The sequence below is a fragment of the Xenia sp. Carnegie-2017 genome, unplaced genomic scaffold (genome assembly GCF_021976095.1).
Source record: "Xenia sp. Carnegie-2017 unplaced genomic scaffold, XeniaSp_v1 HiC_scaffold_6, whole genome shotgun sequence".
Lineage (NCBI taxonomy): Eukaryota > Metazoa > Cnidaria > Anthozoa > Malacalcyonacea > Xeniidae > Xenia > Xenia sp. Carnegie-2017.
The window spans coordinates 13,485,937-13,546,884 of record NW_025813526.1 but is presented as its reverse complement, the minus strand read 5'-3'; the positions used below and the strand labels follow the sequence as shown (position 1 = coordinate 13,546,884).

General features: G+C 34.6%; 3 protein-coding genes and 1 long non-coding RNA gene across 5 annotated transcripts; 1 reads left to right on the top strand and 3 right to left on the bottom strand.

Moving 5' to 3' along the window:
* The first annotated feature begins 5,914 nt into the window (after nt 1–5,914).
* On the top strand, nt 5,915–6,159 carry LOC124457850. The gene is made up of 2 exons (XR_006952834.1): nt 5,915–5,990; nt 6,056–6,159. It is a non-coding gene; the product is annotated as an uncharacterized LOC124457850 (long non-coding RNA).
* A 4,986-nt stretch (nt 6,160–11,145) lies between these two features.
* On the bottom strand, nt 11,146–22,861 carry LOC124457701 (transcription elongation factor SPT6-like). Its single transcript, XM_047007900.1, has 28 exons — nt 22,530–22,861; nt 22,244–22,314; nt 22,021–22,167; nt 21,768–21,840; nt 21,606–21,690; nt 21,041–21,221; nt 20,883–20,969; nt 20,672–20,773; nt 20,484–20,591; nt 20,007–20,096; nt 19,790–19,932; nt 19,345–19,550; nt 18,895–19,181; nt 18,465–18,613; nt 16,595–16,637; nt 16,381–16,524; nt 15,968–16,219; nt 15,664–15,876; nt 15,457–15,594; nt 15,216–15,383; nt 14,921–15,148; nt 14,242–14,646; nt 14,003–14,143; nt 13,825–13,931; nt 13,640–13,728; nt 13,237–13,352; nt 13,033–13,155; nt 11,146–12,964 (listed from the first exon to the last, which is right to left on the bottom strand). The coding sequence occupies exons 1-28, from the start codon at nt 22,735–22,737 to the stop codon at nt 12,557–12,559; spliced, it is 4,512 nt and encodes a 1,503-aa protein (XP_046863856.1). The 5' UTR covers nt 22,738–22,861; the 3' UTR covers nt 11,146–12,556.
* Nucleotides 22,862–25,492: 2,631 nt separating this feature from the next.
* LOC124457968 (CAP-Gly domain-containing linker protein 1-like) lies at nt 25,493–30,243 on the bottom strand. 2 transcript variants are annotated; one of them, XM_047008098.1, is made up of 14 exons: nt 29,985–30,243; nt 29,760–29,905; nt 29,478–29,639; nt 29,263–29,391; nt 29,030–29,118; nt 28,828–28,960; nt 28,483–28,556; nt 28,123–28,298; nt 27,826–27,914; nt 27,496–27,531; nt 27,240–27,325; nt 26,375–26,559; nt 26,058–26,095; nt 25,493–25,950 (listed from the first exon to the last, which is right to left on the bottom strand). In XM_047008098.1, the coding sequence occupies exons 5-14, from the start codon at nt 29,062–29,064 to the stop codon at nt 25,942–25,944; spliced, it is 861 nt and encodes a 286-aa protein (XP_046864054.1). In that variant the 5' UTR covers nt 29,065–29,118; nt 29,263–29,391; nt 29,478–29,639; nt 29,760–29,905; nt 29,985–30,243; the 3' UTR covers nt 25,493–25,941. The 2 variants fall into 2 exon arrangements, with proteins under 2 accessions (XP_046864054.1, XP_046864055.1); XM_047008099.1 differs by having other exon boundaries at nt 26,441–26,559.
* Nucleotides 29,308–34,034, bottom strand: LOC124457129 (CAP-Gly domain-containing linker protein 1-like). The gene is made up of 14 exons (XM_047007416.1): nt 34,020–34,034; nt 33,136–33,878; nt 32,625–32,850; nt 32,480–32,560; nt 32,284–32,373; nt 32,191–32,217; nt 31,695–31,798; nt 31,515–31,575; nt 31,057–31,270; nt 30,682–30,860; nt 30,332–30,544; nt 29,985–30,266; nt 29,478–29,639; nt 29,308–29,391 (listed from the first exon to the last, which is right to left on the bottom strand). Exons 1-14 carry the CDS (start codon nt 34,032–34,034, stop codon nt 29,308–29,310), a joined length of 2,481 nt encoding a protein of 826 aa, XP_046863372.1.
* Between the last annotated feature and the right edge of the window lie 26,914 nt (nt 34,035–60,948).

The following is a 60,948-nucleotide window of genomic DNA, read 5'->3' as shown; positions in this document are numbered from 1 at the left end:
ATTCCTCACGAGATTTTTTTCTCCCTCCAGCCATGGTCATACAAAGATAGACAATTCATATTCATGTATCCATGTTAGAATCATTTAAAAAAATGGATTTAAAAAGAATATAACGAATATATGAATATTAGCCCCCCCCCTCCCATTTTATAAATCTTCCCACGTCCATAACTCTATATGTATAAATACATACATTTTATTTTTGCACAACACAAGAAGTGAAAGTTGAACCTTTTCTTCTAGAGTAGAAAATTGTAAAAGCATCGCCATTTCCTGATTTATCTGAGGTAAACTTGACGAAAAAGTAGCGCCCAGAAGACGTGAAATCAATACTACCAGCATAATACTTTCCAAGACTTCTGGAAAACTCGGAATAGCCGTCAAATATTTCAATTGAATCACATGAGCAGAATGGACAACTTTCTAATTTTAGAGACGACGCCGTGAGGCGAATTACGTAATTTCATAACGAAGAATCTAGACGCCAACATCGTGAAGTACGATTTGGATATTTGAAAGGATAATTTGGACTGTTGAATCTCCCGTTGTAGCCAAGACTTTTTGTAAAAGAACAACTTTCTATAATCAATAGTCAAAACGTAAGAAATTCAAAATAGATATGCACAACGCTGTGGCCATTGTATTTATTCTATCGATTACTCATCAAAGTTGACTTTTGTTCACACAACGACATCTCTATGCACAAGAAGTTACTCAAAGGTAACAAACCAGCTTTATTCCCGTTTGCTCTGCAGCGAGAATTTAGTCTACAACCCTGATAAGATTTATAGTCTTGCTGGACTTTTTCCTGACAATAAAAGAATATTTTCTAAACAATTGTAATGATTCCCATACATTGGATGCATGTAATTATTGATTAAATTATCTGTGTTATGCTGATGTTTTTTTTTTGTATATCCATGCCAAAGCAGCAAACTTTGTGCAGACTATCAATAAAGATGCTAAGTGACATAGAATATAGGTCAATAAGCAGCAATGCTTCTATAAAAGTTATTAAACACCTAGTTAGATGCAACTGAAGTTAATACAAAGACCAGGCAAAATAGGGTATAAAATTACGTAATGTTTAAAAAAATCTCCTCGAGATAATTAGTGGAATGAATTTAATTCAAATCGACCTTTACTGCGCAAAGTTGCCTCGAAGCAGCAATAGCAAAAAAAACTGAATTTTGGCTATAGAAAAGAAAGAAACATTTTTGATTCATAACACATTAAGGTTAAACATTTAATGCACGAAAATCGCTATAAAATATAAAACGAGGAAAAAACAATTTCTCAATAACAATTGTTACACGACAGACAACTAACTTTAGGTTTAGGTGTGATGTTTTTAGTTGTAATGTGTGGGTGTCAATTATGTATTGTCAATGTGGATTAGTGTAAAGGGTAATGGTTTTTTTGTTGATCGTTTTTTTGTAAAAAACGTCAGGTTAGCCGTATTTGTTATCTGATTCTTACGTCATTGTAAGTACAGGAAATTTGTATTGTCATTGTGAATTAGTTTGAAGTGTAATGTTTTTAGTTGATCGTTTGTTTTATTGTGAATAAGTCTTTTGTAAGGTGCAGGTAATTGCTGTGATCTGTTCAGGGGGGTCTGTTCCAAGGTTGGTATACCAACTTTGTAATGTAAGCCGTTGCCTAGAGTCAGTACTGTAAGTAATGAATTTTGCCGAATCCCAGTCAATATTGTGCTTTGTGATTAAGTAATGTTCGGCTATGTGATTAGTTTTGTCTCGTTTCTTAGTAGCTCGTTGTTGTTCAGTAAGTTTTCTTTTTAAGTTCCTGCCAGTTTCTCTGATATAATAGGCGTGGCAGTCGATGCATTTTATTTTGTAAACTGCACCTTGTCGTTTGTTAGGTTCTTCTTAGTCCTTTTTGTTAGTTAGTACTCATCGTAACGTTGTAATTTGTTTATGTGCAACACGTATGTTGTATGGTCGTAAGATACACGAGATAGTGTCCGACGTACCTTTGATGTAAGGTATCGTTGCTGTTGTCGCTGTGTTGCTCGTTTTGTTGCGTTTGTTGTGTTTGTAAGTGTTGCGTTTGATAAATTCAGAGTTATAGTTGTTTTTATCAAAAACACGTTTCAGATAGTTGTTTACGTTGTGTAGACCGTCCGGTGAATCACATATGATTTGCGCACGTCTTGTTAATGTTCTGATTGTAATGGCTTTGTGTGATGTAGGGTTGTAAGATGACTAGTCTAGTAGTCGGTCAGTATGTGTTGGCTTGCAATAAACTGTTCTTCGTTGATTTTGATTGTCCTGTTTCACCAAACAATCGAGAAAAGGAAGAGATCGGCTTTCTTCAACATCTTTGGTAAATTATATGTGGCTGTTGTGTTTGCTGATATGATTGTGAAAGTTACTACACTCGTCTGCACGTAGGGCTGTGATTGTGTCATCTACTTTGCAGAACCAAAAACGAAGTACATGTTTGTAAGTCGTGAGCGCCAGTTCCTCTATTAATTGATTACAATTTCAGCAACTGCAACAGAAACGGAGCTCATTGCTGCTGCACGTAATTGTTTTAAGTGCGTACATTTCTACTGAATGTAAGTCGAGGTGAGGCAAATCACCAGCAGCTCCATATTGTCTTCTGTGATTAATGGCAGTACGTCCGTGGTGTTTATAATGAGGGTTTTTGTACAAGTAAGTTCTTGATTAAATGGAACACTGGTGAACAGTAATTTCACATCAAAAGGCAATAGTATATAGTTGTCCGGTATTTGTACAGTGCTTAGTATTTTAATGAAAATTTCAGTGGATTGTATCTTGTGTTTTGATTTGCTTGTAAATTGATGCAGTACGTCAGTCAAGTACTTTGTGAGCTCCTAAATAAGTGAACCGAAGAATGATACAACTCATCACATTGGTATTTGTGGCTTTTGAAGTTTTTGCAGTCAGGATATTCTATGTGGTCGTGGTAGTGAACATTAAAGTCGATAGTAAATATAATCAGATATAATATTAGATTTTCCCATAGAAGATCTTGCTGTTAAGTTTGCGTACTAGTGATGGTGCTGGGTCTCGTTTGAGTTTTTTGTACGTACAACTTATTCACAATACAAACAAATGATCAACAAAAATATTTACACTTTACACTAATCCACAATTACAATACACAGTTGACACCCACACTTTTCCTGAACACATAGTACATTGACATAAGAACCAGATAAAAAATGCGGCTAACGTGTCGTTTACTCCTCATTTCACTCTGAACATGACTACCGCTAAGTTTGTCGAAACGTCAGTCAACAACAACAAAACAGTCCTTCTCTGGACTATTACTAACCTGAACGATCTACATCTACAAACTTGTAACGATACTCCCGGGGTCAAACCATTTACTTTGTAACTATTATTGTGCTGTGTTTTCATTGTCTGTATCGGAACACTGTGTTTAGTCAGCTAAGTCAGCTTGCTTACTTGTTCCCATGACATTGTATGAAAGTAATATTGCACATCAAAGTGAAACTTTTCCTTTGTAACTGTTGTAATAACTGAAAATCTACACGTAATTGTGAAGTAGAAGTTTGAATTCAAGTAAACACCAAAGAACAACCTTTCGAAATAAGGCTTTAATCAACACTAAATTAAAATCTACAAAATGTCTCTTTATAAGTAATTATCTTAAACTAGGCGCGGTTACTAAGGTGGGTGTACTTCATGTAATAATCACTACAATCACCCTCTCCTATTTGAAATAACTATATAATCTAAATTAAATAATCTAAATAAGACTGGTCCTGCCCGATTGTCTTTTTTTCTTTTAGTTCAATGTCATGTATATGTCAGGCGGTCGGGTTGTTTCTTTTCTCTCTGCGAGCGGCGTAACGGTAGTGTCTGTTGTGAAGACGACTGATCAGGTAGAGCGGGATCCTCTAGTAGTGAGTTCCCTTCTCTTTCCTTCTTTGGCGAACTATTATTTAGTTTCCTAGCGTCTTTTGTGGCCAAAGGAGATTGACGTGGGTCGTCTACAGTATTATCTTTATAAGGCGATAGTGGTAGCGGTTTCTCGCATAACTTCTCTTTTTCCTCAGCTTGTGGAGCGAGGAACTTAGTGGCTACGGTATCTTCTCTTCCATCGGGAAATTTTACATGCGCATACTGAGGATTTGCTTCGATTAGCTCTACTTCATCGACAGATGGGTCATACTTAGATTGTTTTACTTGACGCTTCAACAGTACCAGTCCAGGTTTGGATAGCCACGTTGGTATGGAAGTTCCACTCGTCGATCTTCGTTGGTGGATAAAGAGGCGTTCATGCGGTGTTACATTAGTAGCGGTGCACAACAGAGATCTGATGGAATGAAGAGCATCATGCAAAACTTCTTGCCAGCAGCTGGTCGGTAGTCCTCGCGTCTTCATCGCGAGGGAAATAGTCTTCCATAGAGTGCCGTTCAAACGTTCTACTTGGCCGTTCCCTTCTGGGTTATATGGTGTGGTTCGGCTTGACGAGATTCCTTTCTGGAGGAGAAAGTCTTTAACTTTTGCACTCATAAAGCCAGAACCTCTATCCGAATGTATGTAAGCAGGCATACCGAAAATCGAAAACAATTCGCAGAGACAATTTATAATTGACTCCGCGCTAACGTCTTTACAAGCGAAAGCAAAAGGAAATCTTGAATATTCATCTATTATAGTAAGAAGAAACTTATTATGATTAGTCGTCGGCAATGGTCCTTTGAAGTCCAAACTAAGTCTCTCGAAGGGTTGAGTCGCTTTTACTAAATGGAAATTTTCTGTTTTGTAATATTGAGGCTTACTTTCCCTGCATATCTTGCAGGACTGTGTCATGAGCTTAATTTCATCCATAGAGAAAGGGAGATTACGGTTTTACAAAATGTGCCATCCGCGTTATTCCTGGGTGACACAAGGATTCATGAAGCTCTATCAGCTTATCGGAGGTCATGCTCATTGCTCTTATCCTAGAAAATGTATCCGCTGGTACATTCTCTTCTCCTGCTCTGTAGATTATATCAAAATCATAAGTGGATAGTTCCATCCTCCATCTCATTATCTTATCGTTCTTAATTTTGCTCTTTTGCTTGGTATCAAACATGTAAGCTACTGACTTCTGATCAGTAATTAACATAAAATGCTTACCCGTAAGGTAGTGTCTCCACTTCCTCACGGCTTCTACGATAGCCGCTGCTTCTTTCTCCACTGAAGCGTGCTTAAGTTCTGATCCGCTTAACGTCCTCGAAAAGAACGCAACTGGGCGACCGTTTTGGTTGAGAGTGGCTGAAAGAGCAAACTCGGAAGCGTCTGTTTCCACCTGAAAGGGCTGTGCTTCGTCAACAGCTTGGACCACAGATTTTTCGACATCGGACTTAAGTAGATTAAACGAAGTAAGAGCATCGCCTACCATTGGAAATACAGTATTCTGTGTCAGTGGTCTTACTTTTGCTGCAAAGTCTTTGATCCATTGAGAATAGTAGGAAAAGAGACCCACAATCCGTTTCTGTTCTTTTAAATCACGGGGGACAGGTAACTCTCGCAGAGGTCTCAATCGTGCCGGGTCCGGCTTTATTTCTCCATTAGCGATTATACTACCGAGGATGCAAATACTGGTTGTTGAGAAGGAGCATTTGTCTTGATTAAACGTCAAATTTCGCTTTCTAGCTGCTTGAAGGAACTTTTCGAGATTTATGTCATGCTGGGCTTGGTCCCGGCCACAAATCGTGATGTTGTCAAGATACACAAACGTGTCTTCTAGACATTCTTTAGCGATAAAGTTGTCCATCATTCTTTGAAAGCTGCTGCTCCATTCGTTACTCCAAATGGTACTCGACGGAATTGGTACAAACGCTGGTTAGCTTCGAAAGCAGTATATTTCTTTTCTTCTTTTTGAATTGGGACTTGATGATACGCACTTTTCAAATCAACGGTGCTGAAAACTTTGTACTGAGCGATTTTAGAGACGATATCATCTATTCTAGGCAAAGGATAAGCATTCAGGTGTGTGAATCTATTTATAGTTTGCGAGTAGTCAATCACTAATCTTTTTTGTCGATCGTTTCTAGTTACGACCACTTGTGCTCTCCACGGTGATTCACTCGGTTCAATTATACCTTCATCTAGAAGCCTTTGTACTTCAGTTGTAATAAATTCTTTGTCTTCTCGGCTATATTTCCTTGATTTAATAGCTATCGGTTTACAACCCTCTGTTAAATGTTGGAACAAAAGTGGGGGGTCTAGGTTCAAAGCTGTTAAACTGCAAAGTTTCAAAGGAGGGGCAGAACCACCGTACTGGATAGTGACACTTTCGTGCAGGGCTTGCCAAGTTTGCCCTAGAATAACATGAGTACACAGATTGGGCAGAATATATAGCTTAACCTGAGAATACAACCGGCCTTTTAACGTTATATCACTAAGACAATATCCTTGCATTTTTGTGGAATAATTACATGTAGCCATCGTAACTTTTTCTTTGGTCTGATGAACTGTCAATGAAAGTTGCTCAACCAAATCAGGATCTATGAAGCAATGAGTACTTCCTGAATCTACCAGAGCTGTAACAGTTCTTTCTTTTAAACGAATGTCAATACATGAACTTAGCAATGACTCCCCCATTGCAGCTAGAGTTATGTAAGCTGATTGCCTTAAATTAGAGACTACTGCTGAAGAACGGCAAACTCTTTGGTAGTGCCCTCCTTTTTTACATTTATTACAAATAGCTTCTTTCGCAGGGCATAATGACCGGGGGTGTTGCTTATTACCACAAAAGAAGCACTTAGCGGAACGTGAAGTGGAGGCTAAATACCTCTCGCTTAGTCCTTCTTCATTAAATTCGTCATGTCCGTTAGATGCCGTAACAGCAGCGCTTGTGAAGGGATTTGACTTGTATGTCTCCGATGATTTTTGTGCCGAATCTCAAGCTCGAGCTTTATCAAATGCCGTTTGTAAATCCAACTGTTTATTCTCCAGTAAACGTTGTCGAATGCTTCCCGACAATAGACCACTAATGAAAGCATCCCGAATTGCTTCATCCCGATATTGAGCAGCAGAGACTTGACAAAAATTGCAGTCTTTACTTAGGTGTTTCAGTTCTTGTGGGTATTCGTCAAGGGTTTCGCCTGCTTGTTGTTTCCGTGTTGCTAATTTATGCCGAGCAAAAATCTCGTTCGGAGGCTTGACATATAAGGTTTTCAGCGTGGTGATGGCTTCATCGTAGGTTTCAGTATCACAGAACAGTTGATAAACATCAGAGGTGACATAATTCACCAGAATGTGTAGTTTATTTATTCGTGTATCAGGAATGGACGGTATTGCATCGATGAAGTTCTCAAATGTCGCGAGCCAGTGCGTCCACCGTTTTGCAGCGCCTTGCGCGTTCGGAATAACATCAAACCGTTCAGGTCTCAAAACTTTATACATAGGTATAAGGTGAGTGTTGAGTAAATTGAAGTAGAAGTTTGAATTCAAGTAAACACCAAAGAACAACCTTTCGAAATAAGACTTTACTCAACACTAAATTAAAATCTACAAAATGTCCCTTTATAAGTAATTATCTTAAACTAGGCGCGGTTACTAAGGTGGCGTACTTCATGTAATAATCACTACAACCTGACATCACACCAAGGCCAAAATTGATCAAAAGGACGACAACTAAAAGGGATGCAAATATACTCTCTTAAAGGTACCTATTTTTGTATTATAGTATAAAATTTTTTAATATATACTGTTTTGGTTTTTATAGTTGACGTTGGCAATCAAACTTTTATTCAAAGTTTCATATTGGTTGCTACAAGTAAGGAATACGATGAACACTACATCATAATCACTTTGCCCATTTGAATATAGCTTCAAATTTACGTTCAAATACTAAGCTTTTCTGCAAATAAAAATTTCTCATGTAAATATGTCTATTTTCAAAAAATTCGTCGTTTGAATTTAATTTACATTAGCAATAATGCTTGCACAAATGTACTGAAATATTTGTACAAAGAAATCCTTTTATCATATCTCAAAGTGAGAACTATTGTACAAAATTCCTGGGATTGCAACTGACTGTAATTTTTTCGTAAAAGAGACATTGCTTGTATAGAAACAAATTCAAATAAAAAGAATTTGGTGTGGTCAAAAACAATAATACAACTTAGGTAATTCTAAAGTTGTTGAATTAAGTAAAAGACATTATGCATTTTAGCATGCAACTGACGTGTACTCCAATGACATTTATTACGTCACTTTATCAGCAAAATGAAACTGCTTGACGATATCTATGTCAATTAGTACAAAATGAGGTTTAGTAATTATGTTTGATACATTTCACTTCGTCCAATTATACGTAGTTGGACGCCATTGCTTTATCCGGTAGTAAGATTTTCGCTAATAATAAGCATTTTTCAAATGAGAATCGTGTTAAATAGATAAAGTTTTAAAATTGCTTGCGTAGAAAATAACGAAGCTAAAAAAAGGAATTAGATTACATAGGCACAGAATAGAAATATACAGAAGGGTCATTTGTGTTCGAAACGTTGATATTTTTGTCCTTGCGCATGTCGTGACGCTCATAGTGGCCGTCATTATTCGGACTAGGCTTTTGACTTTTCCTAAACCTTTAATATGATCAGAAGCTACTTCTTAAGTCAAAATATTCTCTAATTCATTAATGAGAATTGGGGACATGTAGTTATGATGTTTGGAATCAACTAGCTGAAATAATAACTGACGTGAACTCGCTTTGAACATCCGAGTAACCTTTCTGATCATTATTCTGTGATGTAGGGTTGAAATATGGCTCAAGTTGTTAAAGCATACAAAATTCTGGAAAATTTTGCCAGACAAGCCTGAACAATAGGCATCCAAAAATGCGTATTATTTTGCGTTCTATTATTTTTTCTCCCTTTTCTTCAGACCATTATCAATTATTCATAATTAAATGAATTTAAGTTCTAGTTTTAAGTATGATAGGGAAACTAAAACTAGTAGCAAGAAGCAAGGTCAGTACAAAGTCATTTCTAGTAATTCACGAAGCAAGGTCAGTACAAAGTCATTTCTAGTAATTCACGAAGCAAGGTCAGTACAAAGTCATTGCTAGTAATTCACGAAGCAGGGTCAGTGCGAAGTCATTTCTAGTAAAAGACGAAGCAAGGTCAGTACAAAGTCATTTCTAGTAATTCACGAAGCAAGGTCAGTACAAAGTCATTGCTAGTAATTCAAGAAGCAGGGTCAGTATGAAGTCATTTCTAGTATATCGCGAAGCAAGGTCAATATAAAGTCATTTCACTGGATAAGGGAGAATTTCGTTCCCTTTATTGGGGGAAAATAAAAAATTCGTCACGGAATGAATGGCAGAAATGAAAAATGTTATTGATATGTTGTAACTATCGGCACTAATTTATTCAAATGTCTCCAAGCATAAGCTAGGAGATTTCGAAAACAGAAGTTTTGTCTTCTGAAAAACATTCTTTTCTGCAGGTTTTATTAGAATCTTTTCACGAAACGATATTCAAGTCATTATGCATCTTTATTGCTTCAACGTTTGTGTGCACTGATTTAGGAGAGAGTTAGCGATGATTCACAAGAACCTTGTAGTTCAACATCATTGTCGGGTTCCGGGGACCTTGCCCGTGTCTGAAGAATTCTTGGCTCCACCCCTGTTTGAAAGACTTCGATTTACGTAAAACGTCTTTGACTATAGAAGTCCATAGTAACCAATGGTGTTATTATGAACAGTCTTTGTTCCTTACGTCGATAGGTTGAGTCTTTTGAAACTCAATTATTATACTTATGCTACGTATGTGTTGCAACATTTTACTAACTTAGTTTATACAGACTATTTCTTTGTGTGAATAACACTAATACCTGTCCCAAGTCTGGATATAGCATTAATAACTCATATCGTGTTGAGAGAAAACATTTATTATTAGTTTTATCACACAATACAATCGATGTCCTAGAATTGATGCAAGTTTAAAGGTGTAATACTTAAATCATCGCGATATTGACGTCTATTGAAATTAAAACGAAATCACATGTCAGTAAATTATTTTTTATGGTCTAAAATATACATTACCTTTGCAATTTACAATTTTAGTCTTTTATTAACAATAAAATCTTATGGTTGATGAATACCAGACACCCTTATAGACTCTCCAATATTTTAATTACAAAAAAGAAATTCGAGATAATTCGATTCATGTGAAGTTTAGAAAATGACACGTATTATATGAGGACAATAGTAACACAAACAAACGAACATCGCTCCTATATCATTCAAATATGAGATTCTGAAAAAAGAATTCTTATTTCAAGAATTTTTTTTATGCCAATTAGAATGTAAATATGATAATAGATTGTGTGATGAAGATAGTGCAACTCACGCAATCTCTGCACGTTTCCTTACGCACACGTTAAATAGGAAAAAAATCACATTAATCATGATGATATTTGCTGGAGAAAAGTGCCGAAATTATATGACGTTGAACTCTATGTTCCCTACGTACGTATTCGTTGATTATAACCACTTGTAGCTAAGTCCGACCGTCTCACGATTTCCCCTTCATATAGTTCTTGCTCTAGTTTTATCGTCTCATGAATAACTACAAGAATTTTCTATACTCATAGCAGTAGAACTGTTGGTGCGTGCTAATATTAGCTATATATATAACAACGACTTATTATTATATCACTTGGATTTTACCTCATATGACTGACTTCAGAATTCGCGATGAATTTTAATGTTCACAACGAGCAATCATCTCTTCGGGCCTGTTATTTAAGTCTTTTTCTTTCCTGTTTGGAGATTGCTCGAAAGACATTGTTTACTGATGAAAAACCATACATGCGTTGTTTAGAAAGATTGCAGCAGTATCCACAGAACTTCCGTCCCTCTTTGTGTAAGCAATATACTCAGTGTATGTCTTACCCGTGGCAACGTTGCCTGAAGATCGCCCTACGGCGTGAAACTCTGAGTAGCGACAGCAAACAATTGTCCATTTTATTTTATTTTAGTTCATTTTATCTTACGCTCTTCTAATATATAGAATATTGAGCGCTCTTTTATCCAGGAATATTATCCATAATAATATTATATATATATATACATACTTGTCTCAATAACATCACCAGAGGACGGCAAAATTTTCCTGTCTACTTTCTACAATAATTCCAAGTGATAAAAATTTTATTTATTATTTCAGTGTATCCTTCGTTGTCTGTTGAACATCAAGCAAGTTGGCAGGAAATAGAGAGAAGTCTTTATTATGAAGAGATTACTGAACAAGGATATTACAAACTTCGTCACAAGTTATTTGTTCGTGCTGGTTTGATGGTGAATGATGTAGAAAACAGCCATCGCGTGAATGTCAAAACAAAAATTTCTGTAAATGAATCTATTTTCATTTCATTACTGGAGTGCTCAAAGGTAAACTGAAAATTTATATTTTAAAGACTCGTATAGAATCATATTTGATAATCCCTAAGAATGCATTAAGTGGTCCTGATAATTTTCTATTTATTCTCTTCTATTTTCATATTTCTATCCTAATACATTCCTCACAATCCTCATGACAACCTTCATATTTCTATCCTAATACATTCCTCACAATCCCCATGACAACCTTCATATTTCTATCCTAATACATTCCTCACAATCCTCATGAAATCCTTCATATTTCTATCCTAATACATTCCTCACAATCCCCATGACAACCTTCATATTTCTATCCTAATACATTCCTCACAATCCTCATGACAATTTTCATATTTCTATCCTAATACATTCCTCACAATCCTCATGACAATTTTCATATTTCTATCCTAATACATTCCTCACAATCCCCATGACAATTTTCATATTTCTATCCTAATACATTCCTCACAATACCCATGACAATTTTCATATTTCTATCCTAACACATTCCTCACAATCCCCATGACAATTTTAATAGTTCTATCCTAATACATTCCTCACAATCCTCATGACAATTTTCATATTTCTATCCAAATACATTCCTAACAATCCTCATCTACTCTCACCATTTTCTTTTGTGGGGCCTTCAATGATCTCTATAAAAAATGCCAGCACAAAGACCAGCCGGTTGAAAGATCAGAAACAATGTCAATGGCTACATCCCCATATTTAGAGATCAGCACCAAGCCTTCTCATAATTCAAATAGTCCACGTAGTGATCATTCTACAATCACGTGATTGTATTTCCATGGTAACTTGCGGAAGATTACCGCTTCCCGGAGATCTCGAGAGCAATTCTGATGGCTGTAATTGGTGGTTGGAAAACCACGATAATAACTACCAAAAGATTGGGAACATTGGAAGTGAGGAAAAAACTGAGAACTAGTTTCCATGCTTTGCCATTGTCAGCGACGGCGATGGCCCTAACTAGGGACGGTTGGACGGTGCTTATCCAGTGCGCTTTAACTTTTTGTTTATTTTAGTTTGGCAAAAGGTACAAGTGGACTTTATGATTCTAATATCTTCAATTTTTGCCACGCTGAAAGTTTACAATGACATTAGTAAGTGTTCGTGTCACTTTTGATTCAAGATCAAACGTTTTTTGTCAAATAAAACATAAAGATTTTTTGTAAATCATCATTGCTTTCATTGTTCTGGGCTCAGGTACTGGATCCCTGAAATGTTCTTTGAACCATTTGAAAAGAGCATTAAGACTAGCATGTACTCTACCACGATATCTGTAACCGTCAGGAGTCACAGAGACATACTCTGTACGAGGTTTGTTTCGAGGCATATATCCGAGAAGAAACTTTCCTGGAAATTCCTTTGACGCAGAGAGAAAATATGGAATGCGTTTCGGATTTTTTGTTTTCTCTGCTTTCAGAACCTCCTGCATCGTGTTGATACTTCCTCCTTCAGTGTCCTTGTAGTATTTATGGGAAAGTATGTCACGTGCAAAGGATGCCATTGGCTGAATGTGTCGAGCAATTATCTCGTCCAAATCTTCAAACTCCTACAGATGTAAGAGATCATTACCAAACTCATCAATGTTTTTAACACGATTTTTAAACTCCAACTTACCTCATTTTCGATCCATAAAGATTTGCCCAAACTAAAAGCATTTTCCTTTCCTTGTTCTTTAATGTCGATATGCTGATAGATTCCTTCGTCTACCTTCCACGTGACGGTCAGATGATCAGATCCCTTCACACAAATTACAACCATAACAAGATGAGCATGATATGAATCACGTGCAATACTAGTCAACTACACGTGCAATTTTACCTTATTACTGGGTCTGACGATACACTCTCCTTGCTCACTTGTTGCCAGTTTCTTTTCTGCGTCTTTGAAAGCGATATTTTGAAACGCAGGATGAACAATCACTCTTTTTATGTAACCTATCAGAAAAATTTAAAATCTTTTTGAACATAATGTTGATATACGTATTTGGGGTACATTAAAAGAGTGACGAGAAGTATATATGGGGTACATTAGAGAAGTGATGACAAGTATATATGGGGTACATTAGAGGAGTGACAAGAAGTATATATGGGGTACATTAGGGGATTGATGACAAGTATATAAACAGAGTATTTTATGGATGATTATGTAAGGAAGAATAACGTACAGTAGGAGGAATATAGTTGCACAGTATAATGTTAAACTATGAAATAAATCAACTCACTAGGTCTGTTTGCTTTCTTTTCTGCATCTTTGACAGCTTTCTTGTCCTTGTCCTCACTGGCTTGGTCAAAGTACGTGTCTTTGAGACGACTTGCAAAAAAAACACAACACAACATTCAGCTATACATATAGACGTTCGTCAGCAGGAAAAATTCTCTTAAATACCAGTTCAATCCTTTTTTGTACCTGTACTTCCCTTCTCGGTCCTCCAAATCAGAAGTTCTACATGTGAGATCAACTTGGAATCTTTCGGCATCAATTTTGGTAACACGACAGTGAATCATTGAACCAACCTAATACATTAATACGATCGTAATTCCTACATAAATATCACCTTATTTTATGACTACAACTACATAAATACCTTTACTCTCTCTTGTGGTGACTTTATGTGCTTATCACTAATCAATTTAGTCGGAACAAAACCGTTTATTCCATTTTCAAGTCTCGTTCGAGCACCGACAATCTGTCCTGGGCAACTACCGTTATCAAAATGTGTCCATACCTTGAAATAACAATGGTTTTGATTTTAGTTCACATACTTCTAAAGAAACAAGGTTTAAATAACTGACTGCGGATGTTTATCATATCAGATATACTTGCCTCACCAAGGTCTGCAAACGTATTATTACCACAAAATGGACATTGCCAGAGTCCAGTTTCTTCATCCTTTTTGGGGTCAACGTTTTCCAGTCTCTCTCTGTTGGGTTTCCGGTATGCAAACCCAGATACAACGCACGTAATCAGTTTCCCATAGAACAACGTTTCTCGTGTTTCCCCGGTTAGCAATCGGAAACGATCATCAACGGACATTTCCCTATAAGGTGGTCTGCGGTCTTTGTAACGTCCAAACAATTCATCTCGGATGTCATAAAGAGTGATACGCTTGTTCCCAAACCCCTGACGTTCCAGCTCCTCGGCGAAGGCGTCTAGATCTAGATCTCTCAACCTTTCAGGACTTTCCAAGATTTCTTCTAAAGCGGCAGAAGGATTTGACTCTTCTGATGTCTACAAAAACAAACTATGTCAGCTCCAATTGGTTATAGAGATCCAATCACCAACTTATGTTTTCAACTCCACCATTCAAGTACTAAAAGTTCTCATTCTCAATAATATCAACAAGTTTTGGATGGGGTTTACTGACAACGAACAAATAGCATAGATCTTTACTGACGATGGACAAATTACCTAAAATTTACCTGGCTACTGAAAAAAGGCAGATTGTTAACTGACATTAAGACTCACACCAGTCCATACCCTTTATAAAATCTGTGATAATTACCTCGTCATATTCGAGAGCATCGACCGCCATTTTCCTCGCCCATTCATAAGTTTCAGGATGAATCCTTGAGCCATCCAAAACTTCAATGTAATTGACCGTATTGTCATTCAGCGCAGACGTATCAATCTTTACGAATCCAGCCGTATTGAGAAATCCATTAGGTCCCATGCCACACACAGTCACGAGTTGAGAACGATTTTCGAGTTTGGTTCCTTCCTTACGAAGACTCTAAATTAAGGTGACATTCCTTCAGGATGTGCAACGTTAAATGAGTGATGATAAAATTTTATCAAACCTTGATTAAAGCTAAGCTTTTTCTTGGTCCCAATCCACAGATAAACTGTATCAGACCAGAAGTGTGAGGGAAATCCAAAATCCGATTTGGATCCACTCCGACTTCATTGACAACAGTGACAAACACAATTCGCAAGTGTTTCAGAAGTACATCTTTAGAAATCAAATTCTACAAACATCTCAAGACTTCATACCAATAATTCGTTAAATACACAAAATGCTTTTAAGCAACACCCACGAACCTGTTTCGGATGAAGTCTCAGACATAATAATTCGTCTTCGTCTACACAAAGTCCAGCAAATTCAGCAAGTGGGTCCTGAATACGTCGACCAACGGAAATAGCACGTCGTAATATCATCGGATATTCACGGAATTCCGTCTGAAAAACAATGAAATGAAAATCACGATGAATGTTTAATTTACTGTAAACTTTCCACATTTGCTTTACCTCGGCTCTTGAGGATTTCTCAAAAATTTCGGCGACTTCATGATCAATTAATTCAACATTAATTGGAGATATTTGATTCTCTTGTTCCAGTTCCCTGATTGATATCTTCACGACCTCATAAACAGTCAATGAATCTCGACTTCCGGTAGCTATAACAATCACGTGGGGTCGTTTCTTTAAAACGAACTGCTTCAATGACTCAAGATCTTCTTCCTAAACAGAAAATATTTCCCATTCTTGAATAAGCAAACAAAGCAAATCAACCATAAAAAAGAGCATGATATATTTCCAGCTTGAAGCAAACCTTTTTTTCTTTTTCTTTACTTCTATTCGAATTTCTCTTCTTCATTATGAAACTCAACTTCAAAAAATCTCCAACTTGACCGCCACCATTTAACATGACAAAGAAGATAGGTTGGTAAGGATCAGAAGGTACTGCTACGGAGAGAACACGAAGGCCACGAGGACCAGTAAACATATCATACTCTTCATCACTATGTTGTTCTGCTTGATAAGGCGCAACTTCAACAAGGGAACGGAGACGACGACATGCGCACTGTGAAAAGAAGTAAGCAATAAAAATATGGCGAATGAGCTTCGCAAAGTAATTTTGGACAGGAATGCTGTCTTGGTGTAAAAGAATTCGACCAGTGATTCAAGGAATTCGACAACAACTGTATATTTGTGTTCTTTACAATGACAACATTCACTCGTTACCTTGACGACAAAATCTTTGGCCTCTTGTAATAATTTCTCTTCGAGTTCCTTGGTGAACAAGGGATAAAGTACTTGATAAAATGTCCGATAAAGAGCTTGGGTTCGCTGTGCGTTCCACATCTGCACCAAGTTACTGAACTCATCCTTGAAAAAGAATCAACAAAATGGCACATAACGTTACAGAAATTGCAGGTCAGAGCATTGATGATCTTACACGATAATAGAGTTGCTTTGCTTCATCGTAATAAGAATGGAATCTAAAAACATAGACATGTTTAAACATGGTGATACAGAGATGTTTACACATGGTGATATAAAGATGTTTAAATATGGTGATACCGAGATGTTTACACATGGTGATATAAAGATGTTTAAACATGGTGATACAGAGATGTTTACACATGGTGATATAAAGATGTTTACATATGGTGATACAGAGATGTTTAAACATGGTGATACAGAGATGTTTAAACATGGTGATATAAAGATGTTAAATATGGTGATACAGAGATGTTTAAACATGGTGATATAAAGATGTTTAAACATGGTGATACAGAGATGTTTAAACATGGTGATATAAAGATGTTAAATATGGTGATACAGAGATGTTTAAACATGGTGATACAGAGATGTTTAAACATGGTGATAGAGAGATGTTTAAACATGGCGATATAAAGATGTTTAAATATGGTGATACAGAGATGTTTAAACATGGTGATATAAAGATGTTTAAACATGGTGATACAGAGATGTTTAAACATGGTGATATAAAGATGTTTAAATATGGTGATACAGAGATGTTTAAACATGGTGATACAGAGATGTTTAAACATGGTGATATAAAGATGTTTAAACATGGTGATACAGAGATGTTTAAACATGGTGATATAAAGATGTTTAAATATGGTGATACAGAGATGTTTAAACATGGTGATATAAAGATGTTTAAACATGGTGATACAGAGATGTTTAAACATGGTGATACAGAGATGTTTAAACATGGTGATATAAAGATGTTTAAACATGGTGATACAGAGATGTTTAAACATGGTGATACAGAGATGTTTAAACATGGTGATACAGAGATGTTTAAACATGGTGATATAAAGATGTTTAAATATGGTGATACAGAGATGTTTAAACATGGTGATATAAAGATGTTTAAACATGGTGATACAGAGATGTTTAAACATGGTGATATAAAGATGTTTAAATATGGTGATACAGAGATGTTTAAACATGGTGATATAAAGATGTTTAAACATGGTGATACAGAGATGTTTAAACATGGTGATACAGAGATGTTTAAACATGGTGATACAGAGATGTTTAAACATGGTGATATAAAGATGTTTAAATATGGTGATACAGAGATGTTTAAACACGGTGATATAAAGATGTTTAAACATGGTGATACAGAGATGTTTAAACATGGTGATATAAAGATGTTTAAACATGGTGATACAGAGATGTTTAAACATGGTGATATAAAGATGTTTAAACATGGTGATACAGAGATGTTTAAACATGGTGATATAAAGATGTTAAATATGGTGATACAGAGATGTTTAAACATGGTGATACAGAGATGTTTAAACATGGTGATAGAGAGATGTTTAAACATGGTGATATAAAGATGTTTAAATATGGTGATACAGAGATGTTTAAACATGGTGATATAAAGATGTTTAAACATGGTGATACAGAGATGTTTAAACATGGTGATATAAAGATGTTTAAATATGGTGATACAGAGATGTTTAAACATGGTGATATAAAGATGTTTAAACATGGTGATACAGAGATGTTTAAACATGGTGATATAAAGATGTTTAAACATGGTGATACAGAGATGTTTAAACATGGTGATATAAAGATGTTTAAACATGGTGATACAGAGATGTTTAAACATGGTGATACAGAGATGTTTAAACATGGTGATACAGAGATGTTTAAACATGGTGATACAGAGATGTTTAAACATGGTGATATAAAGATGTTTAAACATGGTGATACAGAGATGTTTAAACATGGTGATCCAGAGATGTTTACACATGATGATACAAAGATTTCTTTCTATTTACCCACGATCTAAATCAATGCCAATATCAAGTTGAATAAGGCCTTCCTCCTTTGCCTTGTGCATTTGAAGAAAAATATCTCCTCGTAAATCAGAAACAGGTTTATTTTTGATGTATTTGAATGAATAACATTCATGATCACGGTCAATCTCCTAAACAAACGATATGAAAATAAAATTAACAAGTTATCCTCATCTAGCACAAGTTATCGTCATCTAGCATAAATTATCCTCATCTAGCACAAGTTATCCTCATCTACCACAAATTATCCTCATCTAGCACAAGTTATCCTCATCTACCACAAATTATCCTCATCTAGCATAAGTTATCCTCATCTACCACAAATTATCCTCATCTAGCACAAGTTATCCTCATCTACCATCATTATCTGCTTGTACTAAACACTCTCAGAAAACAAAACACGAAATGATACCTTTTTCCCTCTCTCTGTGGGCGAAATGTTGATTTTAGCACGCTCGTAGAAGACTTGTCGAACGCATTGTCTGACAAGGGGATCACGTGCAATTTGCATGGCAACCATGTGACGTGTACCTTCAAGTACGGCATCGGTTGTTAAGAACATATTGGAGAGATGTTCTTCAGCAGCCTCCCTGGGCTCCATAGGATATTGCTCGGTCTCATAACGTTGATAATTATCCCGAAGATTTTCACCAAACTGCTCGGGTGACAAACCAAACTTCTTGGCGAACAAACCAAGACCTGGCACACAATAGAGAGGGCTGTAACATTAGCGAACAAACTAAGACCTGGCACACAATAGAGAGGGCTGTAAAACTAGGACTGCTATCAAGAGAGGGGAATGAATGAAGGGGCTAATTTACCAAAGTTTCAAATGAAAACCCGACTATAATAATTTTCTCACCAGCCTCCCGACAGATCGTGTAGAAATCACGTCGTTTTGGGATTTTCAATCTATCATTCATTTCCACTTCTTCAACAGTTTCATCGGCGTCATTCACTGATTTCTTTTTTCTTGATAATCTCATGACTGGAATCTCATGACCATAGTGTAAGACGAAATGTGAGTATATATCTCGTAATTCCTCCATTGTTTGCACGGCGTCAAGTCTAGATCGTGATGAATAGCAACTGTATAATCAGAAAACTTGTTGACGCAAAAAAAAACCCGCCATCCATACGTAAATATGGGGCATGACCAAGGTCTCAGAATACCGAGGTTTCAGAATAGTAAGAGAAGATTTAAACGCGATTTTCTTAAAATGTTCCCAGACCTCAAACAGTACAAGTTATAATACATATATATTTTCAATTATACAAATGATTTGGGTGAAATCGAGTTCTCTGACCTTTCAACATCATCTTGTTCCAGAATCCTCTCATCTTCATCCAATGGTTTATCAGGATTTTCACGTAATTTATTGTATTGATATGTTTGCATTTGCTCGAACAGTCGCTTCAAATTATTTTTTCTGGCACTCAATTGACACCACTGAAAATACACATTACACAACCTCAATACTCTATCTTGTGCATTAAACTTCATGTAATTACAATGAAGTAAACCTTTTCATCAAATAACCAAATACGCCATAAATCTTCAATATTCAGTTCTGGTTCAACATATTCTTTACGATAAGCAGCAATAAATGGGACCTACATGGGATAAATATGACCTTTGTAGGATAAAACTATTTTTTCAAAACTATTGAAAGCAGTAATGAGATTGCAGTATGTAGATATGTAATCTAGTCCTTGATACTGATATTAGCAATGTGACCTAAAGACTAAATCTCGACCTACAAAAACAATATTTGCAAAGTTTGCCAACCTATTTTGAAAATTTCATACAATGTTTATTTAATTGCAACATGTGAATCTTTAGCTTGATTGTTCTTGCACTTTTTCATATTAAATTGCCATTAATAGCAGCATTTAAATAACAAACACATGTTTGTTGTAGTAAAAACAGTAAAATATTCGTATTGTTTGCTGAAAACTTTTGCAAGCATAACATAATCAAAACAAAAGACATGACGTTACCTCAAAGTACTTATTTCTCATGAGATTAAGAGCTTCACGTATTTTAGGAATAGCTGATGGAGGCTTAGTTAGTGTTGTCTGGATAAATTTCTCTCCTTCTTGGATTTCCTGCAAGATAAATAATGTTGACAAAATGCAATGAAAACCACCAAAAGCCATTTCATGAAAGTATTTGATGACAGGATTACTTGATTCGTGATTGGCATTGTCATAAATGCATGACGGTATATCCACTCTGCTTCATCGGTCAGTTCCTTATCTTCTGCTGCTTTCATTGGTACTTCACGTAACTATGAACAAATGGACACAATTGTGCGCTTAAAGAAATACATATTTACAACAAACATATAGCAGAGTAACTGTACATAACAACAATGCAATGTTAATACTTCATGTTACCTGATGACGTTCTGGAATGTCGTTAATACGTATTTCATTGTCTCGATCAGTGAGATGAATCTTTTTAAGTTCACTTGGTTCATATACCTAAAATAAAAAAAAACTTCATGCATTACTCTCTTGCATTTTTAAAATTCCTCATGTTATCCTCATCTTACATCAAAGATTGTTTTCTTTTGTGTTTTTTTCTTCCCTCGTCTCCTCTGTTGTCCCTCCTCATCACTATATTCCTCTTCGTACTCATCACGATCCTCATCTGAATATTCTTCTTGACCAAATTTCTCAAAATCACCAAAATCAAAATCCAAACCAAATATATCTTGCGCTTCTTGCAATGCCCTGAATGCAAAACATATTTTTGCTGCTATTTAATGCTCTAGGGCCAGTTGCCCGAAGGCCAAATAGTGCTTTAACTGAAATAGCAATTTTTTCTTAATGCTTAAAAAATCTCTTGAAAGAGAAAAATATACGATTTGAACTGTGCAATCACTGAAATATAATATTGTTTTGAAGACTACAAAATTTCTTTGTTGTAAGAAAAATAAAAACACCATTTTTTACAAGTCTGAAAATTTTTGCTATCCAATGTATAACACTATACAAGCTTTGTGCAACCGGCCCCTGGTCATCTTAAATTTATTAATCTTGAACAGCTCAAAACACAAACAGTGAGCACATACAAAAAGCAATAGTTGAATGAGTTGATATGTTTTTATAAAATACCTATTTTGAGTACGGCTTCCTCCTTTTTTACGAGACCTTTCATGGACAGGTTGGTTATCATCATCCACAATAAAATCATCTTCAACTGGTATTGTAAAAAAAATTTTTGATTCAGTATATTGTTCACAAACACACTGAATAGAGAAATACATATTAACATACCATCAGATTCTGAGTCATCAAGAACTGCATACTGATCATTAGTTGGCTCCACTGGTGTGGTAGATATTGCTCTCTGGAAAATAATGCATAAATCTTTAGGAACATAAACCACCATCTTGCCATACACACAGCATGAAAATTAGCAAGATCTGATTTTGTGTTCATATGTTGTTGTAAAAGGCTAAATATTTAGCAAAATAAAACAAGTTTAAAATGACAATGATGAATAAATAATGTGATATCAAAACTATACCGACAGTTGCTCAATTTCATCATCTTCAAAGAGTTCATGAGCTAGTGCTTCACGTTCATCAGCACTGTGTCCACCAACTGATCCTCTGTCATCTTCTTCCTCATCAGAGTCAATTGGTTTGAGTTTTTTCAAACGCTTATATTTTCTCTTTAGGTTGATTCAAACAGTGATTAAATCATATTACATATCAACAATAAGGTGAGGAGATTTTCACAAAACTTACTCGATCCAAATTAATTCCAAGATTCTCTTCGATTAAATCAAGATCCTCCTCATCCACTGCATCGTGAAAATCTGAAAGGAAAAACACTCATTTCAAAAAAATTTAACAACAAAAAGCACCTATCTAACCTGTCTTCAGATTTCAAAGTAGGATGGTGAAGTCAATACAAATGTTCAGACTTCAGAATGGTTAATGTCGATGTTAATTAAAAAATACTTTATTAAAGAAATACTTTATTAAAAAAAATTCAAAAAATCAAGAGAGTTCTCTCATATGAAAGACTTGCCTTTTCTCTTGCGGGTTCGTATGTTGTCTTCCCCTTCATCCTCTTCATCACCGTCACTGTCATCGTCATTTATAATATCGTTGGCATCATCAATGGCGGTCGTTTCTTCTTGCTGAGCAATTTCTTCGTCTTCAGCGACATCCTCTTCACTACCGCTTCCAATTTCTTCTCCAGACTCTTCTTCTTCACTATCAAAAAAGTCTGACATTTTGTTCTTGTGGATTTCGAGGTATATTTCCAAGAAACGTGAGTTAAAATTCGAAAATAAAAAAAATGGCAGGGAAATTTAGTTATTGAGTTCTATAAGACCTGGAGGGGAAACGTCAACCAAATTACTATAAATTACTATACTATAAATTATCAGCGCGCGGCCGCGTGGTCAAAAACATGGCGGATTTTTGTTGTCAAAGTCAGCGGAAAGACGCGGGCTCGTAAGATGAAATTTTTTTCGCCCACCCGGATTTGACAACCACAATTGCGATTATATAAAATATCAATGCCAAGCACAAAAACTTTAGAAATTTTATCTTTAAAACATGCTGCAAACTTGTTTTGTATACGGATGCTGAATTAATGCCAGAAAAGGAAACATTTCATGACACCGGTAAGCAACGTAAGATTGTTTACTTTTTAAAGTGTTCAGTGTTTTGTTTTAACTTGAAGTGTGATGGCATATATTTTGTGAATGTTTTTAGTCCTAAGTTATAATTTAAGTTATGTTTATCCAGTCTTATTTGTTCTTTACTTAATCGATTGCTAGACGAGGCAAAGCAACCAGTTCTTATCGAAATATGCATATCTTAAAACTCCTTGTTTCAACTGAGTTGAAATGGAGGATTTTTTCATGATGTTTTTCTGAAAATATGAAGCAAATATTAAGGACAGAGCTGTATTGAAATCAAATGCAGTGCAGGATTAATTAAGGAGCTCTTTGTTCCATGTCGTACAATAAAAATTACCAGTATTAAACAGCTAGCCTAGACAATTTGACAGATTTGGACAAGCATGATGATGGTGTGTAAAGGTTTGCTTTATGCTTAAAGTTTTATAAATGCCATCTGGTGTTTCGGTAAATGAATTGTTTGTTACACAGTGTAGTAAACAGGTTAGTACATCAAAATCAAGATAAAAACTACTTTGTTCAATGTGCCAAATTTTGCTCCTACCTTGAAATATTTGCTCAAGAAAAGCTTATCATGACATGCATGAAACATTAAATATAGTATTGCATCATCAGACAAAATCCATACGTTTTTCAATTCCAGGTGATTAAAAATTCACATAAGATGCATTGGTTGCAATGAAGTTGAATGTGGAAGAAGCAAAAATTGATGGCAAAGAACTTTTTATGTCTTATGAAGAATTACGATATCATTTGAAAGAATAAGAGTAGCAATGTAGTAAAAGAAGCCACATCCGCCTTCAACAGGAGACTTTTCCAATTATGTATAGTTACTTTGTACAAAATACTATTTTAGATAAACTTGATTTTTAAGTCATTCACTGATATTTTTACCAAAAGACGAAAAGAAAAATTCAAAGGCATAGTGTAAAATTCAAAAATTTGTCAAGTTGTTTGAACCTAGAAAAAAATAGTATAGGTAACTGTAATTTGTAAGGACACAAAAGAAAAGTAGTGCAAGAAGGTTAGCATTTTTGAGAATTAATAAGTTCTTGACATACATTACACAAGGCCATAATATTATAAATAATGTCTGTATAATTGTTATTATGCTAAATATCTTCAGCTACATTATAATTATTTAAACAGGTTTGCCTTCATGCAGCAATAAGAAAATTGTTATTTCAGAGAAACCAATGCACTTTGATTTAAGAAATAGTATTTTCAATGGGAAATTAATGTAGTTCTGTTCATTACTAGATCCATGGTTGTCAATAACAATCCAGTTTCTAATATCTTGGCTCAAAACAGAACCAGCAACATGATTATAGAATTTTTGAATTTCGTTCTTTTGCTATCCTAGTTCAAGATATTTTCCTCATAAGTTCTCAGTAGATTTATCAGAATATCATAATACAGACATCCAGAATCAATCCTACCAAAAAAAACTCAAAAAATTACATACCCACTAATAATATATTTCCAGTCGACTTAAGTCGTAGGGGTAAGCTAACTTTTTCTAACTCCTTTTTGGACATTTTAACTAAGATTTACCCATCTATTCAAGAAAGACAGTTGCACCAAGCTGTTCACAAACAGTCAAAAACACAAGCAATGCGCATGGGATTATGCATTAAAGCTTAACGACACATTGACAGTGTAAAGATTGCCGTTTGATATTTATTTCTAATATAGCTAAAGCATTACTTGAAAAAATATACGTTATTTTACAGTAGATTTACCTCATTTAAATGTGTGTGTCTATTTCACAAAAATCTGAAGCGTGGTTTTCAATATTTTATGATTACGGTATCGTGGTTGTTTTTGCTGGTTGTCATAATATAAGCAGGAATAGAGATTAGGATTCGGGAGGGAGCGAATGTTAAAAATTTTTCTTAAAGTGGAAGTTTTGACAACCAAAATCCGCCATTACCGCCATGTTTTTGACCACGGGGTCCAGGCCCCTTTGCCCCTCCAGGTCTTTTAGAGCTCAATGAATTTAGTTCAGTCAAACAACATAACAAGAGACTGGGACCGATTCTCTTTGTTTTGACCATTGTTTTTACCATTAATTACTGGTTTTGACCAGTTTTGGTTACGACCATGAGCTTGACCAAAGTTGAAGTTTTAATGAATCTTTTCTGCAACATTAACACATATTTTAGAGCCGCCAAGACAGCATGGTGGCAAGCTTGTACAAAATCAAAAAAAAAATACATTCAAGCAACGGAAAGTTTACAAAAAGACGTCTTATTATTTCTCGTAAAACAAAAGCTCTGACAAATTTTTACTTGAATGCGCTACATCATAAAGATGAAAAATTACGAAATAAAACAAAAAATTTTATTTCAACTATCACATTTACTGCTTTTACGTCCATTAACGCAAAGTAAAAATTAATTAGAATACAACGTTTCTTGCACAATGCACAGATTAGACCAAACACATTTTGTATTAAATCTGCTTACTTTTGTTATTTATGTGAATGTAATCAAGAGAAAATATCAATGACTTGCTCTATAAATACGAATAAAGTACAAGACTAGCTTCCTCTAGTATAATAGATCGTAAGTTTACAGCCTTGAGCGTGATCATATATAGTAAGGTAGCAAATTTTCATTATAATTATATGCGCGATAGTAACGCTTGGTTCATATGCTACATTTACTAAACATAACAAAGTTTCTCGTAAATTATGTACATCCTATCATTGTGCACTGTTTATAAAAATAAAATTTCAACAAAAAATTTCGCCCACAATTCTTATGCGTTCTTCAATTAGTCATTGATTTAAAATGTCTAGAAAATAATACAACATAACGAGAAGATTTACGACAAGCTTTAGCAAACGATGCTAAAGGTGTGCGAAAGGTGAAAAGAACAAAACGAATAAAAGAGTTCCTTACCTGTTCATCATTACAGTCCTCGGTCCAATGATCAAAAACTAAAAAAAAAAATTCATTTCAAAAAATTTCGTTACAATAATGTATGTGATGTCACAATAACGCTACATAATAAACCACTAGTGTGTGACGTTTGCATTCTAATTCTACATAAAATGATGAGAGTCCGTCGTTAAGTCGTACATAAAAGGTCTACTAAATACAAAAAACAAACAACAAACAATTTCAGTTCTATATAGCAAAGCTATTCGTCAACTTAAAAAACTATCTTTCAAACATTTAATGTTTTTCGAATAGAACCACGAGAGAATTACAGTTACCCTCACATATCCCACAATAAGGTCTCTCTGTATTCCTATCTCCATGATGTTTTGATCCTTCGTTACCTTCACCGCTCTCCTGTAGAGGACATTCATCTGTTTCGTGTTGATCAAACACATCACAAATATCGCAAAACTTTCGCAAACTGTATTTGGGTTTTCCAATGTGGTCATCGTCGTCGTCGCTGAAAAAAGAAATGATGATTTATAAAGATGCTGAAATCTTAATACATTCATCTCCACTAAAAATATCTCTGTTGAGAACACCTATATTAACAGATAATTCCATGTTGCCTATTGACAACATCTCTATTGACAACTACTCCATTGACAACATCTCCATTGACAACATCTCCATTGACAACATCTCTATTGAAAATATCTCTATTGACAACAACTCCATTGACAACATCTCCATTGACAACATCTCTATTGACAACATCTTTATTAATAAAATCTCTATTAACGACATCTCTATTGACAACATCTCCATTGACAACATCTCCATTGACGACATCTCTATTGACAACATCTCCATTGACAACATCTCTTTTGACAACATCTCCATTGACAACATCTCCATTGACAACATCTCTATTGACAACATCTATATAGACAACATCTCCATTGACAACATCTCTATTGACAACATCTCTCTAGACAACATCTCTATAGACAACATCTCCATTGACAACATCTCTATTGGCAACATCTCCATTGACAACATCTCCATTGGCAACGCCTCTATTGACAACATCTCCATTGGCAACATCTCAATTGACAACACTTCTACTAACTGATAACTCAATGATCACACTTTACAGCAGCCAATCGCAAATCACAATCCAATCAGTTTCTGTATTACCTATCAGACTCCAGACCTTGCAGTAAAATTGGTTCGTCACTAGCCTCCAATAATGCAATAGTTTGTTCGGCTTTCTGGTTTTTATTCTAAAACAATAAACAGATGTTTAATGCTTGTCGTGGTAAATCAGTCATAACGCAAAGTAAGTAAAATTTCCCTCCTTCTCCCATTACAATCAAACGCAAAGCCTTCGTATGTCTAAAACACAATAAGGAGGACATGTCAAAGTAATCCGAGGAAAAAATCTCAAACAAACCTTAAGATCCACAATGATGGAATTTAAAAATTCAACCTAAACAAACAAAAATTTGATGGATATTTTGATTTTCGTACAGATTCAACACGACACAATGAAGAATGGAATGGACCGTGTTCGAGTGTATATTGACAGGATAATGAGGAGAAAAGTGGATATCTATGTATATGTGTGTATATGATTCAACATGATACAATGAAGAATGGAATGCATCGTGTTCGAGTGTATATTGACAGGATAATGAGGGAAAAAGTGGATATCTATATATATTTTTGTATATGATCTAACATGATACGATCAAAAATGGAATGGATTTCAAATAATTTATACCTGTTCCTCTGCAGACTCTTTCTCAGATTGAACAACAGCAAGTTTAGATTCAGCTTCGTGTAAACGCAACATCAAAGCGGATGCATTCTCTACAAGAACATGACTGAAAATAGCAACGCTAATGCCCTTCATAAATCCTTCTAATAGATCTTTGCTGCACAAAATTTAAAATCCAAAACACACTTTCCGATAATGTTTGCGGTAGTGAAAACAAAGTTAGAGTTTAGGTAACTCTAACTTGTGTGGGAAGAAAAATTAGGAAGTGCATGTCATAATAGACTTAGGGGAAAACTTCACCAAGAATATCGCCATCCATGGGTGATTTAGGAAAATCATCGTTTCCCATCTTCTCGATTTGTTCTTGATAAATTCTTATCTCATATTCCTTCTCTTTCAATGCATTTTTCGCTTCTTCAAAATCCTCTTTAAGTATCAAAACTTCACTGTTCAAGTCTTTTGTCTTTAGGGATGCACTATCCAAATATTAATGAAAAAGAAAGCTCAGTAACAAGAAGTAGGCAGGTGTTGTGGGTTAAAAGTGAATATGTTCTATGAAAAGGAGCGGTAGAGATGTGAAGACCAGAAAAGTCAAATACGAAAGGCGTAGGTTTAGGAACAAGTTTCAACTGCATCTTTCAAATAGAAAAGTCAACTTACTTCACAGCAGCGTCGCTCATTTTTTTTGAAAGATTGCTGACTTGACTCTCTAGCTCTTCAGATTTTTCTTGAAGCTGAATTGAAGATCGTTATAAAGTCATACAAAGTCTTCAATTAATAGCTACCTACTATGAAAGAAGAACTTTTATTTGCTGTCTTCATCATACCGCCATCCTGCGAATTTGGTCCTGCTATGCAAATATTTAAGTGGAAAAACAATAAATTTCTAAAGAAATGATGATGATTATGTTGTGAAATTCACACAGCAGGACCAAAACTTGCAGTCTAGCTTCGATACTGTTAACATCATCATAGCTTTCTCGTCCTACTGACTGCCTCACTTACCTGAATTTGTTCGTTTTTTAATTTATTAATTTCATTAGTCTTGGTAGCAATGACATGTTCTAAAGTCTTTTTTTCTTTTTGCAAATTATTAATCAAATCAGTATTCCCGACATTTTCTTTCTTCGCAATCTCCCTATAACACAATGAAAAAATTAATGTTCTCTCAATCTTGGCAAAATCTCGTTGAAAAAAACGTCCTTACAACTGTGATTTCAACGAAGATAATCGCGATTCCATAGCTTCTTGCTGTTCATTTTTTTGTCGACCGGATTCAGAATTTATTGTTTTTATCTATATGACATGTGAAAATAAAAATTAATTTCAATATCATATTAAACGAAAATGTTGTTTGGCATGAAAAAACTGTCGATGTATGCCTTGAGTATAAGTTACTGACACAACTGATGATCATATGAAAGTAAAAGTTCCAATTACCTGGGATTCTAAGGAAGCAACTTCAATTGATAGTTCGTCTTTTTCTTAAAGCAACGAATCTCGTTCTAAAGTCAGTTTACCTTCCTCAGTTTTCAAAGCATCAAGCTGTTTATCCTGTTCATCACACAACTTTAATGAAGAAAAAAGATCAATAACGTTCATCATAAGTAAACTTATCTCCGTAATTAATCAGCAATATTAAAATCCTTATCAACCTTGATAACATCATTTCTTTCAGCGACCAATTCTACATTTTTTTGAGACAATTCGCGACATTTTGTATCCAAATTTTTGTATTGCAACTGTAAGTTTTCCTTTGCTGAAACCGTTTCATCTTTCAAACGTTCGCATTCTTTGATCAATACTTGAAGCTCTTTCTACATCGCAAAAAATAGTTCTTGCATAATCTATTCGCGTAATGCAATACGATCCATACACAGGCAGCTAAAAACAAACTGTTGTCAAACAAAAATAAATACATAATGCAAAAAACTAACCTCTTTCGATGCAGCTTTACTGATCTGCGATGAAATTTCTATTCAATGATTTTCAGCTAAGATATTTTGTTTTTCTCGAAGATCGTTAATGTGAGAGAGTTTATTTCGCTCTGAAGAACTTCTTTCTCAAGGCAGAACGCCTGATCCTGAGAGATAATTACCACTAATAATTTATGAAATACCCTACTTTGAATTCTGTTATTATTAAAAAGAAAATAAACCCACCAATTCCTCCTTTTCTTTTATGATTTCTTTTTCTCGATTTAATTGAATGTTTAGTTTATTTTCTATATCATTCGCAACTTGTTGTTTAATTTTGGAATCTTCAATACTCTCCTCGAGTTGTTTTTTGGCGTTCACGAGGTGATCATCCAATTGCTTCTCCTTCTGTTTTGCTATATCTCTCTCTAAAGCCATATTGTTCTCCAGTTGAGACACATTAGCCTTAGCCTCAATCAATTCTCCCTCCAGTTCAGTAATTCTCGCGTTTAAATTCATCAATGTGATCTAAAAGTTTCACAACACTCTCGCTGTAATGATATGTCGAACAAGAAGAGATCAAGCTAACATACCTTGCTATTTTCATCTTTCTCGCTCATGGCAGCAAGATTTTCTTTAGATAGTTCATTATATTTTCTTTCTAAAGTTTGCAATTTCTCCTCTCTTATCTTAAGGTTGGTTTCTATTTCTATGTTCGTATGTTTATATTGTCTTAGTTCTTCATTCAACGATTCGCTCCCTTGCTTCATCCTCAAAACGTCTCCTTTAGCTGCTGTCTTTTCATTCTGCCAAACAAAGCACTAACATAAGTTATCAATATTACGTGGTCAATTTTCCATGACAGTTTTTCCACCATCATCGATACAACTGAAGTTATATTAAACCAGAAAATCGCCATCACCTTAAAATAAGTGCGTCTTACCTCGACGGTTGATAACCTATCGTTCAAATTCACTCTCTCCTTCTCCATGTATTCTCGTTGATCATTCAACATTTTCTGTAGTTCCGATGATTCGTGATCTTTCTTGATCAATAACTGCTTACTTTCATGTAATTCCTTTTTCATATTTTCCAATGAGATCTCCAGTTTATGGTCACTATCTGCAGAAATTCAGAATGAAATTAATAAAATTTTAAATAATTTGAATTTACACTTTTTTGCTACAACTGTCATGACAGATTTTTTATTGATGCATTTACCACCCACCACCCCAACACACACACAAACACACAAAGACACCATTTAACATTGTAGCGACGGCCTGATCATCTTTTAGTTCATCAAAAACTTGCTAACCTTTATTTGTTGTGTCAACACTCCGTTTTAAACTTTCAAAATCATTCCGTGATTCATCCAGCTCTACTCTAAGTTCCTTCAACTTCGCTTCGTTGGCCTGCTTATCCAAACGAGCTTCGCGCAGTTCATTTTGTAATTTTGTGATTTTCAGATTCTTTTCTTCATATTGTGATGATAGTTCTTTGATGGTGGTTTCGTCCTGTTTCACATGATCCTGTTTCATATGAGCATGTTCAAGCCAAGAGTATGAGATACAAAAAAGAGCACAACAATTGAATGAAATGATTTAATAAATGCAAACAAATTTGTTTGTTAGCAAAGCTTTTCACCATTAAAAACTGAGTTCATAACTCTATCTACTTCATGTGCAACTTGATCCATAAAGATTTAAAGATGTTTAAAAAAAGGGATGGTTGTGAATGGGTAATATAAACAGAAAAACCACGTCATTTAGTCACCTTAAGTTCATCATCCGTGATTTTTTCTTCTTCCAGCATAAATTGCAATTCTTCATATTTCCTAAAATAAAACCATCAGTAGAACATAACATGTTTCTGCACAGTAAGATTTACAATCTAGCAAGAAAATACATAGAGAAATTAGCAGTCATGAATGTATATTATATGAGATAAAATTACTTCTTTTCTTCATCAAGTTTTGCTTGAATTATAGAGTTTTCAGATTTTGCTGTTTGGAGATTTGGTTTCAGGGCATTAATAATGTCATCTTTATCTTTCAAAAGCTTGATAAGAGGAGAGATAATTTAACATTTACAAACCAGAATCACCTCCTTGAACAAATGAAAGAATGATTAAAGAAAGAATGATTAATAAATGAATGAATGAATGAATGAATGAATGAATGAACAAATGAATGAATGAATGAATGAATGAATGAATGAATGAATGAATGAATGAATGAATGAATGAATGAATGAATGAATGAATGAATGAATGAATGAATGAATGAATGAATAAATGAATGAATGAACAAACAAATGAATATCTTTTAGGTATTTTAACAATCTAGCCTAATTTACTAAAGTTGATTTCCACAAAAGGCATGTAGCTCTTTTCATTAAAAAAACAAGATATTCAGATCAATAGTTATTCTAACAGTCAGATCTGATCATACCTGCTCATTGAAGGAGTTTTTGCTGTTCTAAAAAACACCGAAAGTTGATTTAAGGTTTTCTTCAAATTAATAGACCCTATCTTTTCAATTTACCTTTCCATTCAATGTGACATCGTTAACCTTCCCATTTTCTGGCTCCACTAACATTTTATGGATTTCCCGTTCTCGCTCTTCAAGGGCACTCTGAGATGCAAACAAAAAAACACAGAGGAAGGCAGCTTTAGATTTTGTAAATATTCAAATTAAAATATGCTGCCGTGACTCTATCCAACATAAAACTGAACTTTACCTGCAGTGCAACAACTTGTTGAGTGTTTGATGTTGTCTTCTTTAGGCCAATATGATGTGATTCATTGGATTTTGAAAGGTCCTTAAAAGCACAGATATTATTTCAGAAAATCTAGTTGAATCATTTTCTACTAGTATTGACTTACATCATCCTCAGCAATATGTTTTTCACCAGGAGATGGAAGATGAGGCAGTGTCTCAGATGCAACATCAGAGTCTATTGAAGATGTTTTACTGAAGACCATCTTTGCAGCAACATCCAGTGATGGTATGGGTGAATTTGACAGTTTTGCATTAAACACTTTCTTCTTAGACTTCGTAACTTTAGAAGATGGTGCAAACAGACCATACAACATCTCACAAGTGAAATACCTAAATGAAATCAAGGGTCATTAGGTTAAAACACTTCTTGTTAATGCTCTAAGAAATGCCAAGTCTGTTCTCAATGCTGATTCTTCATTTTTCATTACCTTACCATGTTATTTTCTATACAACCTATCCATATATAATGTCAATGCAAGTGGTTTAATATTTCTACAGTAAATAATTCATGCTTCAATTAACTTCTTCAGACTTCAAGCCATGTCATATAATACATACATGTACATGGTTACAAAAACAATAGACTATCAAAAACGTAGGCCTTCAAAACACCACCTTGTTCCAGCTACAGCCCCGTCATTCTTTCCTAATGGTTCTTTCAATTCAACACCTGCCCATTCACCTTTAGCAAACTCAGTAGGTCCAAGATATCTTAAAATCCCCAATTTACTACCGCCTACTAAAACTTCGTCTCCAATTTTCAAAGACTCGCTTAAAATTGTACTGACATCGGACGTGTAATTTTTAGAAACAATGTTTATTTTATGAAGTCTGTTTGGTTTAGAGAATACACCATGCAATGGCTGGCAGTCAAAATATCTAACACCAGCAACAGAGCCATCATTTTTCCCTTCAGCTTCATCTAATTTCACGCCAGCCCAAAGACCTTTGGCAAATTTTGTTCCGCCTAAATACTCAATCACTCCAGATTTGGTGCCTGCTACAAGAACACGATCGCCAACTTTAAACAGAATCCCTGTCGCCTTATCTTTTAGAGATTCTTGAGTTTTCTCCCGAGTTAAGACGGGAGGTATTTGTTCTTTAACAAGAGAGCTTTGAGAACTAGATAATTCACGTCTTAGACTTGTAGAATGGACTTCTTTGGACGAATCTCGCCTCAGTGCAGCACCGTCACCGAAATTAGATTTAGCGGCAACAAGACCTAACTTCGATTTACCAAGTGATCCGTTTTGCTTAAAAGTTCGTGGAGTTAAAATTGCATTTGTACTAGAAGGCAACGCACTTCTTTTTTCGGTTTTAGGAGTTTCCTGTGGGCCATTCGAACGTTTCAAAACAGGCTATTTTAAACCACTTTTCGATGAAATATCTGTCGACGAAGGAGGCTTTAAACCGCTTGATCTTGGGGCAACAATGCTGTCAGATTTTGGCGCTGGTGCTTTAGAAATTCTACTAGCAGGTGCCTTAAGACGTGAACTAACTGGTAGATTACTCATTGTGGTGTTTTATTTATTCTGTTTCTTCAAATATTTTATTAATAAGTTTACATATATTCGACTATCGGTCGTCATCATCATTCTCAAGTTCTACAAATATTTGACACAATACGACATTTAGCTAATAATTTATCTTGTTCTGTCGTTGGTTTATTTACTGAATTGGTTGAAATATCAAAATTATTAAAGTAAAAAGTCTTAAACTAAAAATGGTGACATACAACTACTTGATTTGTCATTATACATTATTCAGTGGACTTATGTTCTTCTTTGCACATATTGCGGACCTATGAGATGGCAAATTAAAAAATAAAAACAATGAAACGCGTGCGCTGATTGGTCTAGAGCCGTGTTTGCATTAGCCTGTGCAAAACACATCTGAGCTCAACCAATCAAGTCTATCAAAACAATCAACCAATCATAGAGAATTTGCAAATCAATCATGAATACATTTTAGAGGAAGAATTAAAATGCTTGTCTTTTTCGCATTATTGTTATTCTATAAAAGAAATAAAAGATGTTTTTCGTGTTTGCACTGGCTTATGCAAACCTCGGAGACGTTTGTGAAAACTCTCGAGCATGTGCAACCCTCAACCTTCGGTCTCGGGCTTGCACTGATCTGCTCTCGAGTTCTCCCAAAGGTCTCCTCGGTTTGCATAAGCCTGTGCAAACACAGTAAACATCTTTCTTTCTTAAATGATGTTTTTGTTTGTTAGCTGCAGTGCGCTCTTAGTAATTTTGTAAAAAAGATCTTCATCAATTGATCTCTGATGTGTTCATTCTGTGTTAAATAGTTGCTATGCTAACGACTCCTCGATCCAAAACAAATCTTAGAGAACCTTTGGGATCCATAAGTCCAATGCTTTTCCAACTTATACTGAAATTTTTTTCTTCAAGTTTTTTAACAACTCAAGTCTTGTTTACCAATACAAGATGTTTCAGTAAATGGTTTGAACCCGGGAGTATCGTTACATGTTTGTAAATGTAGATCGTCCAGGTTGGTATAGTCCTGAGAAGGACTGTTTTTGTTGTTGTTAACTGACGTTTCGACAACCTTAGCGGTAGTCATCTTCGGAGTCGAAAAACGACTCTGAGTCAAAAAATGACAGAGTCAAAAAATGAGTCAGAAAATGACATTTTTTGACTCCGAAGATGACTACCGCTAAGGTTGTCGAAACGTCAGTCAACAACAACAAAAACAGTCCTTCTCAGGACTATACCAACCTGGACGATCTACATTTACAAACATGTAATAAGATGTTTCCTTACAACGCAGTTCGGTCACAACCCAAACAATTGAAATGAACTTTCTCGCTTCGCTGTTTTTTTCTAAATTTGTAATTCAACGATCTTGGTGTTTTTCGTTTAATTATCACCGATTATTGAGAACCAACCATACAGCTTATTGTAAAAGATACCACAGGACTCAAGAATGGTAATCCAAACTACCAAAACGAGGATCATCGATTGGTGATTTCAATATCCTCTACAGAGCCACATTTGTACGGGAAATTTTGTACAATGGACAGTAATGGCATGGCTGAATTATAATTTCCCGGAGGGGGCATTGAAAAATGTCTTTAGATGACTGATGACAACCACTTACTTGCCCGACTGGCCTTATCTGTCAGACAACTTGGATGGGCTAATGCCCTCCCGTCCAAAACGCATGCGCTTTGAATAAATTATTTGTACTCTCGTATACGATTTATTTAAGTATAAAAAACTACCGACAGACAGACCTGAATTGCATATTCATATTTTCTATTAAATGAACATAAGCCAGATGCGTTAAGTCACGAGGAAGTATAATGGTAATGCAATAGTCAAATACGCGCCATTCAGTTAAGGAAGGCAACAAGAGGAAGAGGATTGTAAACTGTAAAGACGACATCAAATGAGATGTAACTGCAGGGAAAGGAAGAACAGCACCATCACTATTTCAAAAAGAGAAATAAAGAAAGCTTTAAAGTGAGTTTGCAAAAGTATAGAAAATTTAATTTAACAAAAATGAAAATAGCTACGTGTTTGGCAACTTATTATGATTTTTTAGCTATATTCAATACACCAATCGATTAAAACAGTTAAGGCACTTTGTCGTGTTTCCTTAACGTTTGGTTCATTAAAGGGAAGTTCTAAATTCATTTAGAGCACCACGCGTTTTTGCTTAATTAGCTAGGGAGCAGTCACAGTCAAGTCACGAGTTTGAGCTGAGATGTTAAACATACACACAGTGACATGGTTCGCACAATGTTGACATAGTTCACACAATATTTACATGGTTCACACAATATTTACATGGTTCGCAAAATGTTGACATGGTTCACCGCAAGGAAAATCTGATGAAAGTAGTTTCTAAGTATGACTGTTTTCTTCGCTTCTCTAGAAATTATCTCAGCCACACTACAAGTAGTTGAGGCGAAGAACATTAACAAATCCGTTTTAAGGGTAGCGATCAAATTTAAAAATAATATTTTTTGACATTATACAATTGCCAGAACATAAACAATGAAGATAATTTTCTTTGAAGACATGTGAAAAGAAAAGTTTCATGAATTTGTGGCACAGCTGTTACAGGTACCTATGATGATCTCCACAAGGACATAGCTACCACAAGGATATCACTCCCCAAAACACAACTTATATCAGATCAACAGATGCATTTTTCATGAACTATGGGTTGTGGACGCTGGAAAACGAACTTCATATTTAAGCAGTGTTATATGTTTGTTATGACATGAATAACATAACCTACGTAAGCTGCCGTTGACATGAACATGGAAACGGTTTTGTATTCAGATATTACAGAGCAAAAATAAACACTCTACCAAAGACAAAACATGAGCTATTATTCAACTAAAACATACATCTTGATATTCACAGCACGGAATAAATGGTGAAAACATTAGAAAAGGCGGCAAATTGATTGTTTAGGTGTAGCTTATTCTAGGCAGGTTTTGTCTATACGAAAAGCTTTTATGAAAAAAATATTTAAATTAGAAAAAAAACTGCCTTAATCTGCAGTTGTCAGACAATTACCGTTTTTTTTCTGGAAAAATTCAAGCTGCTGAAATTAAAAAGATCAAACGAAAACAAATAAAATGTATATTTCCATCATATTAATATCTTATATAATTAGCTTTTAATTTAATTTAATTGTAAACTGAGAGCCAGTCAAAGCGAGCAAAAGAAAAACACCCGAAAGAACTTTTTAGCTATTTCTTTGCCAAAGCTGTTTTTATCTGCATGTACCCTTCTTAGAATTAAGCTTCAATTTAAATGGTTTTTGCTGAAGATAACCTGCATTTATCTACGCTCCTTATCTGATTGTAAAATTGTGGGTGGAATTTGAATACAATCAAGCCCACGAACATGGCTTTAATCAAAACAAGAAATGACGTCGTGTGTCTATGGAGGGTGATCTCCGCCAAAATTAAAAGCCATATTTTCAATTGCTAATGCGCATTTTGTCCTTTGCAATGTGCATTTTGTCCTTTGCAATGTGCATTTTGTCTTGATCATATTGCATTCTGGAATTTCATAATCGGATTTTGTCCTGTTCAATTTCCGTTAAAACGCATTTTGTTATTGAACATTCCATTATGATGACGTAACATTATTCGTGACTCGCAGAACATCAAATTTTACTCGATCACATTATAATTTATTTATAATTATTTACCGCCAAAAATTGTTAATATCAATAAATTATACTGTTGCAATATTTTATGCAATAACTATCACGATCTTTGTCCTTCGAAGCAACTTTAGTATTCTGTAAAAAAGAAACGATTTTTTGGTATGGGGGATGATAATGGAGCGAAAAATCGAGAGGCAGCAGTTTTGCTTCGCCGAGCAGCAAATTTACTGAATCCAGACTCTTCTGGATCAGCAAGTCTTAGATCTTCATTGACTGCTCATGAGTTGCAAGATGTTGCAAGATCTAGCTCATGGAATGAATGAGTTTGGACTGGTTGATTTCCTGAAGAAACACAAAGATGTTGTTCCACCACAGCTTTTTCCACAATCAACTGCTTCTATTATTAATAAAGACGACTTAAAAAGAATTATTGAAATTGAAGAAGAAGAAGAAGGCGTTCATTGTAATCAACTGATGTTGTTTTTGAAACAATACATTGATCTAATTGATGGGACAACTAGTGGTAAGTGTTTTGGTAGAAAGATGCAGGGAAGGTTGTAATTGGCTGTAGTCAGTCTATGCATGTATTTCTTTTGTGTGAATATGGTTTGCTTTTTAATATTTGCACCACAACTGATTATATATCATATGTTGGAGCAGCAGTAACTTTATCTGTTTGAACAATATCAATGTCAGTAATATTTTCTTGCTTTTAAATTGTACCTTTGCTTTCTCCAAAAAAAACTTAAATGCTTGACTGTTTGAGGTACTAGTTATATTAATACTTTAATACTTGTCCATTCCTAGGGGCAAATCTTAAAAATCTGTTGTCTTTTTGGACTGGGTGTGATTTACTGCCTGCAAATGGTGCAATCCTGCATCTCAAAGTTGACAAAACAAAAGATCGTACTCTGCTGCCAGAAAGTAGAACTTGTTTTCATTTGTTAGTTCTTCCATGTTATGAAAACTTCGATGAACTGAAAGCTAAACTGGATAGGGCTTTGCAATTTGGTTCAAGAGGATTTACCAATATTTGATCTTGGAACAGTTTATACATTTCTTTCAGCAATAACATAGCTTGTTACAGCTAATATGGATGATGCACTAAATTGAAATATTTTTATTCTTTGTTTTGGATATCATTTTTATAGTTAAAGACTTAAAGTGAATATGTTAATGTTTCATTAAATTTTGTTATGTCAGTGCATCAGCATTTATGTGCTAAAAAACATTTTCTGCTAAAATGTTGAAATAATCAACATAATGCAAAATTTATAGCCTTCGTTGCCATACACATCTTCTTTTGTATTATCTGAATTGACACCAATGAACAATAGGTCAAGTAGCTTTTCTTGTTTTGTGAGTTCACAATGTCACTCGTCTTCCTGGTGCAGTCTGGTATTTATAAACTGAAGCACCTCAATGTATATGTCAGCACCATTATGATTAGAAGGCCTTAAAGGATTAATGGTTCTTTGCAGCTCATCAAGATCTATTTCATTCAATGGAATGTTGGTTTCTGGAACAATCACTTGTTGCTGATCTGTTTCATGACTTGCGTAGTTTTGTGTAAAGGTGGGTGGAAATTCTTGGTTTACCTTAGTGAATTGGAACATTAAATTAGATTCTGACTTCAACATACATCAATTAGCTTTGGATCCAGTCTGATGATTATAATGTAAAGTGTAGTCTAAAAGTAAAGTCATGAGTTATTGCATAAAAATACCTGCTGCATATGGTCGTTTGAATTATTGGCTAAGCAAGATCCTTGGATCCATAGCTGTTCAGGCGATAGATTTCTTTCTGTTCTTATGGGAGATCTATTGTAACCTTCCTGGAAAATTTCCAAATTTCTGTTAATAATTGGACAAAACACATAATGCAATAAAAACACATGTTCTTCATTTGATGGATCCAATATTCCATTACCTTCCATATGATAGAATAAATGATAAAAAAGACTTGTACAACCAACAAAAAGATCTCGCCAAAAGCGCTCAATCCGTTGGTTGTGCACACTTCTTCCGGTAATATGACTGCCACGACCAGGTCCTCGTAAATGGTGGTTTAACATAAATTGAGCAATACCAACATTTTCACCTCCTTTATCAGTTCTTACTCTGGATGGCAGTCCATATTGGGATACACCAGATAGAAATAGTCTTAGAACAGTATCAGCTCGATTGTTTGTGCTACAGCGAATAAATACCAGCAAACGTAAATAGCCATCTATTCCTGCATGAGTCACAAATCTCCATCTAAAAATATGAAACTACTAGCACATTTGTATGCAAAACTGAGATTTATTAACGCCCCGAATAGGTATTTTTAGTAGCCCACCTAATCAATTTGTGATTGCCATCAACATGCCAAAGTGACAAGGGGCTAGTAACATGATATTTACGTCTGTGCACTGCTGTAAGAGACAAAGTAGCCAAGATTGGGAAACTCGTTCGTTAAGTTTCTTATGACCAACTCGAGATCTGAATCGTTAACGTCAGAATAACAATTAGAAACTGATAAACCAAACTCATTCATCCTCCTTTCAATAGTTCTTTTGCTGACTCCCAGAAGATTTGCCGTATCTTTCACTGTAAAACGCTTATCCAAAAAATAATGCAGAACATCTTCGTTTACTTCATACATTGGTCGCCCTGGTGTGCCACTGAAAACTTGAGGGCAGTTCAATGAAGAAGATGGATTAATATCATGATGAACATTGACATTTAAAAGTTCTTTTGCGTTTGAGATTAACTGCAGAACACCCTCTTCAAGCTCAAATACTTCAGCAAATCGCAACGTAGTATGGTAAAGACAATCGATACGAAAAACGCAAAAATCCCAATCTGGACTTCCTTCGAGGTCAGCAATACAACCCAAAATAGAGTTGCGAAGGAGTCTTACAAAGTATAACATGTCTGCCATGTTTTAGGGTTGTAGACTTGTAGGTAAAACAATTGGTTTATTTTGTTTTCATTTATATTACCGCATGAAGAAAATAAATTATAAATAAATTATAACGTGATCGAGTAAAATTTGATGTTCTGCGAGTCACGAATAATGTTACGTCATCATAATGGAATGTTCAATAACAAAATGCGTTTTAACGGAAATTGAACAGGACAAAATCCGATTATGAAATTACAAATGCAATATGATCAAGACAAAATGCACATTGCAAAGGAGAAAATGCACATTGCAAAGGACAAAATGCGCATTAGCAATTGAAAATATGGCTTTTAATTTTGGCGGAGATCACCCTCCATAGTTGTGTAGCCGCTTGCTGTTCTTTTCTGGATGGAATGTGTTGTTGCTTGTCTCGATATTATGCGATTGATTGCCTGGTATAAACATCTTGTATAAAATACACAACAAATTGCGTCCGCACAAAAAACTATTTTTCACGTAGAATTTACAAGTTTCTACCAAGTATTCTTTTGTCCGATGTAAAGCAGCATCAAGCGTCTATGATGTGAACTGGCGTGTGCTATTTCATGTCACTTCTTCTTGACGTCACTGTGACGAAATTAAATCACAGGCTAGTTTGTGGACATAATCATTTTAGCAAAATATTGCAATATAAGTTTCTTGCATTGTTTTTGATATTTTATTGGTCCTATCACTACAAGGCTTTACGTGCATTACTTTGATTACTCCTTTCATATATAAGAGGTGTATAATGAAATACAAACCACATGATCTCAAAATTTACAAAGACATTCCTCTTAAAATATGATAAATACGGGCAATAAAACTGATCTTACCCTAAAGCACTGTATGTTCTTTGTTAGAAGACGCTCAAGACGGAAAAGAAAAAAGACATACAAGAGAATGGCAAAGCGACACGCAAATTATTAAATAATACCGGTTCTCAGTCTATTGTTAAATTTGCTAAAAAGAAAACACAGCACGCTACAAATTAAGGAATAGTTGGCAACGTCAAATCACCTTTTTGGGGTATGGGAATTATTTGTGATCTTAACCAGATGGTTGGTGAAATATGGCTGGTCTTTGCATAATTGCAGAGATCAAGAAGTAATTGATGAAAGATTGGGTCTTTCAAAAGATTAGCATGTATCTTGTCTGGTCCGAGAGTATTTTTCATTGGATTCTTAAAGACATATTTCAACTCTGCACTTGTAAAAGGGCCTGTTGATATAATTAAGGTTTGACTGACTCGAACTTTCGGAAATGGCATATTATCTGCAAGACTTGCGGCACTGCCCAGGAGGCGTTTAAAATGAGAGCGCCAGTTAGCAAGTCGTTGTTCTCGGCTGCCACCCTTGACTGAAGGTGGGGGTTGTGAGCCTTTTCCCGGTAGTTGGTTTATGGTCTTCCAGGCTGCAGAGTATTATTGATTGATATGAAGATGAGAAATTTTGGCTATTTCTCCTTTGATGTAAGCTTCTTCTACCTCTAGATAAGCTAGGTCGGGGGACTTCTTGGCTTCTGCAATCTTCTTTTGGTACTCTGAGAAGGGTTGCAGTGATATATAAGGGCATACGCCATAAGCCCTTCCATTCAGTAGTGTTGAGCATATTCAAATCCTTTGTATTCTCCAGAAGGCGAAGGAAATGCTTTCCGGATTTTGTCCACAGCACAAGAAGGTATGGGTAGTCGGTACTTTTTCCCAACCAGCCATGCACCCAAGCCGTTCACTGTCGGTACGCCGTGTAGCGTAATGCTCTGAACGATACAAAATTTTGTCTAAGATACTTATCGGCAGTATACACTTGTCGACATACACGTAATTACACTTCTAAGGTAATATTTACTCGTTTTCTTCACTCACAGGCATAGGTCCAATGTCATGTGTGTACACGACCATAGCTGTTTTTACGACGACAGCTTCCTTTGTACATACTGTGGCAAACTCTTCCTCTTGTGTGATGCAAATATGATCGCCATGTATCAGAGGATCAGTGTTGCTTACCTCTTGGCAACATATACTTTCCCGTCCTGTACTCATGACCACGCAAAAGCCACACTCGCACCTAAAAGATAAAAACATTCTTTTTACTTTGGGAAAAACAATGAAGCATCAATTAAATGCAACTAACCATTCAACATTTCCAATTCTGTGAATGTATTTATCTTCGCTTTCCGATGACGAACAATTGTTATTACTATGACCACCTTGCGCGTCGGCCAAAGGCTCAAACATGTAAAGTTGTAACTCATTGTTATTCACGACAATATCATAATCGGCTTCTTCAGAAGAAGAATCCATCAATTTTTGTTAAATATAAAACAGTAATAACAAACTACCGAAAGCCGTTCAAGTCGTAGAACGATATAAGAACGGTGCTTGTTCATGTCAACTAATACTTCACTCTTTCCCAGTTCCCACAATTAAACAATCTTTCGGCGTTTTAGCAATGGTCATCGAATATCGTGTTTTTACCGATTATAACCCTAAATATCTTTTTAAATATTTTGCGGACGACTTTGAAACTTATTTTCACGCTATAGGCATTACAACAAAATAAAGATGTCTTCTAGCTTGCATATGTCTTTTAAAATACATGACTTCCAATAAGCTACAGTAGAATTCTTGAAAACCCGATAACTTCAAGCTTATGTAACAACTCGACTGTTTTGAGAAAGCTTGTAATCATTTGTAAGATGAAAAGTAAAAAACGAAGTGAATATTTACTTAAAAATATTACTCAATTATTTCAGAATGATTTAAATTATTCATAAACATTATGGTAATCACAAATTATTTAGAAAATATGGGAAGACGACCTAGAAAAGGAAGACGACAAAAAGGTGGGTTTATTAAGTTTTGTAAAATTCGCAATACGCTTAAATCTGGATTTAAAAAAGCATTAAGTAAAAAAACATTTAGCCTTAAAATCTGCAAAAGCTGTAATAGCTTTAGCAAAATTTGGAGTACTGGGTTCTAAAGCAAAAAAAATTGTAAATTCGCCTTTAATGGATAAAGCATTTAAAATTTCATTTAAACTACATTTTCAATGTCTAACCCGTCCATTATGTCAGATTCCACTGACATGAGCATCAAGCTTTGTAGTCTTTCTGGGTTCATCGTCGATCTCAACCGAGATTTTATGAGGTGGAACTTGGAATATGCTCTTTCTGCACTGCAAGATATGAGAGGAAGCGTTAGAGCAATTTTCATGAATTTTATGTTTGCACCATAGCATTAAGACTTTTATTTAACACTGTAAACAGATATACAAAAGTCGCGCGATGTTTTTCAAATTCAGCTTTTTTTAGCAGGCCAGTTAACAATAAGAAAACTTTCAAAGAAAATATTTCGTTTTGAATTGAATCGATATCGAGAACTTTCTGGAACCATTTAACTGCCACCAGAATTTTGTTCCATACCTCTGGATTTCCAAGTCGAAAATGATACATAAACTCTAGACCCTACATAAGTTAGGCGTTCTTTGCATTGAAACGGCTCCCAATAGAAGCAGTCATAAGGTTAAGTCGAGACAGAAGAATTCTTTCAACAAAAAAAATGAGCAATGCAATTCTCAGGTGGTACAGAAGGAGATAAAGCCAGAGAGTTTGCACCGTACAGATATATGTACAGCAGTCTCAGGATTTTCATCAATTCGTCGAGGAAGTTTATGCACACTTTTTCTTATTTTTGTTGATTAATAACCGGCGGCTTTTAAAAGTTGAACGCTTTGCACCCATAGTCTGGAATAAAATCTTTAAAAAGAAATACAAAAAATACCTCCAATGCTAGAATAAACTCAAAATCGTAACGTTTTAATTGGAGTAATCCTTTTGCTTCAGCAACAATATTTGCTTTCTTTTATTTACGACGCCAGTCTAGGCCAGTAGAACTCCAAATTAAGTCGTTCTGAAATAATTGAGTAATTTTCTAAGTAACTATTCACGTCGTATTTACTTTTCATTGCCATTAGAAATTCATCATAGAAATGAATACAAGCTTTCTCGAAACAGTTCTTTTGTTACAAAAGCTTGAAGTTATCGGGTTTTCAAGAATTCTACTGTAGCTCATTGGAAGTCATGTATTTTAACGAGTATATCATCGACGTTGACCACGGTATCTTTGAACTACTAACATTGCTTCCTTCCTTTTTATGTGATAAGAAAATATTGCCAAAAATCAGAAATGAAGCAAATGCAAACACACTATAGCCAAATTAACTCGCTGCAATTCTTGATCAACTTGGTTTTACAACACCTAACGATATATTTCGAGATATTTCTCCACTGTGATTGGCTTGCGGTGAACATAATCTATCTCATACGACCCGAGAAATATAGCATTGGTGTCAAATTTAAGTTTGAAAGAACTATGAATAACGTTTATTGTAAGTCATTGTAAATCGTTAAAACTTGCATTTCTACATATATTACGCATCGTAATATAAGTCAACTGGAGTTATAGCTGCACCAAGTTTTATCTAAGTGGCATTGTTGATTGAGATGTGTTGCCGCAATAGGGTGTTTTCCGATATTGATTAATAATGTAATGAAACGACGCGTATCATAATAGTATAGATTTGTCTAAAATTACAACAACATCTGCTAGAGATAATCAATATAATCAGTGAATAAAGAAAAGAGTTGATTCAAATAACTTTGCCAAACAAGGTGAATGCTGAAAGCTCATTGTCTGATTATCTATTTTATACCTTTAAAAACAAATTTTTGGCACTTTAAACTTATAAACTTATATACAACAACATTTAAAGACCAATTTATTTAATGTCTCAAAATACAAAACTCTCATTTTGAGCTTCTATTGCTGGCAATACAGATGTAATTCACAAAACAAACATTTCATTTGATAATTCCATTTGTTTTGGGAAATCTATTTTAATATTATGTAATGTGTATGTAATTTTAATATAATGTATTTTTGAATATCGTGCAATGTTAAGGACTAACTGCAATGTCTAATTCTTTCAACACCACGAAGAGAAAAAAGTCGGCTGCTAGGTATCGAAAATTAAAGAAAGCTAGACAAGAAAAATTTGCAAAACTTGGAGAGTAAAAATATTTCTTTTGATATGAAAGAAAACACGTCTGACCTTGGGACTGTTTTTTGTCTTAATCTTAGAATTAGCGAAAAAAGGCGTTTACTTAAAATTAATCCATGCTAACCGTCCTAGTTTGTTTTGAAACAAAGGAGGGTAGTACAAGGAGATCACACTCGCTAGTGCTTCCAGCAGGTTTCTTTCCACGATGATGGAACGAGACGAAAATGGAATTCCTACTCTCTGAGTGAAGACAGCTTGTTTTGCATACCATGCATTCTGTTTACCGATGTAACGTTTAGGGGAGAAAATATTCGGTCAAATCAAGGAAAAGCTTTACGAACATTGGTTTCTCCAAAAGGAAAAAGCAGTATATTAGAATTCTGGAGCATGAAAAATGCAATTCTCATCTAAACGCAAAAGTTTCAGAAGCTCTTTTCCTTCAAGAAAACTCAATATTGGATCAGTTTCATCACCAGGGAAAAATTGAGTCTGAAAGACGTAAAAAGGAAGTTGTTTCAAACAAAACAGTTTTGAAACGGGTGACAGATGTTATTATGTTTCTTGGAAGACAAGGGCTTTCCTCTAGGGATCACTGTGAATCACTGACAAATTTCTATCTTAATACAGGAGTCTAATGCTCTCAAAAGTAAGCAAACATTGACAATTTTACTTAAGACGTGGAAGCATTGTGAATAATAAATTGAATTTAAGTATCTTATAAATAGTAGAAAACAAGAAGTAACGGACCATATATGAAAAACAACAATTCACCATTCATTGCGTGGAAATATACCATCATTTCGTTGTTCTAATAACGAAGGCAGAATTCCATCACGATCGTCTGAAGTGCATACTTCATCACCACCTTCTGCAAGCGGTTCATCATCTTACGTAAAGTTATTTGATTGCTCAACATAATCCACGGACTCCGAGCTCGAATCAGAAACCGATTCAGACATCGATTGCAAATTGTCTGAGCCATGATTTGATGCCATAAATTTTCAGAATACTTTTTCTTGTTAGTTTTGTTGTATTTTATCGAAATTTGTGTATTTATTTGTTTTTTAAAATAAGAAAATCGAGAATAAAATCACCGACGATAATATAATATAATGACGGAAACAGCGTATTCAAGTATATACGTCACATGTGTCAATATAGCGTCGTAAAAAGTTCGCAAATGGTACCCAAATTCAGAGGCAAAATTGATGAACTTATATTTATTGGTTTAATTCCATCGACTTTTCATAGTCCTTCAAATAGTCCAAACTTCCAATTTAGCCAATAAAAATGGAGGGGGCAAAATTCGTCACATAAACACTTTAATTATTAGGATAAGGGATATTTGATTCCAAACATCCCAATTTAGCATATTTATAAACATCCCTTTTTATAATTAAAACCATAAAACGTAAAGGCATGCCTTTGTATTTAAACGTTATAGTTTATTGTGGTTGTGACACCTTTAAAAATTCATCTTTATATAAACTAATCATCCACTTGCGTTGTAATCAATTAAACAGCAGTATTCTCACTTAATATCACTTCACATTAACAAAACCAAGCGTTCTAATCTCAGCGTTCAAAATTTATGTTTCTACACTCTATTCAGTAATTGTAACCAATATTTTATGGTAATATTTATACACAATTTACTTATAATTGTATAATATACAACTGCATTACTTTACTGATATATAAATTCAACATATGCATATTATTCTCTATTATACGGAAGATGGTCACATGAGATGTTAAAACACATTTATTTAAAAAAAAACAACTTGTCGTATTTATTAAATGCAAAAATTCATTCATTAGCTAGTCGTTAAAGTGAAGTTTGTACAAAGCTAGAGCCACCACTAAAAGTGTTTGTACACTACACTTGTTTTAAAAAGATGAAAACAATAAAATTTGTATATAGAAGTGATTATAATAAACGAAAGAGATTTCGATCTTACAGCAAGTGAGTATTCTCCTTGAAAAGACTGTCCAGAATTTCCTGCACTTGAGGACATTTTGAACGGGCAAGGTGCAATATAAAAACATCATTAGTTGGAAAAGATAAATTATCACTGTTTTTATCATAATACTTGCACAAGTTCTGTAAAGCACGCTGTTGCTCTTTCATTGTTGCACTTTGTAATTGCTCTGTATTCCTCGCTTCTTTTGAAGATTTTTCACACCAGTTATCGTTCCAGGCTCGACGAGATGTAACATTGATAAGAAATTCCTTCACAGTAGCAGAATTTCTCATCAAAAGAACGCCGGCGTTTATCATTCTTTCTCCAGGTGGCCTGGCAACAAGAAGCTCTAACTGATCAGAATGCATAACTGCCTCAAGAGATATTTGCATATTAACAAACACAGCATTTGGGTCGATCCAAAGCAGCAGTTTGCAATCTGATAAATATCTGAGGATAGTGTGAAGTTTATGATATACTCTGTTATATGGTGTATCCCAATAAAAACCATGCGTTTCTTCTAGATAAACGTAGCCGTGCTGCTCAGCATATTTTATTTTGTTCTTTCGAAGCTGTACAAGGTTTGAGTTCAGACAACCGGAGAAATATTTGTGGCTTCCTGAAAATCACAGAGAAAAAAACTACGTTAGATGTGGTAAAATTTTATATACATACGATATGAGCTCAGTATGTTTTAAAATCATGAAGAAATTTTTAAATGAAATTTTAGGAAAATCTACAAAATATTTTTTTCTATATATGTATATGATTACGTAACTAGCCTTTCATTATATGTAGGAATATTATTAAGGCAATGAATGACATCCTAAATGTCTTTTATATGTATTAAACCAAATTACTAACACTTACATTCGCACTCACTGAGAATAACAAAAAAGTTGCAACTTTTTTGTTGAGGCCTGGAAAAATTTTTTTATCAGTGATACGCTTTTTGCTAAAAGACTTTAAATAAGGCAATCAATTGAGCGAAAATACTTTTTATGAATAGCAATGACGTGATTTTAAGGTCTCGCTTACTGATTGGGAGTGAATTTCCAAAGTGAACATTATTTAACATAATGTATTTTTTGAACAAAAGCGTCTTAGATTTTGACATTTTGTCATGTTTACAGACATATGAAAAAAACAACAATAGTAAAATACCTTCTAGTTATGGTTGGCTATGGCCTCTTTTACAAAAATTTGATTGTGAAAAAATTGTGTATGCTTGATGTTAAGTTCCATTTAAAAAGTTCTTAGCGTTGTCTAATGTTTTATGTCTTTAATCTATTTGCTTCATCCAGGTTCTTCACTTCTACATTGCATTTAACTTTTATGATCTGCCTGGAAACTGCGAGATCATTATTTTTACTAACAATTTTTTTATTTAAAGATCTCTTATCCATTCGACGTGTCTATTGCGCTTTTTCTAAATGCTCAATCACACTCACACTCATGGAGTGCAAAATAAAAATTACCCTCTTTCTAATCATTGACCAAGTCATTTCTACAACTAGGGCAAAATTTTATTTTATAGATATTTAAATCAAGCAAAAAATGGAGTAAAATTGTGGTCTCCGAATAATTACGAAGTGACTTTGAAGCCTCACTTATTGTGTGTGACGTAAGTGTAGCAATTCTAGTGGATGTTAGTCTCTTCGTTACGCTGATGTCAGTGCTTGATCTTTATTTCTTGTGTCGACTTCAGCATACAGACGTTATTTTCAGCATATATGCTCTTTATTAACACGATGCATGTTTTTCGGTATTATCATCAAAGTGAGATAAAAGAGGCTTTGTTGGTTATTTCTGTATGATCTGGCTGTCATGACAACTAATTGTAATATTATGTGTCATGTAGCAATATGCATTTAAAAAGTTCCAAAAATACAATTGTAAGCAATAAAACGATAAAATATGTGGCACGAAAATGACATTCTGTTCGTCTTTATAAAATATAATTAGCGAAGCAACGTTTTCTTTAATCTAGGCTTTATACCCCTTATTTTATTGCACGCATGCAATGTATGTGCTTGACATTAGGCACTCTCCGTATATTCTTCAATTTCCGTGTTTACTTTAAAGACTTTCAGTTTGTTTCATAATTGTTTGGTATTGAATTTTCTTTTAAGATTCTTTGTCCCTCTGTCCCACGGATACTCTCATGTAACTTTCCAAAGTTCACTTAATACAATATAAGACATAAAATATATGTTGTATAGACGACTCATTATGTTTACGTTTTGCTACTAGTCGAGTTTATTTAAACAGCACGAGCAAAAGTTGATCAAACTCTCTTAGGACTAATCAGGCGTAAAATGGCAATAATGTAAAGTTTTATTGCCGAACTGCTATTCACGTATAAAACTGCATTACAATAACTTGAAATAACACACACTGCAACACCAAGTTTATTATTTTGATATCGATATTTAGGTTTGCAAAATTATTTCTTTACACCTGTTCGAAATCTTTGATGACAGAAGGAATAATTAGTAATGTCTTCCTTGGTGACCATTAACAAATGGTAAACAAATAGAAATTATTCCTCTTTATAATCTGTCATGGCAATTGTTAAGACACGCGACTAATTTAAAAAATATATAGAAACAATGTTCTAACAATGCACTTGTAAACATCAAATGATAATAGTCTGTTGAAAATTCAAATACATGATGACGCTACTTACACAAGTATATGATCACAGTTCGTAATCACACTGTTTAGTATTTCATTTTAAAATGCTCTTCAAAAACTACAGCCTTTTATTTAAGAATCTTAATTTACCCGTCGGAATGCTTTACGTTGGTTTCCAAGGAAATTTCCCCACACCATATTTCTTAGGAATTTTTTCCTCCTTTCGTAAAGGCAAAATACCCTCTCGTGACGTCACTTGTGTTTGAAGTTTCGAAACTTACTACGCAAGTTCTAAAACTAATTTTCTGCTCTGTTGTCACCACAAACTTAACTAAATTCACTCTAATGGTGCTCATCATTTGATATTTTTTTGAAAAAGCAAAATAGTTGTCCCCACCAAAGCAGTGCTTCAGGCTATACAGTTAAATTTTAATGGCGTTGGGTTGTCATGCAACGTCTGTTGTTGTACATAATTATTTACAAAAGGGTAAGTAAATATTGTATTATTATCTAACTTTGACACGGTTGTTGCCAAATTTATATTGACCTACATAAGATACTGAGTAAATATGGTCAATTTACCATCTTCATTGAAATATAGTGTGAACAGTGCCTTTGATACAGATCCATTCTCATAGAAAAACAATCAACATTTCGGTTTGTCATCATAATGTTCAAGGATTGTTAAATCAGTGAATTTGTAAAGACAAAAATGCATTTAAAGCCATTTCATTCGCTACAGGATTATACATCAACTGTCCCGTACGTTCCGTATAAACACTTGAAAATTTTAGCATATTTTCCCTGGTTGGCAACCAAAAATGGTATAAAAATAAAGTTAATTACGCTTACTTGTATTATGCCTTTGGTATGTCAAGGAAATAATAAACAAACTACAAATTTACCCTAAACATTCATTGTTTATAAACTTACTACGCTAGAATGCATCAACAAGCGATATAGGGCATTAAAAAATAGCTGTCTGTGTATAGTACATTTCTTGAAGGAACTAAAATGGTTTTTCAAACTGCATCGTTCTTTTAATTAACGTTTTTTATCACACGTAAGCGACGAAGGCTTAATTCCGCTTATTTTTGTAATCTTAATTTTCCGTGTAGGATTATAAAGACCTTTACTTTGTAAGCTAATTGATTTTCCGTGTAGGATTATAAAGACCTATACTTTGAAATTCATTTTAAAATTTTTGACAAGCATAATTAGTGCTACTGAGCTCACCAAATTGATTTTTTCACTCTCACGTTATAAAATCCGTATGAAACACTATAGAACGTCATAGAATACATACTTCTTAGTTATATAAAGACTTTTTGTACTTCTTTTCAATGTCAAGTTTAATGGGATTTTTGAGATAACACTTTATATAAACTGTAATTTAATTTAACATGTAAAATCTTTTAACTTTGATAATTTTGCTTAAAAAATCAGTACTTTACACGCGTTGAAGAGAAATTGTCCTTTGCAAGAGAAATATTTCTTATATTGTTTATACGTCTAGTAATAGAAAATAGATATGAATGTAAGACATCTTAGAATACAAAAATTTACAGTCTGTAAATATTAGTATACTAAAAAAAATACAATATTTTAGCTATTCTAAAGGAATTGATATCGATGAAAGCAGAATTAGATGCAACTTTATTACTGTGAAACCGTTGCAGATTTCAAATTGTTAACGTTGCCACATAACTATCGTCATAATTCGAATTTACATAATTCATTTTATTCGTAACAAGCGTTTAGCAATCTTTTAACTTCTTTAACAAAGGATTTAGCACTATTCAAATTATGAAAAAAGGTTTCTTAAAGACAAACATATCTTTGCATGAATCTCCATACAATGATAAATAAAAATACAGCGCTCAATACATATTCTACATGATTATGCAATTTGACTAATCTAAAACCCGCCACCGCTAACTCACAAACAATTGCTATGATTTATCAACTAATATTATAAGCTCTTCAAAACAGTCAACAGACTATTCGATTAGAATTTTTAAATAAAGCTATTGGTAAGTTACCAAGCGTTGTCATGGAGAGTAATTTCAATGCCAAGTTTCTTAAATAGACGTTGGGAAACTGTCATAATTCCTTGTTATGTAGTGGTACCCAGTTTAATGTTGAAAAAGAAATACTGTCTTTAAAATCAACAACTTTGTAATGATCTAGTTAAAATTTATTGTATCATGGGTGATTTGATATGCGTCTTTTTCCTTGTATACTGTATCAACAAAAAAAAACAAATCCATCAATTTTAAGTGGATAACTTTACTCCTTACCTGTTAAAACACAACCTTTATGGTGTTGACAAAAATGACGATGCTTGTTCTTCCAATTTTCATAAACGGTTGACACTACTGCATAATTGAAATCACTTCTAACTTCTAAAATTGTGCATTGCAGACGTGTCTTTTTTCTTTGGAACTCGAATAACTTATCAACACTAGAAGGAGGAGAATAATGATTTTCCGACTTTTCCACTGCTTTTGCAATGCACGATTCATTCCTAGCACACGATTCCCAATCAGCCAGAAAAGAGGAAAAACTGAACAAAGTAAAACCAATTACATTGGCCAGACATTGCTCTTCAGATATTTCTTTCGAAGTACTAAGGGATATAAAACCTTCGAGTTTAAATATTTGAGCAATAGAAGCTAAAGAAAAAGACAGTTTAGTATTGGGTTCGATCCAAACTGCTTCACCGTACGTGGCCACCATTTTTGCCAAAAAAATTGGCTTGATTGCCATTATATGATACTGTCTGATGTGAAGAGGGTGATACTGGTAAGGAAATTGGTACACTTCAACGTTTACTTCTTTTTGATGCATTAAATATTCTAACTCGCATGTACGTAAATTTAATGTACATACAGTCAACAACATAGCATTGTCATCATCATTTTCAGCAACCATTGCATCCATAAATTTTAACAACCATTCGAATTCATTGGAAGTTATTGCTGTTATAAAATGAAAGTTATCTTTTTTTATCCATTTAATAGCTTTCAATGACCTCCGGAAATCCTCAGTAATGCGAATGAACTTTAAAGAATAGCATAGGATGGTAATAGCAAGTATGACGATTAAATATTTTCTTTGACTTCTCCGTAATCTGGACATGGTGCTGGTGTGCGCACAAGTAGGAGCAGCTTACAATGATGTAATTCCCAACCGAGCCTAGAAGGTATATCAATTTTAAATAATATGCGATGACGTCAACGGCTAACTAAAAAGGTTTCATTTTTTCTAAAAACCATTATTACAACAGATAGGTACAGACTTGTATTCTTTTTAATACTTTAAAATATATATAGCCCATTGAATTGTCAGTCTAGGTATACGAAAAACCTCAACTTTATCTATATCAACTGTTAACCAGATGCTTTGTAATTGACAGAATTGCGTAATGGCAACTAATGTTTTAGAGACGCGTCATAGAAACATAATTGTTAATAATCCAGCACTTTGCCATCCAAGAGATTTTGTCTTTCAAGTCTTTTATTTTGAATGCAACGCATTCTGTAAATTATGCAACAATCTTTTTCCGCATTCAACATTGTCATGGTATTTGCGTTGTTATCTGCTTTCTAGAGAGATTCATTAAAAATTCATGTACAAAGTGGGATTTTTAGCTATTATTGCAGCTGTTAACGAAGAACGTATTTGTGTAACTCGAGTGAAAAGCAGACTGGCAACAAAAATCGACTTGATCAATTTATTGCATAAACACAAGAAGCAAATACAACATGGTAAGTGATATCTAAAAGATAAACTCTACTGTGATAAAAAAGCAGAAATAACAAAGACTAGAATTATTGTTCTCTTTCATTTACTTCACTACCAAAAAATGTAAAGTGTCGGCTATGATAATTATTTATGTTTGTTCAACTTAATTCAATATACAAATAGATAGAGAAAAGTATAAAAAAAATTCTCCGTATTGTATAAAATGATTTTTATTTAGCTTTCGACTCGTTGTTTCGAGTCTTCATCAGAATGAGGAAGTTATCTATTTACAGTTGCTCTTAACTTGTAGACGCTTAGAGCGTATAATTGGATTAGCGGGTGGATTAATATGATTGGATGGGGTGAAATGCGTTGCCATGGGTTTTGATGTATTGTGAATATGATCGGTGTATTATCATTAGAGTGTAATGTTCTGGTTTTAGTGTTGTTTGTAGTTTTTTAGTGCCTTTTCTTTAGTTGTGAGTATATGATTGGTATGTCGATATGTCTGTTTATTGTGTCGTTGTCTTTACTGTACCAAGCTTCTTTCAATTCGCGTGCGCGTTTAGTCTGCGCGCGTCCGAGTACTTTAGTTTCTGTCGAGTCGAACGTGGGGTTGTTTCCGTGGGTATGTTTTGCCGGTAGTGAGTTCGGATCTCGTCGTTTTATGGCGTTTTGATTTTCTGTGAGTCTTGTTTCAATTTTCTTAGATGTTTGTCTACGTATTGCTTTGAACAGTCTTTACATGGTATAACGTAGATCGCATCAGTTGTATAATATTAAATGGTCGAAGAAGTCTGGCAGTCATTTCCGATGTTCCGTTTATGTATGTTAATGTGACGATTTTTACTGTTTCTTCCGGTTTCTTGTTGCTTTTGTCTATTTGCGTTTTGTTTTGTATTTTGCTTATAGTTTTGTTTATTAAGTTTCGAAGGTAATTGTTTTTAATAAATGTGGAGTATGAGTAGTTGCGTTCTGTTTTTTTTTTTGCTTCTTGGGTGTTACAATAAGTGTTTATTTAGTTAATTGTTCGAATGCAGCTTATTTTGTGTTGTGTTTGGTGATTGCTGTTGAAATCAAGTATTTGGTCTGTGTGGGTGATTTTTCGGTATACTTGTGTGTTTAGTGTACCGTCAATTAGTGTACCGTGTGTTTAGTGTACCGTTCTGGTTAGTAGGATGTTGAGGAAAGTAAGTTGTTTGTCGTACTCTTCGTCTTTAGTAATGGTAATGTTCTTTGTGGTATTGTTTATGGTGTGTTGGATTTGTTCAGTTTTGTCTTTCTTGACTATGGCAAAGACGTCGTCGACATGTGATTGATTGTGTTTCGATGTTTTGCATAACGGCTTCTGCGAGGAAGGTGGATAGTTGTGACTGCATTGGTGGGCCTGAAATTTGTCTGTAGTATGTGTTTTGGAAGGAGAATTCAGTGGAGAGGCAAAGGTTGAGTAAGTCTAGGATTTCATGTATGTCTAGTTGTGTTGTAGCTTGCTAAGTTTTGTCGTTTGCTACCATTTCGTTCCGTAGGTCATCCTGGAAGCGATACGATAGGTCGAAGCGGGGTGTTTTCTTTGTGAATTTTTGGTAGTCCGTAAAATTTGGCGAAGGATGTGTCATTAGGTGGGATTCTTCTGTAATCGTTTTCTGTCAGTTTCTTTTTGTCTTTTACTTGTTTCAGTTTCTGGTTGATGCGGTGGGTGGCCGTTTTACTGGGGTCTGCGTGGAGAGATTTGTAGGTGGTGGTGTCTTTTAGGTGGGTTTTGTCTTTGTCGCTGAATTCTGATCTGTCCATGACAACTATTTTGCGTCCTTTGTCAGCTCGTAATATGAATATTTCGTCATCGTTTTGTAGGTTTTTAATTTTTTTTTGCTTGCAGTTCTTCGTTGTTTAGGGTGACGGGTGATTTATGGCAGAGGTTATTGATGATTTTGTGACGAATGTGTTCTTTCGTTTTGCCTGTTAAGTTGATGCACTTTAAAGCTGAATCCAGGTCGGCAACGTCGTCAAGTTGGTTCACGTCTTTAATGATGTAATTTAATCCTTTATTTAGAATTTTAGTTTACTATTCGCTTAGTTGATTGCTCGAGATGTTTGTGACAAATTCGTTTGTGTTAGGATGGAGTTGATTTTAAGATCTTGATCCTCGTAATTTTCGATGAAGTTCGTGGTGTCGTTTTGTTCTATATGCGGATGTTGCTTTTGTGATGGCTTCATTAATGGATTTGGCGTCTGATTGTGTAGTGTATCTTGTTACGGTTTCTCGATGTTCTTGTAGATTATGTTGGTAGATTCATAAGCGGTTGTGGGCATTTGATGTGAGGACGTTTAACATACGGCAGCCGTTTGATCGTGCAATTTTTTTAGCATGAGTTTTTTTAATGGTGGTCTTTAGTTGATGCTGTTTAGTAGGATTCGTTGTTGTTTGCATTTGTGCAGGGAGTGAAGCTGTTCCAATGTTGATGACTCTTTATGTAGCAATAATTCCCATTTTCTTGTTCTTTTGAAAATATCTATCCCATATGTCAATATGTCTGTTTATTGTATTGTTGTCTTTGCTGTACCATGTCTCTTTGAATTCTCGTGCGTGTTTTGTCTGTGCGCGTCCAAGAAGCTGTGTTTTTGTCCAATGAAATGTGTGGTTGGTATCGTAGGTATGTTCTGCTGGTAGTGATTTTGGGTCGTGTCGTTTGATGGCATTCTTGTGTTCAGTGAGTCTTGTTTCAATTTTCTAGGATGTTTATCCTATGCACTGTTTGGGGCAATCTTTACATGGTATTATGTATACCGCGTTGGTTGTGTCAAATGGCGTTGTTCGGTCTTTATGTTTAGTGAAGTATGATTTGAGTTTGTGTGTTGGTTTATATGCGATGTTTATTTTGAATGGTCGGAGTAGTCTTGATTTCATTTATGATGTTCCGTTTATATATGGTAATGTCACTAGTTTTACTGTTTCGTCTTTATCTTCGTTAGGTTTTACAGTTTGCGGTTTGTTGTGTATTTTGTTTAATAGTTTGTTGATAAAGTTTCGTGGGTAATTGTTGTTTATGAATGTAGAGTATAGTTATATGTTTGTAAATGATGATCGTCCAGGTTAATAAAGTCCTGAGAAGGACTGTTTTTGTTGTTGTTGACTGACGTTTCGACAACCTTAGCGGTAGTCATCTTCAGAGTCAAAAGACTTTATTAACCTGGACGATCATCATTTACAAACATATAATGTAGAGTATAAGTAGTTGCGTTCATTCTTCTTGGCTTCTTCTGTATTGCAGTGTGTTTTAATCCTGTTAAAGAGAGTTCGTATGCAACTATATTTGTGTTGTGTTGGGTGATTGCTATTACTCAAATCATACTTCACTAAACATAAAGACCCAACAATGACATTTGACACTACCAACGCGGTCTACATGATACCATGTAAAGATTTACTCAAACAGTACATAGGACAAACATCAAAGAAAATTGAAACAAGACTCACTGAACACAAGAATGCCATCAAACGACGCGACCCAAAATCACTACCAGCAGAACATACCTACGATAACAACGACACATTTAACTGGACAAAAACACAACTTCTTGGACGTGCACAGACAAAACACGCACTAGAATTCAAAGAGGCATAGTACAGCAAAGACAACAACACAATAAACAGACATATTGACATCCCCATCGTCTATTCGCAACTAAAGACAAAAGCAAAACAGCAAACTAATAACACAACGTCTAAAATAAAACACTCGAATTTCATTAACGTAATCGATATACCCGAAACCATGACAACGCATCTTATACCATCCAATAATATCAACTCAACTACTAACCAACCAATCAGACGCTCCAAACGCGTACAAAATCTTTGTAAATAATATATTCTTACATTCTGACGAAGGCTCGAAGCACCGAGTTGAAAGCTTAATAAAAATTTTAAAATAAAAATCCAGAGAATCCTTTATATTATCATATATATATATATATATACAAAGTGTATAACAATGTGCCCTCCCGGCTATCACCATAAAAAATGGTGACTCCTGCACTTGGGACACAGGATGTACGATTACACAATGTATGCGATGTTTTGTACAGTCACCAGAGAGCTCAGACTTATAAAGGTGAGCTTAATATATATATATATAACAAGTTGAAAGTACAGACTTTCATCTTAACGCATTTTGTTTGCGGAAAATTTACGAACAACGAATTTGTGTAGCTCAACCAAATAGCGTACTGGCAACACACTATAAGTTTATTAAGTTCGTGTTTGTAATAGAACATCGTACGTGTGGCATGTAATGTGTAACGTCTATATGATCAGACAAAAAGCACAATTAACAAATACTTAAGTGATTGCCTAGGGATAGTAACTTGTATAATTAGTTATTCTAATAGAAATAGAAAAGTAAATTTAAATGAGATTTGCGAAATCATCGATTTATGTAGTCGTCCACATATAAACTAGATTTCCTTTAATAAATTCTGCCAACTTTTTCCTCTTTTGATGATTAGTCATTATAGTGGTCCAATATATAAAAAATATTGATGTTCAGAAGCACGAACGTAGACTTGTTGAATTAAATGAGGTTGTTTGCAGAGTCGCCAGCCATATAAAACCTGTGTAATGTATGTAAGTGAAATCTTGTAGGTGTTTTTCTCTCCCCTACACAAAAAATATTGCAAGCGCCAGTGACTGTGCAAAATTCAAGATTATTGAAAATGTGCTATAGATTATTATGTAAATTCTCAGATATAGTACATTGGATGTATTTTTAGTCTATGTTATCGTAACTTGAATTTTCTCACCCCAGTCCACATACGAATAACTATACGTAATAAACTGATAATGCAAACTTGATGTATATTTCATATGAATTGTTTGATTTGCTAGCCGTTAATTATTCACGAAATTTTACATACCAGTTTGTTTTGATGACTCTTTAGGTCGTACAATTCAATGCAATTTTTTTAAGACGAAAACCCCATCTTTATCAATAATTACGTAAAATAGATTGCAATTCCAACTTATGTGTGTTACAGTGAGTAATCAGATATATGTATCGCCGATCATTTTAATTTGTGCCTCTAGAATCCTTTTTTTTACCTGCTATAACCGCAAATAAGATTTTTTCAGCTTTTCAATTTTAATTTTACATTTAAATCTTTGTTTTAACTTTACTAGAAAACATAATGTCAATAATAAGCGTTATGATATCTCAGTGCATTGAACTAAAAAGCTTAATTGCAATAAAACTTATTCCTTTTTACCTCACTATATTTCATTGTTAAACAATAAAAAAACAAACACCTGACGAATGCAGTGTATAGAGACTATAATACCATGACAAAATCAAAATTATCACTTTTCGGAATTAACGCTGTTTTTAAGTCTTTGAATAAAGATTGTTCTATTACCAAAAAATTGTTAATTTTTAGCTCCGATTGCCATTAAATTGGTTCATTTCAAAACTTTTTGTAGAAAAAGTAATAAATGAATCAATTATTGCTATATTCTAATTTTCGTATATCTTGACTAAATCAAAGTGTGAGAAATGAAGTTAAAGAGGCTATGAAACGAAATTTCATGGTTTCATATTTTCATCTAATTGTAAAGTGTAAACCTTGAAAAATTATCCAGTAAAATTTTCAACGGATAAAAACTATTCTTTGGGATAGAAAATCTCATTTAGAAATGACACTTTCCACTAAAATTATCAGCCATTTTGTGCGTGGCCAAAGGGGTTTGTCACGTCAGTGGTTGTGTATATGTATATTATGTGTAGTGAATTCTACTATTAAATGTGGTGTAGCACGACAACACAAGCGCTTTAGAGTGCCAAATACAAATGTATTTGTAATAATACTTGCCAGATTTCATCAGGTATAGATTGAAATGTTATTAATTGCAGCAAACGTTGATATATGGTAGAAATACTTAAGCAGTCAAAGAGAAATGTAGTTATGGTCCTTACTTAAAAACATTTTAAAACTTTGGTGTTTCTCGCACCTGCCTAAGATTTTGGTTACAATGTTTTTTTTAATACATACATTATAACACATTTTTGGAAACAGATTTTACAAGAAACTAGGTTAACAGGTGAATTTAAAATTCTTGACCTTTGATGATACAAATAAAACCAGAATGCAGCACTTAACGAAACTTTAAAAGATTAACAACTATAGCTGAGCTGGTTTATCTTTGAATGCCTTTTATTGCACATGAGACTTTACTGTCATGGACTTTGCCTATGTCTGGTTTTGGACTGTTTGCTCTAAGGAAATGACTTGACTTGGTTCTTCTCAATTTGAATAGACGTTTGTTCATTTTCAACAAATATTTTGTCTGAAATTGCTTTAAAACCATCACTTAGTGCTTATCTCAAAAGTATAGTAAGAAGCAGTTTATCATGCAGGTCAATACCCTTTATACTTTATTGTATTGCACAAATTGTACAAGTTTTTTTAGAAAAACAACATATATGAAAAAACTGTCTCTTTTAAAACTCTTTTTTTTGTCTTTCATCCTTCATACATTTTGTTGAATAAGAATTTGTTTCTTGTACGAGTTGTATGATTTATCTCAATATTGATTAAGCTTTCAAATAGGATGGAATTAAGTTCATTGTTTTCACCAAGCTTGCTTTATGTAATCAAAGCGTGCCGTACTGCCTCTTTTCATAAATAAGGTGCCAGTGAGCTCCATTTAGAAAACGCTGTTCACAGTAAAGTTTCTCATCTTAGTTGCTAAAAACAGCATGAGTATCTACTCTATGTATAGCAGTATATGTAGTTCTTTTTTATCGTATTAAGTTTAAACATTACGATGCCATGTTGCTTTTACGCTGTGCTTTTATAATTTTTCAACGAGCGTGGCACGATGTGTACGCAAGCCAAAGTTTTCATGAAGTAGGATGTCTTTATTCTTAACGATGAACGTCAATTTC

Coding starts and splice junctions, on each gene's coding strand:
- LOC124457701 (XM_047007900.1), bottom strand. CDS start 22,737: ATGTCAGACTTTTTTGATAGTGAAGAAGAAGAGTCTGGAGAAGAAATT. Junction 14,647..14,920: donor ATGCTCTCGAATATGACGAG/GTAATTATCACA, acceptor TTGTTTTTGTAG/ACATCAGAAGAGTCAAATCC. Junction 13,932..14,002: donor CACCACAAGAGAGAGTAAAG/GTATTTATGTAG, acceptor TTAATGTATTAG/GTTGGTTCAATGATTCACTG.
- LOC124457129 (XM_047007416.1), bottom strand. Junction 32,561..32,624: donor AACATATTGCTGAGGATGAT/GTAAGTCAATAC, acceptor TGTGCTTTTAAG/GACCTTTCAAAATCCAATGA. Junction 29,640..29,984: donor TAAAAGAAAAGGAGGAATTG/GTGGGTTTATTT, acceptor TTTGCGATGTAG/AAAGAGCTTCAAGTATTGAT.
- LOC124457968 (XM_047008098.1), bottom strand. CDS start 29,064: ATGGAATCGCGATTATCTTCGTTGAAATCACAGTT. Junction 27,326..27,495: donor CCATCATTGTGGATCTTAAG/GTTTGTTTGAGA, acceptor TTATTGTTTTAG/AATAAAAACCAGAAAGCCGA. Junction 26,560..27,239: donor CAAGGTCTGGAGTCTGATAG/GTAATACAGAAA, acceptor TTCTTTTTTCAG/CGACGACGACGATGACCACA.